Here is a 71,578-nt window from a genome sequence, read left to right on the forward strand (position 1 = left end):
GTGAAAACATCACCACCTCCATCCAAATTAGTTCAAGGCCCACAAAAACAACCCATTGCTACTGGAAACCAATCACTGCCATCGAAGCATGCACGTTCTAGCTCGCCGCCAACACTAGCCAACCGGAAGAGCATCAGGACAGAGCTCAGCTCGGCGGTCCCTCCCCCGAGCAGCAAACTGAGCCCTCCATCCGCTCATTGGAGATCGACAAATGCGACAATTATAAGGCAGAGGCATGAGGTTGGAGTGTCGGGTAATGCTGTCCCACTGCAGCTTGCTGCGAGGAAGGAGAAGACGAGGAGGGCTTGTGTGCACCAGATCCACCACACCCGCTGTCAGGTGGGTGAGAATGGAAGCAGGGCAGTGTTTTCTGAACACAGCTCCAGGATTCCTCTCATGGAGGACCTGAACAATCCTCTCATATCTATGGATTGCTTCGTTTTTCTTTGATAGCAAGTGTTTGGACTGTTTGTGACTACTGGTTTGCTTCTTAAAGTTCATATAAATCACTGCCAAGCAAAATATTTGCGTATAGAACTTGTCATGCTGTTGAGAAGAAGAAATCTGTCATGTTCTGCACTTTATCTTGCACACACCCTGAGTGATTTCTGTGTGAAGCACTAGAGGAAGGGAAAGGTATGCGAAATATGACCCCTGAGAACCATATTTAGTTTATTTCCTCACATTTGTGCTCGAATTACTGATGAAGCTATGAAGCAAAGTATCACAAACAAAGCTTGCTAAGATGGAACTTGGACTTCGAACATTCTTGTGCTGAAGAAAGACATGAGAAACACTTGTAATAGACCTGTCTATGTCACGCCCCGAACCCAGCACCCGGGTCCGGCACGCGACCGGCCGCATGAGCCCTAGAGCAGTGCCCTAAAGATCATGCAAGGCCTATGTTTAACAAAATTCCAATAAATCCACGATTAATTTAATAATTCAAATAGACAAGTCCGACATATCCAAATAAACAAATTAGTTCAATTACAAGATCTTCAAATGTTCATCGACATCAAAGAAGGACAAATAAACTGACTAACTAATGACTCTGATGTTCGCACTCTGCGCCCATCCCATCCAAAACTATGCATCCTGCAACTCTGATAAAGAAAAAGAAGAAAAAGGGGGTGAGCTTTACAGCCCAGTAAGAATCCCTACACATCCATACCAACACAATAATAATATGAATTCGAAAACCACGACAAATCGATGTACATTTCATGAAATCATAAACCGGCTATCAAAAGGCTCAAATAATCAATATAAGTATGTACGTCAAATATCAATGAAAATCCAACCACGCAAGAATGATATAGCATACGATAGCTCATAAATCTTCATTAATGTTTTCAATGCTTTTTCTTTTCATTCTATATTAACTTGATCCGGATTAATTATCTTTCCGACTTTGGGTCAAATCTCAGTCACATTTCTCAGCCTGTGGTGGGGCAACCAAATTATCACATTTTCAGCCTGTGGCAGGGCCTGCACATTATAGTTCCACATTTCTAGCCTGTGATGGGGCCTACCAAAGTATCACATTTTCAGCCTGTGGCGGGGCCTGCACATTATAGTTCCACATTTCTAGCCTGTGAGGGGGCCTACCAAAGTATCACATTTTCAGCCTGTGGCGGGGCCTGCACATTATAGTTCCACATTTCTAGCCTGTGAGGGGGGCTACCAAAGTTCCACATTTTTCAGCCTGTGACGGGGCCTGCCATAATAACAAGATAAACCCAAAGTCCATTTTCATACAATCCAGTTTACATCCACACATCAATTCCTTTATATTTATTTCCGGCTTTAAACTAACCACGGTCACGTTTCCAGCCCGTGACGGGGCAACCAATATCACATAGTTAGTTTAGTGCACCACATCCATCAGTCCAATTATGTAGGTGTAAGTTATGCGCATGCATGCATCCATCATAATACCAACCACAAGAGAATACGATCATAATATCAACCACAAGCCAACACGATCAAAATATAATTTAATATAAAACTATTTTTGATTTATCTGGATTATAGCATATCATACATATCTAAGTATAAAAATATTATATCATGCAGGATTGGCGTACAAGGATCCTTACCGAAATTGTAGACTGACTCAAATACGGTCCGAATCACAACCTACGCGCTGGGGTGCTGAGTCCCCTGATCAAACCTCCTGGCTCCGCCGACTCTTCCTCTACAACATCAATTATAAATCACAACTAAATTATTTAATATTTAAATATTCTAAACCATAATTCATATCTACTATGGGGTCCATCACCAGGTCCCCAAACATCTCAATCCCTCAAATCTAGGGCAGTCGGGGTGGCCCGACTCCCACCCTGTACCACCGGTCTATGTCGTCGCCAGCCATGGCCGCTGCCACGCCAGCGATGATGGCCGGTCCCGGTGAAGAGACCAAAAGAAAGGGATGATCCCTCTCTCTTCATGGTTGGGAATACATCTCCCTCCCTCAAATCCTTTTTGATCCAAGGGCAACAACCATGGTGGCTGTGCCCTCTCCTTCCCCAACCCGACATCACCACTGGCCGAACCATCGCCGGCCGCCACTGTTGCAGTCGCCGGCGATGGTGGCCGACCAAGAGAGGGAGAGAAGAAGAAGTTTCTTCTCCTTCTTCTTCTTCTTCCCCCAAAACCGACACAGGGTCCCCTCCCCCTTCCTCCATTCATCCACGGAAAAACCACCGTGATGGTGGCTTGGCTTCCCCCACCCGATGGCAGCCACAGTGTCCAGGTCCCACCGTCGTCGCCGGCCGGCAGCGAACCGACAAGAGGGAGAGAAGAAGAGGGTGAAACCACGAGAGGAAGCCCTCGGTCCACCATCCCCATCTTCAAATAAATCATAGAAAACCCTCTCCGACCCTCACACAGACCCGACCGACCCCCAATGCCATGGATCCCGGCCTATCCCGGCGGCCGGCGGCGGCCAAAAACCGGAAAGAAGAGGCCGAAACAGGGGTACCCTGTTTCGGGCTCTTCTCCGACGATTCACCGAGCAAATCCCTAACCAAAGCAGCCCTAAATCTAGCAAATGACATGCAAGGAGAGGAGCCACACTTACCTCGGTCCGACGGGGTGTTCCGGCGACTTTTCCGGCGAGGACTCGGTGGAGAAAGTCCGCGAGCAGCTCGGATTAATGCGCACGGCTCCAAGGTCTCTTCACCCGTGGGGATCTTCACCGAAGGAAAGTGGTCTTCCTCCGCGGCCGGCCGGACCTCGGCGCCCATCTCCTCTCCGACGATCCCCTCCAACGCCGCCGCCCCCCTCTCCCATTCTCCTCTCTTCATCCACGATCGTGCCTAGGGCACGATCGTAAAAAGAGGGATGGGCCCGGTCTTTTCGGGCCGGCCCATCTCTCTTTCCTTTTTTTTCTCTTTTTTTTTTGTTTTTTTTTTTTAGGGGTATTACATACTCTCCCTCTTAAAAAAATTTCGTCCTCGAAATTAACTTACTTAAAGCCTCAAACTTTAAAAATATGCATCCGTTATATCATCCCTGAGATCTCAAATAGTCTCCCTCTCGGAGTACTTACTCACAAGATTTTGACATACAAAAATCACAGCATCTCAAAACTTGATCCTTTCTATTTATCACATGTAGTAAGTTCTTTTGATCTCCTTCAGAAGAATTCCAAACTCCCAACCTTGGATTAAAATGCCATAATTATATCCCAAAGAAATTAATTTCTCTTGATTCTACATAGAGATCATAATCGGCTAAACATAAATAAGAGAAGGCTTTAGCATCAAATGCTCTTCATAATCTATAATCCTCCTTCTTCTCTTAACTTCGCTCATGATTTAATGATCAACCTTTGTTTTAGGAAAACCTCAAACCTTTTCAAATTGGTAGATTAACAATGTCGGAGCTAGGAGTAGGAGATTCATGTTAAAACATTACAAGTCTAAAACCAACCAAGGAATCATCAACCGTTAACACTAAATTTAACATGCCCAAGTTTCTTCCAAAGGTTGTCAACAAAAGAAGAACCCATTGGTGAAAGTTACATAGCTACCTCTAGATCATCCATAGAATCAACACCATTCTCCTCTACTAGAAACTAACTCAAGTATTCCATCATAATACCTTTTACATCAAATATTAATGTCCTTAACCAATTTCAAAATAACTCAAACCACCACACTTCCGCTGTGCACTCTGATTTAATCCATTAAATACTCTAAGGTCTCTAAATGATTTATGACCAAAATATCACTTTGCACTAGGAATAAGAAAATCCAGATTTCAAAACTTTAATTGAAATTTATGTAGAAGATACTAACCATAACTAACCCTCAAGCCATTAATCAAGTTTAAGGTCACAATCTCCACAACCTTTTTAGAATCCAAAATATCTAGATTTAATTTAAAGGGGGTAATTCTTGTATTCTCTTTGCAATTTAATTAGAAAATCTACATTGATTTTCCTTCCAACAGAATTTACCTCAAACTCAATGGGTTAGAACTGTTGAGCCAATATTACTATGAATAGAATTAACTCCATTATCCTCCAAATCTTTCTTCACTAAGATTCTTAATGTTTAACATCAATGCTACATGTGATAACTCATATAAGCATCTCAAAATCGAAATCTCTACTCAATATTGTATTTTACAATGACAAAAATTTCTGGTTAGATCAGAAACCTAGACTTGAGTTCAAGTTAACACATCCAATCATCTCCAACAATTATAAGAAAAATTCAGAAGCCCAATCCAAATATACAAATTCAAATAATTAGAATACTCCACCAATTTGCATACTATATGGCCTTAAGAATTTAATCCACTAATAGAAATATGCCGATTTACAATATTCAAACATGTCAATTCCAAATATAATCCCCATACAGATTTAACCCCGAAAACATTCTGCACTAATACTACGAAAAATCTTTCTTAGCCCACTCCAATGATACGGAAGATGCATGTATAAATCACACTCTAATAATTAGTAGCAACACCAAAAGTACGATCATATCACAACCCATATCAAGTTTGAACTTCCAAGTCGTTTAAATAATATCTGAACATGGTATAACCGGTATGCCATTGTTAATCTTCCTACACTTATCTTAGGTCAAACCTCTCTTATCATGATCAAAGATAATTTATACTTTTTTTTTTCCGTATGCATTGAAAACCAAACCGATGCATACATTTTATCACAATGCCAAGTGATCTTACAGCTTAAGCATTGAATTTAATTGTCATGTCCAAAGTGATCATAACCTTAAGCTATGATATATTTCTGTCATGATCCCTAGTGATCTTAAACATATGCTTAGATTCCAACTGGTCACATTTTCCAATAATCTTAAACCTCAAACTTTAATGGCACTAAGGCCACGGTCCCTAGTGGTCTTAAACCTTAGATTATAATATCATTCTTGTTACAATCTCAAGTGATTATAAACCAAATCTCTGATAGTTTTTCTATCATAATTCTCCACTGATACCCACCTGAACATAAACCCTAGGATACCTTAACCTTAAGCTCTGATACCACTCTGTCACGCCCCGAACCCAGCACCCGGGTCCGGCACGCGACCGGCCGCATGAGCCCTAGAGCAGTGCCCTAAAGATCATGCAAGGCCTATGTTTAACAAAATTCCAATAAATCCACGATTAATTTAATAATTCAAATAGACAAGTCCGACATATCCAAATAAACAAATTAGTTCAATTACAAGATCTTCAAATGTTCATCGACATCAAAGAAGGACAAATAAACTGACTAACTAATGACTCTGATGTTCGCACTCTGCGCCCATCCCATCCAAAACTATGCATCCTGCAACTCTGATAAAGAAAAAGAAGAAAAAGGGGATGAGCTTTACAGCCCAGTAAGAATCCCTACACATCCATACCAACACAATAATAATATGAATTCGAAAACCACGACAAATCGATGTACATTTCATGAAATCATAAACCGGCTATCAAAAGGCTCAAATAATCAATATAAGTATGTACGTCAAATATCAATGAAAATCCAACCACGCAAGAATGATATAGCATACGATAGCTCATAAATCTTCATTAATGTTTTCAATGCTTTTCTTTTCATTCTATATTAACTTGATCCGGATTAATTATCTTTCCGACTTTGGGTCAAATCTCAGTCACATTTCTCAGCCTGTGGTGGGGCAACCAAATTATCACATTTTCAGCCTGTGGCAGGGCCTGCACATTATAGTTCCACATTTCTAGCCTGTGATGGGGCCTACCAAAGTATCACATTTTCAGCCTGTGGCGGGGCCTGCACATTATAGTTCCACATTTCTAGCCTGTGAGGGGGCCTACCAAAGTATCACATTTTCAGCCTGTGGCGGGGCCTGCACATTATAGTTCCACATTTCTAGCCTGTGAGGGGGCCTACCAAAGTTCCACATTTTTCAGCCTGTGACGGGGCCTGCCATAATAACAAGATAAACCCAAAGTCCCTTTTCATACAATCCAGTTTACATCCACACATCAATTCCTTTATATTTATTTCCGGCTTTAAACTAACCACGGTCACGTTTCCAGCCCGTGACGGGGCAACCAATATCACATAGTTAGTTTAGTGCACCACATCCATCAGTCCAATTATGTAGGTGTAAGTTATGCGCATGCATGCATCCATCATAATACCAACCACAAGAGAATACGATCATAATATCAACCACAAGCCAACACGATCAAAATATAATTTAATATAAAACTATTTTTGATTTATCTGGATTATAGCATATCATACATATCTAAGTATAAAAATATTATATCATGCAGGATTGGCGTACAAGGATCCTTACCGAAATTGTAGACTGACTCAAATACGGTCCGAATCACAACCTACGCGCTGGGGTGCTGAGTCCCCTGATCAAACCTCCTGGCTCCGCCGACTCTTCCTCTACAACATCAATTATAAATCACAACTAAATTATTTAATATTTAAATATTCTAAATCATAATTCATATCTACTATGGGGTCCATCACCAGGTCCCCAAACATCTCAATCCCTCAAATCTAGGGCAGTCGGGGTGGCCCGACTCCCACCCTGTACCACCGGTCTATGTCGTCGCCAGCCATGGCCGCTGCCACGCCAGCGATGATGGCCGGTCCCGGTGAAGAGACCAAAAGAAAGGGATGATCCCTCTCTCTTCATGGTTGGGAATACATCTCCCTCCCTCAAATCCTTTTTGATCCAAGGGCAACAACCATGGTGGCTGTGCCCTCTCCTTCCCCAACCCGACATCACCACTGGCCGAACCATCGCCGGCCGCCACTGTTGCAGTCGCCGGCGATGGTGGCCGACCAAGAGAGGGAGAGAAGAAGAAGTTTCTTCTCCTTCTTCTTCTTCTTCCCCCAAAACCGACACAGGGTCCCCTCCCCCTTCCTCCATTCATCCACGGAAAAACCACCGTGATGGTGGCTTGGCTTCCCCCACCCGATGGCAGCCACAGTGTCCAGGTCCCACCGTCGTCGCCGGCCGGCAGCGAACCGACAAGAGGGAGAGAAGAAGAGGGTGAAACCACGAGAGGAAGCCCTCGGTCCACCATCCCCATCTTCAAATAAATCATAGAAAACCCTCTCCGACCCTCACACAGACCCGACCGACCCCCAATGCCATGGATCCCGGCCCATCCCGGCGGCCGGCGGCGGCCAAAAACCAGAAAGAAGAGGCCGAAACAGGGGTACCCTGTTTCGGGCTCTTCTCCGACGATTCACCGAGCAAATCCCTAACCAAAGCAGCCCTAAATCTAGCAAATGACATGCAAGGAGAGGAGCCACACTTACCTCGGTCCGACGGGGTGTTCCGGCGACTTTTCCGGCGAGGACTCGATGGAGAAAGTCCGCGAGCAGCTCGGATTAATGCGCACGGCTCCAAGGTCTCTTCACCCGTGGGGATCTTCACCGAAGGAAAGTGGTCTTCCTCCGCGGCCGGCCGGACCTCGGCGCCCATCTCCTCTCCGACGATCCCCTCCAACGCCGCCGCCCCCCTCTCCCATTCTCCTCTCTTCATCCACGATCGTGCCTAGGGCACGATCGTAAAAAGAGGGATGGGCCCGGTCTTTTCGGGCCGGCCCATCTCTCTTTCCTTTTTTTTTCTCTTTTTTTTTTGTTTTTTTTAGGGGTATTACAGTCTAGTCATACATATTTCACTCAATTTATGTCAATTTCTAAAATTGAAACTGAGCTTGAACAATGGAAATGGTTATGCCTATCCGTTCACAAAATTTCCTGGGGTCGGTCTACAGAGTCCATATGCAATTTAACCATACATCTGGTGGTATGTGAAAGAAATGGAAGCAAGTATATTTAGATTACTTGCAGAATATAGCTTGGTGATCAATGTGTCAGAGAAGAAGACTCAACCACAAAAGTAGTATCCATTTGAGGTTTTTATGCATTTAGGCTTAGTCTAAAGAAAATGTGTCATCATCGAACAGGAAAAATGAAAAGATTAAAGGGTAATTTATATACATCTCCAATAGGTGAGACAATACAAAAGATGCTACTCAGAGAGGGGCGAAAGTGGATTGGATAATATCTGTCCGGATTCGTTCTCGTATCTGAATCTATCAGGATATGAATAGAAATTTGAGCATCTGACTAATATCTGTATCTATATCTATAACTGTCAAAAAAAATCAATATGGATATAGATAGACAACTATTCGATTCCGAATATCCGATTTCATTTATAACCCTATTTAATCTTATACGGCACTAATGAACTTTTAAGAAAAATAAATGGTCATATTAATATGCTATTAACTTGATTGTTCGTCCACTTAGTCATATTTTTGATTCTTTGGTCATAAAGTTTAATAATTCGATTTATATCCATATTTCTATCCATACTTTCAGTATCCAATTTGTATTTGTATTCATTTAAAACAAATATGAATATAAATTTTTGCATCTCACTAACATCTGTATCCGTATTTGTATTCATCAAATAAAACAAATATGGATATGAATATGCTAGTATCTGATCCATATCTAATCTGATTTAAGCCCTATACCTAAGGTAAACATCCAAATGTTGGCAACATTAATGCACAACCCAATCTTAATTGACTAGAGAACTTTGAAGATTTCACGGGCCAATTGCAAAATAATAAATTTATTACACAATAAGACATTAGAAAATCGGAGACTTTCAGTTCTCCTTCTCCCTTTCGAATAAACCATCTACAAATAGTTTACATATTTATAGACATATAAAGCCTTTATTGTATCCCTGCAACATAAGTTTAGCCCAAAAGACATTACGTATTCCTTCACCATAGAATCTTTTTTCAACATAAATTAGTTAAATAAAAAAATACATCATTTCACTTCATATACACATCACAACAGCCTCGCGAATTAACCTCCAGATACAACTCCATGACATTGTGAAAATTCAAGATATTTTCATGCATCCCTTTACCATACAATCAATTTTTCTAAACCCATCAAGAAGACGGCTGTTATTAAAGAGCAACCTAAGTGATCTACAGCTTATCGGCTAACTACTTGGGCGCAAAAGTGTCCTGGCAAAATCTCATCCAAAAAGACTAGTTAGAATGTATCCAAAATCTACTCAGTGCATAGCTGATATAAGATTAAACTCGTGCCTACAGGGATCCTCGTCCAAGAGTATCCCTAAAACATCCCATCTTGTCACCACCCTTGGGTAGTAGAGGAAAATCTAGTAAGCCATCCATCAAGGAGACTAGGAACCATTTCTATTTGAACTGGCACAACTTCGCTGGTCTTTTTGCCACTCCAGGTTCCCTAAAACCTGCAGCCATGCCCATGGTAAACCCTCACCTCTTGTCTCCGTCTTCTTTAACTCTGATACTGGATGGCACTGTGGAATAAGTCCTGACGAGAAGTTGTAAGTCCTCAATGATCCCATTCTCATCGAGCGCACGGTATTTCTCGTCAGCGCTTCTTCTACGGCGTCCTTCCAGTATCTCGTCACATTGAGAGGGTGGAGATGAGAGACGATGGTAATTTAGGGGCCTGGTCGCAATCGTCGGGAGCTTAAGATGGCAAAAACAACTGGGAGATATTCCAGTGATGTTGTTAAGAAGATGAGAGGGTAGCATGGAATAAATAGTAATTCCATGGTGCAGAATTAATAGGATGAAGGAGGCAAAATAAGAGGAAAAAGCTCTTTGGCCGTTACCATATTTGAGCACAAGTAATATCAACCCTTCCAAAATTCAACATTTTGTGGCACCTGGAAATTTGTCGGACCCACAGTTGCTAAGTTGCTGCTCGAGATCCCTTTTATCTTTTTTTTTTAATTTTTCTGAATAGAATAATAAAGATTATATTTTTATTTTAATTTATTTATAAATTTTAAAATATAAATATATATGGTGTGGCCGATTGTTTAAAAAAATATAAATATGATGATGGAAACAATGGGGACTATAGTTATGGTGGTAATAAAGGTCGAGATGTTAGTGACATAGCAGCACAAGGGTGGTGGCAATGACGACAGTGGCAATAAAGGCATCAATAACATGGTAGTTCTGATAATGATAGAGGTGGTCATATGAGAGAGGTGATGGCAAATGTCATGATGCTAAAGATAGTCTGGCTTGGAAGTAATGGGATAGCGATGATAGTAATTGTAGCGGTGGTGGTTAGCGATGTAAATAATAGTAGTGGTGTTGCTGGTGATGGCAATGACAGTGGTGGTTGTAGCGACGATAGTAAAAATGACAGTGGTGATAATAGTGGTGATGGAGACGATGATGATGTTGGTAGCGGTGGTAGTGTTGGAGACGATGATAGTGGCAATGACAATAATAGTGGTGGTAGTGGGCTCGTGGTATTCATGGTACGGTGCTGGTAAAAGACAAGAGTTTCTTATTTTTTGAAAAGCAAAAAAAAAAAAAGAGCACCAAACATATTTTTTTCTCTATTCCATGATTTTATTTTTTAAAATAAAAATACAAAAAAAATTGATGCCAACTAAATAACCTGGCAACTCCTAACGATAAAATTGATCCGTTATTAAATATATTTAATGTAACAATCCCGAAAGTTGCACCAATCTCCCCGAGAATCCCCCAGCGTTACTCAAATAATTGCATGCCTATCTTGCCAAGATAAGATGAAAGGAAAGAGCATTATGTATTACCATATTTGTGCACAAGTAACATTAATTTTACCAAATTGTAATATTTTGTGGCACATGAAAACAGAAAGAAACAAATGCATGCCTTCATAAGACCTAGGAAGCAAGAACAAAAGGAAAGAGCTTTGATGCCCATCACTAAATTTGAGTATTGGTGATATTAATTCTTACAAGTTTTCCTCAAAGAAAAAAGACATTAGTTTTTATAAGTTGCAATATTTCATGGTACAAGAAAAAAGAAACAAATTAAATCTTCAGGTGGCAGTTTTTCCTCCTTTCCACCCCCAGCCCCCGCCCAAAAAAACAAAAAATAGCATGTCTATCTTTCCAGAGAATAAGCTTAACATTGGGGAATACAAGAATAAAAGGAAAGAGCTTTAATGGCATTTACCATATTTGAGCTGAGTCCTGTTAATTCTTCTTCCAAATTGTAATATTTTATGACACAGGAAAAATGGGAATGAAGAAATAATGCATCTCTATCCTGCTAGGGAGTACCTAGCTCTTAGATCGGTCTAATAACTATAAAATTAGGAAACTTCATCAAAAAAATTATAAAATTAGGAAACTAAAACAAGAGGAAAGAGATTTGATGGCCATTATCATATTTGAGTATAGGTGACTTCAATTCTTCCAATGGGAAATTTTTCTTGAGCACTGGAATTGAGTCTGGAAACAGGAACAAATAGATGCATGCTCAGCTTCCAAGAGGCCACCAGCTTGCAATACATAGAAGACTTTGAGGTTCATTTTGGCACTACATGATAACTTTTTAGCGTCCTATTGAGCATATGATGGTGCATGCAAATCTCAGGCTCCATCAAGCATTGTAGGCATGCCCATAAAATTATCTACAAGTAGAACTTGATTGGCCACTAAAAGTGCAATCATATTAAAAGTTCCAAATAGCACAGTTTTTGACATCATGTGTTGTTGATACCAGTGATCTGGATTCGAACATCACTCTCACCCAATCTAGCTCCTAGCTTTCTTCCCTCACTAATTTTTAAGAAATATCCAGTTACATACTCTTGAAAACATGATTTAGAATATGTTAATGTGCTATTCAACTTAGGAACTTGATTCTACAAGAAAAATGTGGCTAGAGGATAAGAAGTGTCATAATTTATAGATGGATGCACCTAATTAATTTCATGTTTTTTGATAAAAGTTTAGGGCAAAAAAATGACCCAGTTATATGCATTTATACATAAACATTAATAGATATGTTGCACACACACCCCAACTCTTATATGTGTGTGTGTTGTGTTTAGATTTTTATATATGTGTAACATATATAAATAATAGCATAGATAGTTAAAGAAGTGATGGACTTTCTTGGGTTTATTTTAATAATTCTAACTAGTAAGTAAATATTACTTTAATGTATTGGAAGGATTTAACTCGATGCTCTGATCTTTTTTTAGTTCCAAAAGAAATAGAAAAAATCACTCTAGCCTTTAGCCACATTAATATTCTAAAAGTATAGCAAAGAAATTCAATGTTAAGTTTGCTTTATTTAGACAACACACTTTCAATTGTCACTAAATGGACAAGTCATGAAGATTCATCAATCATATTTGTCCCTTCTTCATTTTTTTCCGCTTTTATTTGGCTTAGATACTTTATTTCCAATGGAAGCATAGAGGTTAAGATAGTTTATGCTTCAGTGTAGATCAACACAATAGGCTAAATCGTGAGGGAAGCTTAAATCAACTCATGAAAAAGCATGAAAATTAATTTGTATAACTACATCATTGTTGATTTAATATGGAAACTACGGTTATTAGTTTTGTTGCTTGAACTACAGTTAATTATGCTTATAAATTAGTGATAAACCTCCAAATAAGCTAGCTAAAATCTGATAACAATTCTAGAAGAAATACAACAAATATTCAAGTAAATGAAACAAATATAACTTTGGGAATAATAATCTAAATGACCAAGATGATCTTAATCATGATGCATGCTTTTGCATAATATAAGGATGGGCTGAAAACAAATCTGATGGTGGATCAAATATTAGTATACCCATATCATATTCATTTTCATGAGCCAATTGTGTATATGGATATAGATGCTCATTTGATGCTAAATTCAGATATTGCTAGATTGACTGAACTTGATGGAAGCCAGATCTTTATGGATCATGACCTCTGTACTCAAAGTTTCTTTTGTAGTTCAAATATAGAGGTTTTAGATGAAACCTCGATCCCATTTTGAGATCGTCGTTGAAAAGCAAAGACTTATTTCAATTTTTTTATCGAGCACGAGGATATAGAGAGAAGATGCAAGATAGTCAGGTCACAAACTATACTAATAATAGCAACCATCGTATATTAGAGATATGGGTAACAAGATAACCCAAGGAGAAACAAGACACAAGGTGACCCTAAAGCATTCATGACAGAGCCATGAGACAACAAGATTATCCTCAACATCAAGGCAAGGGAAGAAGACAAGGTGGCAGCCCAGTTACTCAAGAAAATTGTTTTAGGGAGTTTTAGAGGATTGTTTTGTTAGGGTTTGCTTAACTGTTTAATTTTAAGTTTACCATGGGATTTATTTTTTGAATACCAGGAAAAGATTTGGGGCTTTCCTTACTGTCTCTAATGCTTCATCTCTCTCCATCCCAATCCCTTTTTCTCCCTCTAGACTACCCCATTTTTTCTATCTGATGTCTCTTATTACCTTCTTTAACTGTTGTTATTGCTGTTTGTAAATGAAAACTTAACTAACCAATTGACCTAAAACTTAGTAAATATATCGACTTGCTTGGTGAATTAGCTTAACTAACCGATTGACCTAAAAACTTGAGCTACAGTAAAAAGGCCAATAATGCTTAGCAGCTTTTGTTTGATAGCCGTCCATCTTCTGATGGTGGCCATTGAATGCTGCACAACACTCTGCGGTACAAAATATTCACCGCAAAGGATCCATACTTTTTTTTCATCAATACCAATTCGAGCACAGAAATAGAAATTTTGAAAGTTCTGCTACCTCTTCAATATAATTAAACACCAAGAATCATTATAGATGTCCCTTGGAAAGGGCTATTAGCTCATGCATGCATGACAGTGATAACCTTAAAACAACAGAAGAGTTGCGTTGAACAATTGAATCCACAAGCGCTAACCATAATCATTTGGTGATTCTGCACAAGAAGAGACCATCTCTCCATAGCTTGACACCAAAAAAAGCTAAACCTAATATCAGTTCCTTTAACAAAGATGTACAATGGGAAACGCAAAGACAGACCATGTCTATAAATTTTTTTTGCGGAAAGTATTCTATGACACCACTGACATTGCATCACTTTCAGCAAAGGACATCTTCATCATCCCCTCTTGATTTCTTGGTCTCCCTTATCTTGAGAACCTTCTTGTGATTGTTTGCATATCCAGAACTACCAAACGCCGGGCTCGACGCCGGGCGGTACTCCGGCAGGAGCCGCCCGGACTTGTAGCGGATTCCGCAAGCATTGCAGAGGGTCCCGGGCCCGGCGGGCCCGTTCCTCCACTGCGGAGTGTCCATTGTGATGCAGTGCGTGCACTTCTTCAGCATGCTGAAATCATCACCATCCCTCGAGAGGTGGTCATGATACAGAAGGCGTGCCGGTGGGTCGAGGGACCATGCTCGACGGCGAACCAGCTGCCCGGTTCTCCGCTTCTTGGGCACACGCCAATCAGCAAAAGCAGCGACTTTGGTCGATTCTTCCACGTCGCCGGCATCCGATAGCGGGAGGAAGTCCAGTAGGCTATCCAGGAGGTCTTGGAACCACTCTTGCTTCTCGGGATCATTGGGCTTGCACAGCTCGCTGTCGCCGACGACTTCTTCTACGCCATCTTCCAGTATCTCTTCGTGTTCGAAGGCTGGAGAGGACAGATAGGGGTGAACGATGGGCATGGTCAAAAATATTCGGGGCCGCCGCACCAAGGGCGAGAGTTTTAAGTTGGCAAGATGGGCCAAGGGAATAAATGGTAGCTATAAATGACGGCAAATCGGGGCCTAGGATACCCTTGAGATGCTGAGAGTCGGCAAAATCGGCTTTGTTGCCGTTACCATATATATTATTTTGTGTTGCCTTAATTATTTTAAATGGGAGCATTCGGGAGGGACAAGCCGTAAAAAAAGAAGCAAATGAATGCAAGGTTATCTTTGCCAGCAGAGCTGTCCATGGAGCTCACTAGATGCAGTTAAGGGCTGCAAGCGGATTAAGTCCCCCAAATATCTAACCCAGACCCCAACCCAATCAGTATGAGTGAGGTCTGTATCTTCCGTGTGAATGATTGATTTACCTTCTTTTGCGACATCAACCATTTATGCACGGCGGCTTTGCACATAAATGGAAGAAAAAGGCTGGAGTGTCGATCTGACGGTTGATGTTGCGAAGAAAGATCAATTATTCTGTGATGTGAAAGATACAACCTGCAACACATAAGGGTGCGGTTGGACTTAGGATGTATTTTATTGCTCAGAAATCGCTTCCCCGAAAGCAGAAGGATTGTTTGGTTGCAAGAAGTGAACCCCAAAGTAAAGTTTGGACGGTTTGGAACATCCTTCTAGTTCAACGGCTTCGAAAAGATAGGGTCTGAAGTTACCAAAGTAAGTGGCGTCGGCTTTACCATGTTCGATTAATTGAACACACCCTAAATATGGAGTCTACTTTTTTTTAAGGAAATAAGTTTATATCACTGAATCAAGGCTAAAATATATATATCTCCTATATTTTGTATAGAATTGTATATAAATATTTATATATCTAATTGCTGCAATGTCGATCTTGTTTGTTTTATATTACCGCAATATAGCCCACCCTCAGGGCTCACCGGAGGTGCCTATATGGTAGGTGACGTGGAGGTAGTCATGTGATATGGATTTTTTTTAAAGAAAGATGGAATTGGACATCGATAAATGTGATGGGGATTTTTTTAAAGGAAGATGGAATAAGGCTCTCTTCCCTTCTTCAAAACCTAGGATTTTAAAAATTCTAACTCTTTGCAAAAGAGAAAGAGATCCAAAGGGAGGGATGTGATCTACCTTCCTTGTAGAAGCCTTTTATAATTCGATGGTAAAAGAGGAAGGCTTCTCCAATTTCATGGTGAGGTGGTAGATCACATTCCATGGTGAGGTAATAGATCATGGACCAAGCTTTCCATTTCTCCCCCTTCTTGCCTTTGTTAGAAATAGAGCTGTTTGACACAGTGAGGGGCATCAAACTCCCTTCTCTTGAATCTCTCTCTCTTCTACGAAAATTAGGTTTTTGAAACTCTAGGTTTTAGGGGAAAAAGGAAAAGAGGTTTATCCATGTCAAATTTAATCTTTCATGTTGAAAAAAAATCTACATCACATAATTGCCTCCATGTTATCTGCCGTATAGGCACCTCTGGCGACCCTTAATCCTAATTAGGATGAGAATAGATCACATTGCAACAATGTCAAAATACAGAATTGATAATGCAGCAATTAAACATGCAGGAGATATTTACAATTCCATACAAAATATAGAAGAATTTTTTAGCTTTGAATTAGTAATAAAAGTAACAAAGAAGACAAATGCTTTATAACCATCGTGTCAGCCTAATCAAGTATAAAGAGAAAGAGGAGAAAAAAAATCTAGACAAAAAAATAGGTCCAAACAGCAACTCAACTAAATTTAAAATTCAAGTTAGATGTGATTTACTAACTCTAAGTTGCTTACACACAAAAAAACATGAAATTTGGATGCCCAAGCTTTTTGAATCAAGTGGTCAAGAAATAAACTAATTTAAATAATACCAAACGTCACTTGATGTGTAGGCTAATAACCTTCAAATTATATAATTTTTAATATGTAACTAGTTTAGAAGTAATAGATCACATCTAATAGCTCGGATGTAAGATTTCATCGTTCGATCTAAATCTGACCAAATATGAATGGAGATCCAGTTGAATATAGCTAAGTCTATATATAGATATATAGAGAGAGAGAGCCGGACATGGTTATATTTGAGTGGATTTCTGCTGAAATTCGATAAGATTTTAGACAATGGAGGTCCCATATTGATGATCTAAAATGTTGGATTTGATCTACTACGTCTAACTGCTTACACGTGAAAAATTATATAATATAAATTTTTTAAAATATGCATCAAGTGATCCAAAAAATACATATAATTTAATTCTGTTTAGCCTTTTTTTTTTTTTTTTGGCCGCATAATATATAGGCTAAAGTTTTCAAATCTTATGAGTTTTTGTGTATAATCAGTTTAGAAATAATAAATCATAAATCCAATAATTCTGATCATTGATGTGGGACTTTGTGTGTGTGTGTGTGTGTGTGTGTGTCCCCGATATAAACCTAACCGAAGTTTAATGAAAATCCCCTCATTCCTTGCATAACTCTCATTATGCAAAATACTCTATTATTATAGCATAATTTGGTATAAGCATATACGATATTATTGGTGCTCATCCACCGATTCGCCGTTGATAAGGACGGGAGGAGGAGGGCACGGTTTGTCGGAGAAGAAACGAGAGAGAGAAAGAAAGAAGCATCCATCTCCCGATCCCCGATGGAGGAGACCGGGAGAAAGGTCGACAAAAAGCGAGTATCGATATCAATGGCGAAATCAGGAGGAGAAGTGTAGGCGTCGTACACGCGGTTCCTCTCCCACGCCGGCGACGAGCTCAAGAGCTTCCGGTCGTGCCTCCAGTGGCTCTGCGTCGACCATTCCGATCCCCCCCGCGCCGTCGTCTCCTGGTCCCTCTTCCTCCTCCTCAGCCTCTCCGTCCCTGCTGCCTCCCACTTCTTCTTGATCTACTCCCCTGCCCGCCGCCCCTACGACCTCGCCGTCCAGCTATCTTTAACGGCGATCTCCGCCCTCTCCTACCTCTGTCTCTTCTCCTTCCACCGCCGCTTCCTCTTCCTCGACAAGCTCGTAGGCGAGAGCTAGCGCGTCCGCCTCGGCTCCACCATCCAGCTCACAGCTCCTTCCGCCTCCTCGCCTTCTTCGTTACGACTCAGACCTCCCTTGGCAATGGAAGTTCGCAATCTCCTTTTGGTATGTTGCTGATTTGTAGAGAAACAGAAACACAGACCCTTATTTTTCTTTGGCTCCAAAGTGAGCATCCGAGAGTTGAACAAAGCCTCATCTGTCTTCAAGTCAGAGTCTTCCTATCCATACGGTACGCTCAGCTCTTCCACATATTAAAAGATCTTTTTTATTGTTTACTTTCTATACAATAGTAGCAATTCTTCAATAAAAAGCAATTTTTCTCCAGCATTATTATCCTCGTGCGATTTAGTTATCAACTTTCATGTTAGATGAATCACCATGGTTAATTTTAAAATTTTAGCTGTTCTCGATTCTAGATACAATTAATGATTGGGTTGTCGTAAAGGGTTTTTAAGATGCCAACTTCTATTAGTTCTTGTTTCTAAACATTCATATATCTAACGTTGCACTACTTGCAACTTATTTTTTTTTTCCTTTTTTCTATTGTAGTTTAGTTTGAGATTATTTTCATTATCAAATATTGTTGGATAAAAAATTCTGGATTGGTGCCAAAAGCAAGCTTTTAATCATAATTAACTTAATGCAACAATTGGGTTCTCAAACATTAATTTTAAAACTTGAGATCAATTACAAAAGATTAAAATTTTGCCAAGGTACTCGACACCATCTTATATCGTGGAGACAAGAGCACATGTTAAAATGATTAAGCTGCTTCTAGTGAATTCTTCAGAAGCAGCATTACCTAAAACTTCTGTTTCGCATAGTGATTTTCCTTATCCATTCAGAGAAGATATCCGAAAGGATAGAAAGAATCCACATTAATCCCACTAAAGTGATTAAAGTATTAATCCATACAAGATTTTTTTTCCTCGAGGGAAAGGTTAGGCAGCCACCAAATGGCTTTTGTAAGCAAATGAAAGTAAAAGGAAGGGTTATTATTCTGGAGTAAAGATAAGAGTGATCAAGACCATAAAAAGGAAAACCCAGATACGAGACCTCTCCACCAACAAAAGTTTCAGAAGTTGCAACAAAGAATTCAGCTTCCTTTTTATTTCTTCAGAAGATAATCTAATCCATTTTCTGACTAAGAAGTAGATGCTATCAAGAAGTTCCGGTACCATACTCTTCCATATAACAGTAAAGAAATTGTTCTTGACTTCTTTCTTTATGCAAATTGGATATCCTATTCTCCTTTCTCAAGAAAAAGGATAAACTGTTCTTCATTTTAAGTCATATAGAAAGGATGGATCACCTTTTCACTTGGATTAGTAAATCATTAAGCAATGAAAGACTTGTTTATTTCATGAGTCAATTACATTCATCACTCAACAATTACTTCTCTCTAATTTTGCTCAAAAAAAAATCTCTGATTTCTAATGAGGGCTGATATGATTTTGCTGTCATGTTGGTTTCCAAGAATTTGTGTTGATAAATTATTGAATATCAAAATGAATAATCATTGGTTCAAGTGGCATGTATGTGAATTGCTAGAGATCAAACACAATCAGCCACAACTAATAGAGATTTTGCAATGCCTGGGCATGGGTCTCCTCCAAATTTTGTGGCTGATATTGGGATTGAGCATCTCCTTTTACCCACACAGGCCTGCTTAAACATGCAAAAGCACAAATTAAATTATTGTGAGAATCTGATGAAAAAATATTGTCAATTTTCTTAGAAACTTTATTTTTATTGATCCTGATAATATAATGTATCTTGCTTAAAAGTTGAGAAATCTCAAGAGCTCTTCTTTTTTGAGCGAAATAAAAGAACTTAAGTCTCAGCAGCTCTTTGTACTCTAAGAGAAAAGAACTTTGAAGAAGTGCTTCATGTATAACAAAGTCTATATTTCATGGTGGTGGACATGCATATAGATTGAGAACGTTGAAAGTATTACCTTCTCCATAACAGCTTTGGATAAGACTGAATGACAGGTTCCTAAAGCATAGTTTTCACAATCTCCAATAGGGTTTCCATAGCTTGCAAACTTTATGGAGTATATGGCTTGACCTTCATGACACTGGAGCTGAACACTTGGTTGTTTTCTTTTTGAAAATAGGGATGGGGAAAAGGACTCAGCCACATTACTGCAAATATGAGTAACTGAGATGGTGTTCACTGTGATACCAAGAGGGTCCCCACCCAATTCTTCAAAAAGAACCAGGAGGTTCCCAAAAGGTTTCAGAAAGGACCGAGGAACATGATACCTAGTAGTTGGCCATCAGCCAAGGGATAGATACAATAAATTTGTCAGATGAAAGAAGACATGTAAACAAGTATTTAGCATCATTGTAACTATTCCATTTTGAGACACTGTAGTTAGAGACTGAAAGGGAAATAAACATGCTCATTAATTGAAAAACTCTTCTTACAGAGTTTGAGATGGCTGTCCATTGGGACTAGTGAATGAGACCCAATAACGGCCAATGCTTTCTCCATTGATCCACACCTCGCCTTTACCCATACTCGAAAGGTCTAGTGCCACCGGGTTGGTACCCAATGGAACATGGAAAGTTGTCTGTACAATAAAAGGATTTACAAATATTAGTTGCTTGAGCAATGGTTCTCTGGCAGTGGAGGTGTCTCTATGGCATGGAGATTGACATTCTACCTTGTACCACGTGAGAGGTTTACATATAGAGCTCCCAACTGTTTTCCAATCCACCTTTGGTAATCCTTTTTGGGTGTATATCTCTAGCTTTTCCCCTAATAAACCAATCTGCATTTTGTCTTTGTTAATCTAATGCATGTATTTGTGGTCATACTATATTGCTTCCCATGTGAACAGAGACCTTTTAATAGCTAATACTTCTTTAAATAGTGAAAACCAATGTGATGTTTTCACCAAACATAGTTAATAAGAACTTATAGAAGAGCATGCCTACAATGTTTTTATAGAGAAAGAGCACATTTAACATTTATGCTGAATAAGCATGTAGCTATAAATTCCTCAGAAACAAAGTATACCTATGAATTTTAGGGTAACTACCATCTATTTTATAGTTTTACAATCATTACTTTCGGAGCATGTCTTATCAAAGAAGACTTTTATGTCTAGAGTATACCTGGTATCCCCACAGCCAATTAGTGAGATTTTGAGGTCTGCTTCCATTGCAGTGGATGCTCACTCTACGAAGCCCAGCAAACCTTTTCTCAAGATATGCCCCAGAATCCTTCAAATCCATAAGGTAAAAATGAAGCCAACTTGCATAGTATGCACCACTAAATAAACAAATGTTACAAGGAATGCATATGAAATTTTCTATAGAGCTGTTTTTGTGGCCCTTGTTCTGACTGAAATCTTGACTGATGTTGCAATATTTTGTCTTTGTTTTACCATTGGAAAGTTAAAGGGTGATTTCCTTTAAAAAAGGAAAAAAAGAAGTCAAGGAACCGGATTGAATATCTTCAATATTGGTGAGATGGCTTAAAATTTCTCATATGGATGTAAGAATTTGATTCTAAACATGGGGCAGGAGTATGGAGGACTATATCAGAAACATGAACATAAGAAAAGTCTCTGAGAGAAGTGCTAAAGGATGTTCAGATGAAAATAGAGCATAAAATCTAATGTATTCTCGTGAGAAATAGAGCCAGTGTTGCAAGCACTTAAGAATGTAGGAGGGGCAAGTACTTCTTCATGCTTCTTTCCAAATTGTCATTCTCTTCTCTCCCTTTCTCTCCTAGGAGGGAAAAAAGAGAGAATCTGTGTTCCCCTCTTTCAAAGCAGCCGTACCAATAGCATAATAGTTCATTTGTGCTAAGTTGGTTTTATAATGTGTTTTGGTGTAGCAGAGGTCATATACAACCAGAGTTAACGCTGCACTAGTTAGAATAAACAGACAAGAGAGGTAGATCCTTGATCAAAATTTAGGCTATAAATTTAAAAACAAATTCCACAAGTACAACCAAAAAGAAATATTTCTTTATGAGCAATAATACTGTACTCTAAACTTTGTGACGCAACAAATTCTTGAAAAATGAATTGCGGCTCAAAAAATGTCTCCAAAATAAATTTGTGACTCAAAATTCTAGTTCAATATTTTCTTTAAAAAAAATTCTTTAAAAAAAAAAAATCATGTCTCAAAAGTCCCCTGCTTTCTAGATTTTTATTCTCTCTTTTTTTCTAATAGTTCATTCAGTACTTTGTTATGTATTTTTGTTCATAGTTTCTTTTTTCTTTCAATTGTCAAATGTAAATAACAAGTCACATGAAACAACTGTAAATAACAAGAACTGGAAGTAAGATTCTTACTGGTAATCCAACCATGACGCTCAACAATGAGAGGTTGTTCTGACCTTCCCTTAATGAAATGTCTTTCTCAAAAGTCATAATTCGAGGTCCATCAGAACTCCCATGCACACTTCCTAATTACATTTTGAAGCAAAGATATTCAGCTTTATCAATGCTAGGAGAGAGAAATTCAGTAACAATAACGAGTCACTCTAATACTAGCAAAATGAGAAGTACTTTTTTCCTGATTTTACTAATTTTCCGTTTCATTTGTTTTGGTTGGTAACATTCATGGAAAATGTACATATTTATTTAGTTTGTGAAGTACATTTGTTTTATCAGGGAAGAAACCTGTTTTCTTAAATTCATAAGTTACTTACCCACAAACTCATCATTTACAAAAGCATGTAAAACATGAGCTCGTGAATCAACATGGAGTGCTTGCTGACCATCACTGGATTTGTAGTTGTAGCTGCATTTCAGAATAAAGGGTGTAAATGCAGTTGACTACTTGGGCAATTAATGATACTACAAGTTAAGGATTTATCAAGATTTCAAAAAAAAAAAAAAAAAAAACTTTTAAACAAGTAGTGTATTGCTTACAAATACCTCTTAAGATTCATTAAACAAGAACAGTAGTTCTCATACTACCTGAAAGTATACCAAAGATAATCCGTCACATCTTTTGTTGTGGACATTTGTTCCAACAGTTCTTTTGTAATGAATGAAGCATCGTGAACGTTAGGTACTCCATCTAGGAATGCCATCCATTTCTTAGCATTGTCGAAACTCTGAACTGCTCTTGCTGATCTATTTCCATATTGAGCACTAACCTGTGAAAGACAATGAAGAACCATAGTGTTATTACATTATTTAAGTGGTTTAATTGTGTACACTGATGAAAGATGAGTTTGAAACTGAAGTTGATATAATATGGCAACCATCTCTAATAGGATAAATCAGTTGATGATTAGAAACAAGGCTCCAAATTATAGCTCATGTAGAATTTCAGAAATATTTGTGTACATGTCAAAGAAGGGAAGAAAAGAGGATAAAATGCTTGAATGAAGTAAAGAAAGGAGTAACACAAAATCAGTCTCAGTGAATTTGATCTTTAAGATGCAGTGAGATCACCTTTGCAGTATTGAAGGCTACGCTTTTGCAGTCTGGCAGAATACTTATGGACTTGGAAGGCAATTCATATGTTGCATTATGAAAGCACACAGTTGCATTAAGATGCTCGTCAAAGTTTACAAGAAATGCTGCGCACTTTCCTGAATTTGTTTGAAAAACATGTGCCTGTATTGCAAACATCCATTAAGTATACCAGTGGTTTCAAATATACAAAAGATATCATCAAACAAAGTGAAAAAGAAGAAAAAAAGAGAGGTTTAATGTCAATGTTCTAAGCCTTATGCCATCTTACCTCCTGTAGTTGACCCAATGAAACATTAGTATAGGTTCCCCAAAGTAGTGGCTCTGAGGATAGCTTAATTACAGCATGCAGTTCTCTAAGATGACCCCATGTAGGTAGCCAGATCAAGCCTGGATGAAGTCACAGAGATGTATGATCAGAACCTGAAAAATATATATTTTCTTCTATCAAAGACTCTCCCCCTTCTCAAGTCAATCATTGAAGAAATACAAGACTTACAACTAATAACACTAACCATATTCATCCAGAGGAGCTCGATCGTAATAGCTTGTTGTTACATATGAGGAGGGGGACTTCCCAAAGTTCGTTCCTCCATGGTACTGCATTAGGATCAGTTGTCAGATGATAATATTTTAAAAGAAGTTTATCTGCACCACACATTGGCACATGCATATTATATTTCTGGAAAAAAGGAACACCATTCTAGTGGATTCATGGAAAGAAGCAGCATTCTTTTATGTTGAAGGTTCTATTTTACCACATCTGGATATCCTGTTTGGCACTCTGATTTCTTGTTTACAAGCTGTTCATCCATGATTTTCTTATAATTGTAAAAATTAGCTTGTTTTAGCTGTAACTTCTGGACTGTCATCTCTTCTACCTGATATTCAGATTATCCATCCAGAGTGACTCATTTCATCATGTAATTGTATCAAAATGAGGTTATTGGACAACAGAGCTATTCAAATAGAAGAATAAGCTACTGAAATGAAAGAATATATTTCCCCTCTTGATAAAATATGGCTTATTGAATATCTATCCTCCGGAAATCACTATTTACATATATGCCCCTTAAGTCATACTATTTTTGCATTGATACCCCTTCCATTGAATATTTGGCTGATAATATTAATAAATAACAGCTTTAAGCATGAAATGGCTTCACTATTATTTTGCATTAACACCCTTGATGCATGCATATACAAATATAGCTCTTTTCAGTACAAACTGAATAGTATTTTTTCAGGGTACTAATGAAAAAGGGTAATAGCGGCAAATAGTAGTCAAAATGGTTATTTATTAATGCCATCTATCAAAAATCTAATGAGAGGGTTATCCATGCACCAACAAGATGATTAGAGAGATATATATGCAAATAGTGATTTTCAGAGGTTAAATATACAGTAAGCATATTTGCAAGTGTATATATGCCAAAAAAAAAAAAGAAGCCCCAAAAGGAAATGTACTTGAAATAAGGTTATTACTTAAATATAATTATTATCCTTCAAAGGCTTCAAGTGAGGATCGTTAAGGCATGATAGCAAATCTGTTTGTGGCATAACTTCTTTCAAGCCATTCCATTATTCAATGTTCGAACCAACCCTATTTCGAGGGCTCAAATTACAAAGGGGATCTAAGATATATCTTAGTATTTGATAGATTTAAATTCTTTATGCAAAGTGTACTAGTCTACTAGAAGTTATATAATGAAACAAGTGGAAGAAAAACACATACCATGTAGTAGTTCACAAAGCTTCCGTTCTTTCTTGCAATGAACAGTGCGACGGAAAATGCAAGATCTTCAACACGCCTCATCGATGGTTCCTTCCCATATACTGGGTATCTACATGGCAAGAGTCATCCATTAGTCTTCTTGGAGGACAGAGAATCAACAAAACATTGTAGGCATGGGATGAGTTCACATATGCTGCCATTATGTCTTCCAATATAACTAGGGCTGAAATCGTATAGGATATGGAACAAATACTAGCATATTCATATCCATATTTGTTTTACTTAACGAATCTACGGATACGGATGTTAGTTGGATGCAAAAAAAATCATATCCATATTTGTTTGAAATGGATGCGGATACAAATCGGATACCAAAAATACGGATATAAATTGGATAATTAAACTTTATGACTATAGAATCAAAGATTTACTAAGTGGATGATAAATCAAGTTAATAGCATTTTAATATGATCATCTATTTTTCTTAAAAGTTCATAAGTGCTATATAAAATTAAATAGGGTTACAAATGAAATCAGATATTCGGAGACGGATCAAATGGTTGTCTATCCATATTTATTTTTCTTTAACGGATATAGACACGGATACGAATATCAGTCAGATGCTCAAATTTTTATCCATATCCGGATAGATTCAGATATGAAAACGAATCCGGACGGATTTTATCCGATCTACTTTCACCTCTAAATATAACATTACTAGAATGCTAACCACTAGCCTAGCTGGAAAAAATTAACACTAATCTTAGGTCAACAACTAGTCATGGCTTTCAAAAGAAGGAAAACTGTGAGATGGATCTTTACTATTTTTTATGATAAAACAAGAGAATGAGACATCTTGATAAGCACCAAAATGTGGGGATTGTATTACCTGTATTCTTCTAATATTGAGTGTTTGTGAGACAGAGAGGAAGAGACAAGAAAGACTGCGCAAGGGCCTTCCCCCCTTGCGATCAAGGTTATTTTGGGAAGAGAGTGATAAATGGAATCTTGGTGGAATAGTGATTTTTTTTAAAAAAAATCTCACTTTTCAATACAGTATGGAATATGGATATACTAGCATTATGTTCGGTTTATATGAACACGGATTGCAGATTTAGAAACCAGATACAATGTTTGGTGCTTTTTTTCCTAATTAATTCAGTTGCATAGCTCTAGCATAAGGCATTACCTTATAATCAAATTGAATATTTAAGATGAGAAGTGTACCAGAAAGTGATCATCTGAATTTTGATAGTATTAAGAATACAAAATTATGAGAAAAATGATAGGTGTGCTTTGTCGAAAGCATACCTAGCGGTCCAATTTTCTGTCCAAAGTGATGGCTTTGTAGGTGAATTTGGCCCTGCAAATGTCTCTCCACATTTCAATCCATTGCAGGTATTTATCTGCACATGAAGTTTCAACGGTTTGATTGTGACAGACTATTAACTTGCATTTTTTCACAGGAGTCATGAATATAGATATGAAGTAAGAAGGCTGACCACTGGATCAGGAGCATCATCTTGCTTGCACATCATCCATGGGACCCCAGTTTGTAAACTCACAGCCATAGCCGCTGCCCAACGAACATAAGGAGGTCCTGCCTCATGAAATGCAGGCTCCACCATTTGGTACTCATTCTCAATCTGCATGTTATATTGCTCATATCATTTTCTTTAAGTGAGTCTCACATGACATTACATAGCCATAATGAAAAAATAGTTTTAGTTAACATGTGTCACCTGAGAAATTATGATCGGACCTCCTTGAGGGTAATACAATTTCTCCAACTTCATCATATTCACTATCTTTTCCACAAAACTTTTCATGTAGAACTGCATGTGAACTAGCCAACTTAAGCAGAAGTAGCCAACACAACCAAAGTGCTCTGAAGACATTATACATGATTATTTTTTATGATTAATTACATTGATACTAATCATCAATATATAGCCTCGATTTACTATAATAAGAACAGAGTTTCTTAATAGAGTGTTATTCAAAGTCACAACAGGTTGTCTTTTTTTTTTTTGAAAAAAAAAACAGAAAGGATTATTTTTATGTATTATTTTTATGCGCATTTCTATTTCCAAGTCTTCTGAGGAAAGGTTCACTCTGTTTGGTATCTGAATATCCTCTGATATTTAAATGAAATTCAGTTAAAGTAAAACTAAACATGTACTCATCTACTTCAACTTAAAGATACTTAAATATTTATCCATGTGATCAATTGCATTATGAATCTGGTTTTGCATTACAGATAGTGATTTTACTTTTATAGGTGTTTTAAGTCAATGATTGCAAAGTTGAGACACATTTTCTGAGGAATGTAATTGAGAGATATTTGCCATGAGCCTTATTTGCAAATGGTATGAGCCATGGCCGGAGGGGGGGGGGGGGGGGGGGGGGGGGGGGGAGGGGGAGGGGGATTCAATAGATTTGGTATGAGCCACGGCCGGAGGGGCCGGAATCATGTTATTGAATAGACTTGGTATGAGCAATGGCCGGAGGGGGGGAGGGGGGTGCAGGGTGTGTGTGTGTGTGAGAGAGAGAGAGTAGGTAAAGCAGCAAATTTTAAACTCCAAGCAGTTGCCTATGGTGTGAAGGGGACTGGTAGTATTCATGGATTTCATGCAGTCATATACCTTGAATGGTTCATTGTCAGACCGAAAAACAATTCCTGGAACATCATGCAACCAAAATGGGAAGCCTCTGCAAAACACAAGTCCACATAGTGTCAAGGAAATATCAGCAGTGCAGAAAAATATGTAGAAGTTATCCAAAAGACTAGAAAGTACAAATATAGTGAAACTTAATCTTTTTTTCTTTTCATTGGTCATCAAAATCTAGGATTACAGTTTGAGGATTTCAATACTACAGTACATAAATGCCTTGAGAAATTGTGAAACATTGATTTTTTTTTTTGTGTGTGGAGAAAAACAGTAGCAAGCCACCTAACATTTCATTGATAAACATGGAAGTTAATTCCCTCAACTGTGTGATTCCACAGATGTGTTTCTTAAGCTCTCTCGGAGAAGATTTAGGAGTTGTAACATTGTGCATATAGTGCAAGGTGGGAATCAGAATGCGCATCTCTTGGCCAAAATTGCTTATTTACTGGGTTGTGAAATAGTTTGGCTGGATGATGCCCCCTCTTTTATTTGAATTAGTTATTGGAAGATGTCATGGGCTTCATGACTTAATTAAGTCATTATCTTCGGAAAATAAAATGCATGTATGAGTTCATTTAGATTAGAAAGCATCAAAGTATTTTATTCTTCTTTTTTTATCTTGTTTACATACACACTACTTAAGCACAGCCAATTAAATACAATATATAGAAAATTATGGCTTTATTTGTCTTGTTTAGGACTACATTCAATCTCTTAATGTTGGCTTAAAAAAGATGCAAAAACAATCATGTAGATCCTACTTCACTATCCATTCTTATTGGATACCAAATCCTCTAGAATGTAAACTATTATAAAATATCTTTTCTAAGCTTGCATTCAACTCTTTATAATTTCTCCATTTTCTTTTGCGGTCTTTAACTTTGACATGAGCCCTTTGTTAGATCAACAGAGGCATGGACTGCATAAAGGCCTTTTTCCAATGTAAGAATAGAGGCGTGCATTGAGAATTCAACAGGCAATGTCACAAACTTCACTTTGTTCATGTCATGCAAAGCGTTTGCAGTGTGGAAGGCATTCAGTGGTTGGATTTGGATTGCTGATGCATTAGATGGTATGACAAATGAACTATCTGCTATTGCTTTTGATTCATAAAACATGAGTTCCCCAAAATACAAACTAGTCTTGGTCTACCATAAGCATCAGTCTGTAAAGGGCTAAACATTTGGCTTGCAGCAAATCATGAGACATTCTAAAGTCTTGAAATGTATCCCATAGTATGTTTGTAGAAAATGGTATGGAAATTCTCGCTTTAAAGGGTTGTTGTGTGATGTGGTTTGAGCCATCTCTCTCTCTCTCTCGCTCGCTCTCTCTCTCTGCTGGAATCTCTCCCCAGTGCAAGCGCTGAGGAAGGTCCCAACTGATGGTTTGCACCAATTCTATTAGTCATCACAATTCAATTGAATTTTAGGGTACTTCTATTAAATGATCAAGGTTTTATGTCCTTTTAAAGGACCGATCAATCTAATAACTTCTCCCTTTGCTGTATTCAAAAAAAAAAAAAAATTCTCCCTTTTATTATTGGATTTCAGCCAGATTTCTTCAAAAAAATAATATTTTCTAAAATAAGTTTTTTAAAAAAGGATATGTTATTAAGTTACAGTTTTACAAGTACTGAAAAAATAGCATTCCATACCCATATTTCCATTCGGACTCAATGAAGGGACCCATCCTAAGGCTCACATAGAGGCCTTGAGCTTGAATTTCTTTAATGAATCTCACAAGGTTGTACCTCCCTTCAAAATTAAACTGAAGCAAAACATAGATCATATATACTGTCTCAGAGATAATGCCATAGCATTTAGTGAATGCTTGATATTAGTATAGAAAAATACGAGAGTAGATGTGATAGATCGCTTGCCTGTCCTCTGATTGGCTCGTGAGCGTTCCAAAACACATAGGTCTGTATGACATCAAGTCCACCTTTCTTGGCTTTAGCTATGAGGGATGGCCACATCTGCCAATTTATCACATTGTTTATTTATGTAGAAATCCTTCAAATGAACATTTCTGTTTAACTACTGCTGATATCAACTGAAAAAAATTTACATACTTAGACATAGACTTTACATGCAAAGCGTCATGGCCTTAACTCCACAAGAAGTATACTGAATTGGTAGTCCAGAACCATAAACTACAAACTGTTACTCCTAGGATGAAATATTGAAAAAAGAAAATGTAATACAAAGAAACTAATGCTGCAAATAATCGGTCCGTTTGCTTTATTGTTTACATATCGTCATTTATTTTACGCCTTGCATGATGGTTTAGCTTGAAAAATGACCACATCATTGCAGCTAACTTTGAGCTGACTAGGTAGGATGTAGAATCTGCTGACTTATATCCCTGTTCAACCACTAAGAATTAGCATGGTTTTATTTAATCATCGACTTGAGTCTGTTACATAGATTAGATCTCCAAAGCCAAGCAATTTAAATTTTTTCCTCATTTTAACTCTATTGGAATGCTTTCTTTCTTTAATTCCATTTCAGAATTTGGAACTGTGAAATGCTATCGTTACATTGATTCTGTTGTCTGTACTGATATTTTAAGAGTCAATTAGATGTGGAAAAGAAGAAAACGTAGTGTAGAATCTTCATACTTAAAAAATGCCAATCCACAAATAGATCAGCTGAAGTATATATAAAAGAAAACTAAGTTGCTAGTTTATTCCTTAGCGCAGTATTTTATGACAACTTGTGAACTTGTAAACCTGTTTGCGTACCATATCACCAGAATATATAGAATATTTTTTCTATAGTTACTGGCTTACTGCTCTTCATTTTAAATAGCAAGTTCCTCCTATGCTCTATCTAAAGAAGCATTCTTGAGAGAGAGAGAGAGAGAGAGAGAGAGAGAGAGAGAGAGAGAGAGAGAGAGAGAGAGATCGAAGATTTAATTAATCTATAACTCCACTTCGGAAGAATCATAATTCTCTTATGATATCCAATTTGGCAAACCATTATCTTGAATAAAAGGATGATATGTAAGTACTGATTGTTTGCTATTGTTATTGGATCGATCAACAGGCCGGTTGTTATTTTATTATTGTCAACTCTAAGCATTTCTCATTGTTACAAGCTTGGCTTGGTAAGTCAATATCATCAACAGGTCATGATTATTTTACTAATATAAATAGAGTGAAATCATGTCCCGTGACCCTGTTGATAGGAGAACTGCTAAAATACTTCATTTAGATCTCTGGATCAAAGATTAGTGGATGGAGGCAACAAGGATATCTTCATTTACTTCACGGGAAGGTAATAACAGCAATCTTTAGGAGATTTCAGCTAATTTCCATACGCACTCCAAAGCTTGACACAACCCATTCCAGTATAACTCTAACTCATTAAAGGGTTGGGTCCAGACCAACTCACTTCTAGCTCGCAATATTGACAGACCTAATCAGCTTGGTTCCCAACACTAGGTTCCTGCTGAGACCAACCAGGTTTGCTTGGGAAAATGACAACCCAGTCCCAATTGATGCAACAACCTCAAAACAAGCCAAGAAGGTCTGTTAAGTTAAAGACAAAAAGAAACAAGAGAGGAGATAAAGTCAAGTCCATCTGGCGACCAATTCCTGAAACTCTAATCCGTGTCTTTGAAAGGATCAAGATTTCAATACCAAGCATAGAAGCAGCCAAAGAAATCAATAGCAAATGATACATCGAAGTCTAGAGAGACTCAGAGAGAGAGAGAGAGAGAGAGAGTACCTCAGGAGTGCTGCGAGGGTAATGAATGGAACCAGAGAAGAGCATCCGTCTAGTTCCATTTATGATCAAAGCTCTTCCATCATATGTTACGTCTCCTCTTACACTTGTTGCTTCCCCGCTGGAAACCAAAATAATGACGAACATGGATAACACCACCACCACCTTCTTGAGAGCCATCTCAGCTTGCAAGAATCCGCAACACCTCCAAAACCTCCTTTCCTGTCTCTTATGCACTAATCCACTGCCTGAACATTAATTACGACCCCGATATTCTCATTGAGATAGAGAGAGAGAGTTGATGTGCTGGCCGGAAGGAGAGAATTCTTCCTTGAATGAAGAAAGGAGAGGAACCTTGCTTTCTAGATTTGGACCCCCGAGATATCCGGTTTCCTTTTTCTGGTTCTTGCTTCATGGAATTTTATGGAAGACTTTAAACAGGGGAGGGTGCCAAAATACGCTTGCATCAGGCCATTTAATGTACCACTAGGATCATTTGGGTCAGTTCAAATTAGAAGTGTAGAAGAAAAGGATACCAGAGAGAGGTGAGTTGGCGTTGGAGTGCACGTCAGGGGAGTGGGGAGAGGCGAATTGGCGATGGAACCAATTGCCACCTTGCGTTTTATAGACGTAGCGACGCAAACGAGGAGCCGGGGAGGAGGGGGATAAAAGACGAGATAATAAGGAAGAAAATCTCATGTTTTCAGCCGCAGGAAAAATGGAAACGAGTGAAAAGTAGATCAAAAAGATCTTTGGTTTCATGTTTTTATTCAGACAAAAGACAAAACTAGAGGGGAAAAAACTAAAAAAAGGTTCGAGCCATCATTTTCTCTTTTGAGATGCTATTAATAATATCCTACACGGTTAGATATTTATATTGAGATAAACAATTAAATTGCACTACATGCATATAAATAATAGTTATAGATTTAAATTTATATATCTAAATTATATTAGTAATATCTAATAATATCATATTATGAATATACTATTCCATATAATATACTTTACAGTTAAAGACTGTTAGCTTCGTTAGGTGGAACCTCTCGTACGTCAAAAGATTTGTTCTTCAAGAAGATCCAAGATTCGAATCCTGGATATTGTTCGTATTATAGTTCATATAATTATGTTTTAACTGCAGTTAAAAGATACCTGTAGTTTAAATACAGTAACTGAAATACATTATTCTCAATGATTCTTAGAATTGTATATCATGAAATGGGAAAAAAAATTTACTTCCATTCTGATATCATGAAATGATTCTGATACCTGTAGCCAAAAGATCATTCCTTTTCCCTTCTCTTTTTTTTTCACTGAACCCATGCCCATGGGCACATCTAATGCATGAATACATCACCAAACGCATGCAGCGCACCTTTTCTAATCTCCCCAATCCCTCAAAGAAGATAAAATTATCACCTCAGTATTGACCTTCTAGCTGCAACTAAAGAAAAGAGATAAAACTCTTGGATGGTTATCAAAAAGAAATGCCACCATAACATAAGGGGTCTTTAAAGCTATATTTGGTTGGGAGAAGTTGAACTTTAGAATGAAAATAGAAATAAGCAACTTCCATTTTTATTTTGATTCTAAAGGAGAATGAAAATACCCTAATCCTCCAAAACTTAATTCCCATCATGAACCAAATACGTTGAAGAATTAATATAACTATTCTGATGCAGAGTGCAGGTTGAAATTTTTATATGGCAAGAAAAGGCATTTAATTTGCACATCAATAAAACTTAAATAAAGGGAGAAGAAGGGTCGCGCAGGTGAAGAGCGGTTTCTTTTGTTTTCCAGTTTTAGATCATTTATTGCTTCTTAATTTGTTTTAGTAACATCACTTGAGAGCCGTTGCTAAATTGATGGGGAAAAAATGTAATGGAAAGATTTTAGTTACGAATGGAATAAACGGATGGGTACGATAAGATTTGAAAAGATCCACATTCTCCTTATTTGCTACAAGTATTTTGGTTATGAATAAATGGATGAGTATGATAAGGGCACTTCCTTTGATTATTTAAACAATTTCATATATGTTATGAAACGGGAATGTTGCTCAATTTGTACATTAAATATTTGATATAACACTTACCATATATTTTATTAGTTTTTAAGATCCTTTATTTGAATAAATTGAAAATGGTTTTGTTATTTATATGAGGAAGATCAAAAACTCCTACTATTTGTTTTTAGGATGACCGGTCAAAAATTTCTACTATTTGGTTTTAAAAGTGCCCTAGATGGTATTCAGAAACTATTGCCTTTCTTCACCATGCTTATATATATATATATATATATATATGACAATCAAATCATTTCTTTCTCTTTTTTAGTTATAGAAAGAGACAATATGACGGAGGTATCTGAATTTTTTTACGCAATAAGATGCCTTGCCTGTTCTGTTCTATCCCAGCCCAATCATTCATCTTGATAGATTTCCTCCATCTTTCTCTCTTTATTTTCTTTTTTTATTGTTTGCTTTTTCTTCTACTCTTCTTCATTCCTTTCTCTCTTTTTTATACCTTCTTTCTTTCTTTTTCTTTTATTTTATTTTATTTTTTCTTCTTCTTCTTTCTTTCCTTCCCTTCTTTTTCTTCTCCATTCCTTTTTTTTCTTTCCTTTTTTTTTCTTTTTTTTTCTTTTCTTCATCTTTCCTTGCTTTTTTTTCTTTCTTCTTTCTTTTTCTCTCCCACATGGATGATTTCGGAGTTCCAACCTCTTTCCAATCTCATTTTCTTGCCGGAATGGAATGTGATAGCTAGAATGGCTCCCGTCCTGCCGAGATTAAAACCCTAATGCATGCGAGGCATGTTAAAGTAGATTAGAGATTCTATTATCTTGATTTATTCTAGTTCTGATCTGATGGTAAAAATCATACTACATCATGTACAATATCAAATAAGATGCATAGGGAGCCTCACTATAAAATTTTACCCATAACAAGACCCAAAACTATAGCTATTCTTGGAAATAGAAATCTCGTAAGAGCAAAAGCCTTATCAATATTATTTAACTTGATATACATTGTTGACCCTTTCTCTATCAACTTAAGATTTTATGATCAATTAGTTACACAATATTGTATCAAAATTCAAGTTTAATGGAGGTCAAGAGTGCAAATCCTCTCCATACTAATTATTATTTGATTATTTCAGTTATAATCTTGACTCAAATTATTATTGTCTCTCCTCTCCATACTAATTATTTATTTAATTATCATGGTTATAGTCTTGACTCTTTTAAATTATTGTTATCTCTCGACATGCAAGGTTCGAGCTGCATATGAGAGGAGCGTTAAGTCTCCTGCTTATAGTCTCGACTCATTTAAACTTTCATGTATCATCAAGCCATCACCACTAATGAAATGCCCATATTATTTGCTCCAAATTCAAAGCAACTCCTATTGTACCCTCTTAAACTCTACTAATTCATCGAGCAATACTTCATCAAGACCATGAATATAAGCAATGCCATCGCTCACTTGAAGTATAGTTCTTTACATTCTTTTTTAGAAGTAAAGGGAATGGACGGGTGTTTAGACTCTAGGTTATAGTCTTAACTCATTCAAATTGTTGCTGTTACTCCACGTACATGATTCGAGCTACACATGAAGGAAGAGTTAAGCCTGATGCACATTGTTAGCTATTTTTTCTTTCTATAACGGTTTAAACATTTTGGAGCAAATGATTACTCAACAATTGTAACCTTACTTTTAATTATTTTTGCATCCCGATATTTGGAGGCATTTGGCTACTCAACAATTGTAACCTTACATCAATGGTTTTTGTCCAACACTGCATAAATTATATGTTAATGAGCTCGCGTCCAATCCATGGGTAAGAGGTGAGCTCATGTGTGGAGGCCCTTACTAATGGAATAGGTTTAGGTTAGTTTTCCTGCTGCATGAATCTGCCTTGAGCCTAATGACCCCAAGTACAAAGACTGTTCGAGTCTATATGGGCCTTTTCTATATGGGCTTGATGGGATCTTAATTGACTAGGCCTGAATTGCACATTAGGCCCATTTCATAGATGGGCTGGGTAAATTCGCATTAGCCCAACTTGATCCATTTAGTTTCGATCTGATTGGCGAATATAAAGAGCTTGATTTCAACCTGCTCATTGCCTCGTTTTCTTTCTTTCATAGGTATTGTGGCATGGATGCCGGCGCAAAGGTTAGCTTTTTTGTAGTGTGGACTGGACTTCATCTTTTGGATAGGAAAGAGGCCTTCTAATGTTGTTAGTAGTGATAACTTAAGTAGTAATGGATACTTTCATTTAAAACTTGGGATAGTTATAACTCAAATGTTATTTTGAATACGTAGAAATCTGGACCCTTGTATGATGAAAAGTTTGGTGCTCTGATTCCTAATTAAGTATCTAGTTTTGAGTTAATAGTTGCACTAATATAAGCCACAATCTGTTAATTGTAAGATGAATATTCTTTTACACGGCCTTCACTATCAATGTGACTAGAGTATAGGATTTCTTTCAAAACCTTGCATATTTTAAGGCATGTTTGGATATTTCTACAATATTCGTTTGAAAATTCTATAGGATTCATAGATTGAACCGTCCATTTAAGCTTGGGCTTTTTGTTTCTTTCTGCAGACCAAGGCTAGAATTTGGGCTGAATTTGAACGAGTTCTTATAAAAATGCAAGATAGAAAGGCCAACAGATCCAATTCCTACAGAATTTTCATTCCGATCATGTAGAAATATCCAAACAGGACATTTATAGATTAAATCTTATGAAATGTATGGCCATATCCAAATTCAATCACCGTGCTTTCTTTTCATAGCCGCTTACGACTTAAACCCTGCTTCATACACGATTAAGCATAGGCTAGAGACTCGCAAATGAAGCGGCCATCAAAAACAAAGGCAAGAAATTAAAAAAAGAAACTTGCTTCAAAATATGTCCTAAATGTAACATGACAATAAAACCAACGGGTAAACGTCTCTTTCTCCTCCTACTTTTCACCAACTTCAATCCTATGTATGTTGATGTTTGGCAAGCCACAGGCCACAAAGATTTGGACAGACAACTACAAAATCCATTTCGGTTATTACGTAACGTCCGCATGGAGGCAAATGAATAAATTGCCCTTGAACTGTTCTAGACCATGACAAACTGCACCCAGCCATGCGTGAACTGCACTAAACAATGCCTTACTTTGTCCAGAAACTGCACTAATTGACACTCTACGTTACCCTGCTAAAAACGCATGCTACTCTTTAATTGTTCTTGAATAATTTTGTTTACTAATTGTATTTATACATAAAAAACCATTTGTTAGCTGCAGACCAGATGGCGACATATGTAGCTAATCACATAAGATCTATAACTGTGATCGTTATATATTTTGCCCATGCATGTATTTATTCTAGATTAGCTTAACAAATCCAGTTTACTGAAAAAACAAAAGAACCACTTGTTTTTCCAGTAAACTCAAGAACGGGCTTGGAAAAGGTTATCCGCTTTTTCTTCGAACCCATCCTATATACACCACACTGTTGGCTTTTATCCAATGCAAAGCCAAGAGTGATATTAGAACTTTTGAGCCACCCACCCACCCACCCAGTCTTCTGTTCAAAGATAGCACATATCAGCTGCTACCTTGTAAAGGAGGAGGTTGAGAGGGAGAGAGAGGAGAGCACATAATCAGATAGTATGGAGGTTGGGAGGGAGATGAACATAGATGAGTCCTTCAAGAAGCCAGGATCCATTCCATTCAAGTGGGAGATCCAGCCAGGCATTCCTAAGCCTCAACCTTCCCCCACCACCACCCCCTTACCGCTGCCACCGAAGCTCAGGTCATGTCCTTCCATGCTCCAATCTCAATCCTCCAACCTTCTCTCCCCCTCTGCCTTCACTCCTCAGGCATTCCCCTCTCAAGGTTGCTTCGCCATCCCATTAGTCAAGCGCAGAGATGACAAGAAGGGTGTCGAACCAATCGCATGGTTGCAGCGTCGCTCCATGTCTCCTCGCTTTACTCCTCTCTTCTCGTCCCCCTCCGGCAAGTCCATGCAGGGGAATCGCTCCATGTCTGCTCGCTTTACGCCTCTCTTCTCTTCTCCCTTCGGCAAGTCCATGCAAGCGAATCACTCCATGTCTGCTCGCTTTGCTCCTCTCTTCTCGTCTCCCTTCGGCAAGTCCATGCAGGCAAAGGATGACATCAAGTTGGACACCTACACTGGCTCTTCTGGAGTAGCTTGCAACAATGGCAGTATATAGATGTATGTAAGAATTAACATCGATGAAATCGATGCCTCGTAGCAGGACTGAATAATCTGAAAAGAAGACATCATCAAGATCTTCACAGGAAGATGGAGTTGGATTGGTAGCTCTACCAATTAGCTGATCACGTAGTAGCAATTCAAGAAATGAGTGCTTGAAACAAAGGTAACGTGTAAGAAGTTATGAATATAAGCATGAAGGTTGCTGTATGATTGAACTTAAAGTCTCTCTCTCTCTATGTACCAAAGTTCATTCCGATTTATTTTCTTATCTGAGTGTCATTCTCTCTGCTTGAGCTCCTGGTTCATGCAAAGCAGTACAAGGCATAGATTTCGGAATATGACTTCTTGATCCTTCGTGCTTCCTGCATCGGACATCAGGTCCGATTTAACCCTGTTTTATGATCATTCAACAAGAAAAACTAGGATCGTTGATGCCTTCATATCCTCCAGTAAAAGTCTCAATGTTGCTCTTTCCTGGTGCTGCAGCCGGGAGGGCGTTAATAAAAACAACAGGTGACAACGTTACCTGAGTTTGGCATGAAGAGAAAGCAGGCCTACCAGACATGATTTTAATTGACATAAAGGTCTACCCTACTTGATAACGTTACCATAAACGTCATCTCTCTGAGCAGTACATAGACTTAGTCTTCTCCAGAGATAAATAGAGCTGATCCATGAACCAACATCATGACTCACGACAATTAAATTAGATATCAATAGCACATACCAACACAGATTAGACTCATGTCGTTTGGTTACCAGAAGCCAACCATTTGGATTGGCTAAAACTTGTAGCAGAGAGCTCCAGAAGCCATTAATCCATTGAGTTTGTTGCTGACCAACAAACTGCTGAATTTTCATCGCTACTGATTGAAGGGACCAGGCAGAAATCAGAGCCTAACATCAGTATATCATCCCAGCTACTGCTCATAAACTATACATATTGATGACATAAAGGTCTACCCAACATGATAACGCTACTATAAACGTCATCTCTCTGAGCAATCCATAGACTTGTCTTCTCCAGAGATAAATAGAGCTGATCCATGAACCAACATCATGACTCACAACGATTAAATTAGATATCAACAGCACATACCAACACAGATTAGATTCATGTCGTTTGGTTACCAGAAGCCAACCATTTGGATTCGCTAAAAATTGTAACAGAGAGCTCCAGAAGCCATTAATCCATTAAGTTTGTTGCTGACCAACAAACTGCTGAATTTTCATCGCTACTGGTTGAAGGGACCAGGCAGAAATCAGAGCCTAACATCAGTATATCATCCCAGCTACTGCTCATAAACTATACATATTGATGACTTGTTCATCATCCCATTTAATAATTGAGATGATGGTAGCAAACTGTGCAAGCACCGGCATCAAATTCAGCACTCCCCATGGAGGTGCCCATATGAGTGACCAAGCCATGCATGTGTAAGCAGAATATGTCAAGTTCAAACAAAATGTATAAATATAATAAATCAAGTACACAAATGAATTGTAAGGTAGACTCTTAAGAATATACAACCATCAGTGAAATGCCCTTTCTTGCTCTCTCCAGTCATGATGGAATAGAACATCAAAAAAGTCAGGGCAGAAACAAATAGGGTTAATATTGACAGTGAAACAAGGTGCTTCATAAGACATCATGCTGTGATTATTGCTGCAATGATGTTAATTCAGCAGCAGTGTGCTAGCAACCGTTCATTCCAACCTCTCTCTCTCTTCGCAGATAATTGACCTGCGATATTTCAAAATAAATGAACGTAATTTTTGGGTGTACAGTATCTAGCCCATCCATCTTTCTTCCGCAACTTGCTCTCCTGCACAAAAGATATTACTATAATTAATCCACTCATCTATAAATGCACACCTTGTCCACAATAAAGAATCAAACGGCTTATTTAATTTGAAGCCATAAACAACATAGGCAATAGAGAAATTAAAAATCCAAAGATATGTCTCTAGAAAATTTAGCAGGGTTGCACAGTACAAGAGGATGACAGTGGTTACTGGATCACAATTAGACCTTTGAATCTGATTAAGTCTCAATATATAATCCACAATAACCATAAAAGTGTGCCTTGTCCACAGCAAAAGGATTCTAATGACCATCCAATTTAAAGCTATAAACTATATATAGATAATGAATAAATCCAGAGAAACTTACTTGGAGCTCTACACTATCAGAGGAGGACAATGCTTCTTCAATCACTTTTAAATCCGTTGTTTTTGTGGCAACCTGCAATTCAAAGAATAACAAAATCATAGATTCTATTGCCCATGCGCATGTGGGTTTACTCGTGCATGTTCAACAATGGCAGTGCTCACTAGATGAATGTGGACTGCCAAATGCAATAATTACTGAAAGACCTGACTGCCAAAAACATTATCAAGCTTTGTCCCAACAACTTATGAAACAGCATGTATCATATCTGACAATAAAAAATTTGCTTTAGAAGAAAATTCTAGACACATATAGTCATCAAAAAGTTTGCGAGATATTTACTATATGATAGAATCACCTTCTCCAATCTTCAAAAAATCAATTAACATTTTTTTATGGATATTGAAAATGAAGTCAGAAGCCAGCAATGAATTGTTAGCAGGATAAACAAGAGAGATTTTAGGATGGCCAATTTGTTAATTCATGCATAAAATCTGCTTAGAATTAAAGCCTGAAAATTGAGCTTTGAAGGATCAAAGGTGCTCCAGATTCTATTATCTTGATTTATTAGGGATATAGAAAATCAGATTTATTGGATTTAGTAATCCTAACTGTCAGGGATTTGGATGTATTAGCGGCCTTCCTTGATCTCTCTCATCACCCCCTCACATTATTCCTCTCCACAACAACTCCCATTCTCAAAGGCATTGCACAAATATATCATCATGCTGCAAACAAGCCCTAGGTCTAAGCAGCAGACTCATGCATGACCAGTGAAACCAGACATTTTAGTTAGCGCATTAAGACAAATGATTAATTGATTTCCAGTGAAATAAAGGAATAAACAATTTCAAGTCCATATCGACCATGAGAAGAGTAAGCTTCAAAGTTGCCAAAGAAAATAAAATACATTAGGTAACTCATATTCATGTTAACATCTTCAATTAAAAAAGAGCAAATTTAAAAAGTTCCTAGCTCAGGTCATGCTCCAAGAAAATTGTAGCAAAAATCTTAATTTAGGACAATGGACAAAGGAACAACATAGCTTCAACGTCAAGGTAGAAAACAATAGCCAAAGCAACAAAATATCACATAAATGCCAGAATTACACCAACTAAATCAGTAAACAACATTACAACATCTACATGAATACATACATAGATACATCCATTGCAACCAAAGCTATGGAACATTTTTACTGGCCCAGCTAGCTATCAATCAGTCAAAATCAGTTGACAAAAAGATTCTATAACATAAAAGAGGAAATTATGCAAGCACCCTCAAAAAGTAATCAGCATAATTTAAAATGCTCTCTCTGCAGCTTTTGCCTTTCATTTCTTATCAACTTCGACGTTAATTTAGAAATTAACTTTTCAACTTCTCACATAACAAATGAAGCTATCAAGCTCAACGTTGTCCCCCCCCCCCCCCACAATAACATATGTTTGCAGCATTCTGCAATAAATACTGCACTAACAAATTTGCTATAAAATGACAAACAATTCTTGCTTTAACAACATTGTCCGTCTTTACCATTCCTCTTTTATGACCTAACCATGGTCATACTGTCCATCAGACTATATCCACCATGTCAACTTCCCTTTATTTTTCCTCTTCAATTTTTCATCTGACTGCAATCTAACCTACATTCAGACTTTCAAATACAAACAGTAAGCATCTTTAACTCTATCTGGAGATTAATAATGCAAGCCAGCTATTACAACAAGAAGCTTGCCACGAAACTGCCCATGAAGGCTGACGAGCACTTCAAATTTAACTGGTCTGACAATAAGGGTGTGATAATAAGAGTGCCCTAAAACCTATCCATTGTTGATATATCGTTAGTAAGTCCAACAACGTATGTTCATAAGCAGTTAAAATTTGTTTCCACAAAGAGTAATCACCACTAACCATTTAAATTTAAAATAAGGTACACTATGGCAAACCGCCGAGCATTTGCTCGGATGACTATATGTAGAAGGTGGGATTAGTCCCTCCTAATCTCCCAGAAAAAAGGAAAAAAAGAAAGAAGTATCCTCTGACAAAAATGTGGAGTTCTCAAAGCAAAAGGAAAAACTTAATTGGCAAGGTCTAGTGCCATGCCAAAAATAGTGATTTCATGGCATTCATTCTTTTGAATAATCATTTTATCAAACCTAATTTTGGCATAACAATTATCTGCTGTTAGGTATGAAATTGAGCTTCTGAAGACCTCATAAGTTTTAACTATTTTATCTTATTCTCCTCATGAACATGCACATAGTTGAGGGTGGCAATGAGGGCCATAGCTTGCGAGCGACCTGAACCCAAATCAAGATTTTGGATATGGATTCAGAAAATGAGCCGAGTAGCCTATATAGTTGGGTTCAAGTCCCAAAGTTAAGATTACTGGGTTGTGTTTGGACATAGGCCAATCCATACTTGAATTCAACCAGATCATGCACACATGCATGCATGCACAAATAAGATGTATATGTGTGTATCCATGCATTTAAATACATACATTTATCCACACATATGCATCTATACTATATTTAAAAGAGAGAGAGAAAGAGAGAGAATGAGTTGGAGTCTTTAGGCCTATCAACATGCCACTAGGTGGAAAACTGATTAGTTCTCAGCAAAATCTTTATTGTATGATAACCACGAGTACGTGTGATCTTGACAAGAAGACATTGTTGAAAAGATAATATCCAATTGCCTGACTACAACTCTTATGTCTTTCTCTAACAGATATTATGTCTTCCCAAAATCTCTCTCCAAATTGGAAATGTTGGGATGACAAATCTCATTTTTATTTAACATGCACTTGTAGATGGCGTGCCTTGGCGCAACAGTAAGGTTACTCCATTGTGACCTGAGCATCACAAGTTCGAAACCCAACTTTGAAACTAACACAAAATTTAGGGTTTAGGTCCAAAAAACAGACTAAGCAAGCTACCTGGTTGGATTTGGTTCCTAAATCAGACCCATCTCCTTATCGATTGGGTTGATGTATAGGTTCAACCACAGCCAATACCTGAAACGCAACCAAAGCCATGTGTGTGCAAATATGAATGCATCTATATACTCAATACATTTAATATTTCTCTTCTCATTTACTCATTACAATCAAGAAACTGTCTGTATTTCTCTATTTCTCTATATCCTAATATCTGTTTTGCTTCCTTTACAATGAATACAACAATGGTTGTATGGGTGAGTATTGGTGCAACCCAATGATTCTAATCTTGTCTCACCTTGGAATGGGATGCATCACTTCCCAACACTCAAGATAGTAGATGTCTCACCTTGTCTCATCCTGTCCCAACACTTGAGATGGAGGGACATCCTGCAGTTGGGACATGAATCCTCGGCGCAACCAACAAAAGAACAAGATACCTTCTTCCTCTGTTTCCTCACATCCATCTCTCAGTTCATCCTCAGCCTTGCCCTAGCTCCCCATCTCATGGCCAAGATTAGACACAAAAGAGTCCCACAAACATGTGATAGCAACCTGAAACTCAAGCAATGCCTGATTATTTTTAGGTCTCCTATAGGGTATGGATGTAGGGTTGTAAATTGGGTTAGGATATGGGCTTGTATTTGGCACATAAACTTGATTTGTGTATTGATATAACCAAGCCCAGGCCAATCTCAACCTGTTTCCAACCCTACTGCATGCACATATGTGCATGCACACATATTTGAATACAAAAAAATATTTTACATACATCTAGAGTGCATATTAATGAAAAAGTACACCATCCACTATTCCAAGAAAAAAGTTTTTTAGTTTCAAATTTTTCTTGTGCCTATTCATGTATCCAAGGTTAGAAATCCTCTGTCAACCTACCAATGTGACACAGACAATGTTAGCAGGTTTGGGTTGGGCATGACTAGGTTAGGGTCATAAATGGGTTAAAACAACTAACCATTCATTAAATTAGTTCGATTTATATTCAACTGCTTGACTCAGATTGACTCATTTAGTAATCAGATTGCATCAAAAATTGCAAACTAAACCTAAATTACGGAGCATCAATAAATGTAACTAAGTGTAAATATAATACCACAATAAAGTTATATAACAAATATAATATAGAACAACAGGTTAAATAGATATGAAACCAATGGAATAACATCGTTCGTTAGATTAACCAACTTAGTATCAAAGTTAATCGGGTCAGTTAGGGTTTAAGAGGGTTAAGTCTGTTGAGTCAAGTTAACAGGTTAGACGTGTTCCCAAAGCCAGGCAAACTTAACCTGATTAGCAAATTGGTTCATGAGTCACATTGTGTTACCAATACTATAAAAAAAAGTTATGCTCAAGAGTTCAAGTCAAGATCGGCGGAACAGTCTCGAACCGGACGGTTCCGGTCGTTCCGAGCCGTCCCGGTAGCGGACCGAGATGGTTCCAGCAACAGAAACGAAACCCGTTGCTGCAGGAGGAGAAGAAGGAAAGAGAGGAAAAGAGAGTGAGCAGGGAAGGGATGGAGAGGGAGAGGAAGGAAAAGAGAGGGAGGTCGAGGCCGGCCGACAGACGCCGACGAGCCGCACAGAGGACGCTCCTCCGGGCTTTACGGCCGGATCCTCTGTTTCATTCGACACACGAGTCCGGCCACATTTTTAATTTTACGATTTTTATGTAAAGTCGGCAAATCACAAAATTAAAAAAGCAGTCGGACCCCTATTTCGTTTACCCTGCCGCAGAGCCTTCCTCCGCCTCCTGCCCGGGTCACCGGCCTCCGCCGTGCTCCTACTCTCTCCCTCCCTCTCTCCCACTTCTCTCTCTCTTTTTCTCTCTCGTTCGCCCTCTCCCCCACCTCCTATACTGTGTCGATACAAGCCCGGCACAGCGCAGGCCCGTATTAACCCGTGCCGTTGGGCAACTGGTCGGGGGGCCGGTACCAGCACAACAGACCATGGTTCAAGTAATTGACCAATTCATAAATGGTTCAGGTCAAGGTTAACAATTTTCTCAAAATATCTTTGTCCTAGAGTTGTTGCATGATGCAAAAAGATCACAGGAAGACCTAAGGTAACACAAGTGAAGGTTGTAAAAAAGGAAAAACTTGAAAGAACATCAAAGATGACTCTAAATAGGAATGCTTGAAAAATGAGGATGCATAAAGCTGACCATAAATAGTTGGGACAAGACTGGATGCGTATGGTTATGGTTTACCAATGCAACCCTACTTGACTCACTGCCACCTCTCTACAATGCCTATGTAACAATGCTAGCTTCATTACAACTACACAGAACCACTATCCCATTTATAGAGGTCCAAATACCACATACTGGTTACCTACAAGCATTTTTGATTTTTGCTATGTCGTAGTTTGCATCACACCAACAACATACAGTTCGCTAGTATTTTATCTATACATTTCTATAATCTCAACAAGAAAGCCTTTTCCCAACTAAACATACTTACACAGTGCATCTAAAAATACTAAGTGTGAATATCAAATTTTGAGGAAGTTTGCCAACTAGGCCTTTACCTTAACATTCATCATATCTAAATTGATGTGACATTCCAAGCCAAGTCATCATTGGAAAAGACAAGGCCTGCAATGAAATCTAGAAAAATGATATAAATGACAAACATCAGACAGAAGTTCTAACTAGTAGATAATTCTGATTTGATATTTATACTAAAGCAACTGATATTAGTACAAAATATATATTTCTAGATTCTTAAAATAGTTGTAGAATATAAGGCCTATGTTTCAAATACATGCCCTTATATTTTATATCTTTGGATTTATAAACCAGACAGAGAGCAAAGAAGCCTGCAGATTTTTAAATGTACCTACTATTTATGGAAGACTCTAAAACAACTTAAGAGTTGGCAAATCATCAAACATAATGAGTAAGCTTACAGAGTTGTTGCATGAATAGGATCAAAAAAGTTCCTTAATAAAACATGACAACTAGATGAATATTTTAGAACTCTCAGCACCATCAAACTATCAATTGTTTTCTTAGTACAATGCATAAAATTACCTCCTTATACAAAGAAAAGATAAAAAAACTAAAAGGGTACTTCCCAGAAAAAGGAAATCTAAGACAACAGCACAAAATTAATGGAAAAGCAATGTAAGAATATAAAAGTCTCTATTCTCAAATCCATTTCACATGTAAAAGGCCAGGAAATCGCCAGCTTATGTGATGCAAATTTGAAAAATTGCAGATCCCCGTCTCATTTGCAGGTGCAGAAACACACCGATCAGTTAAAGAACTTCTCAAGGGAGTAAGAGACCTTTGTAGGACGCATAGATTTCTTTAGATGAGACAACAAGGGAAAAAATTGAGCTATAACCAAAGCCCAAAGGGCAGGCTACTTTGAGACCTCAAACTCATCTCAACAAATTCTATCCTTCGGCTGAACCTAGTCAGGCACCGTTCTTAACTCCTATCCACAGAACTCCACTAATCAGATCTAGTCAATTAGGCCCTCAACAAAACCATACGCCTATACATCTAACATATTCAACTTGACTCATGACGTCAATGCAACCCAACATATGCTGACATTTCCCAAGAAGGTTATGACTTATGACATCATTAAAAACCATCAGAGGGGACCACGGGCCTCTCAAGGCAAAATATGTTTGACAACCACTGCAAGTCCTCTAGTGATCTGCAATCATACCATGTCAGATAGCACATATCACTTTGAGACCTCAGTAGCACAAAGACAAACCATCATCACAGAGGGTCAATTCCAGTCAAATTTACCACCAAAATACTGCCAAATATCTTTTTTTCAACAACCACTCATAAAAGCCCTAAAACCTACTCAGCTCAAGTATATGAACCTTTCTTCTATCCCATCACAAAAACCTAAGTGAAAGGATACTCCTAATCACCAACTTCGAGACAAGATGAAATCATTTTTAGGTGAAATATGAGGCATAGAGTATGAATTAGTTTACCTCCAACCAGAAGGAGGAGGGAATTGGGTGACTTGATACAGCACCAGTCAAGGATAGATCAAAATGGTGGATTGAACTCTGAGTTAAAGGATAAATAACTGAAACTAAAACATTCTACAGACATCTATGGTGAAATAAAACTATATTGATTAATTAATCATAGTATTCGCAACTTGGAGATGACAGTCATGAGTTTATGGTTGTTGGAGAGTAAAGTTTTTATTTCTTTATATGATGGTTTCTTGCTCATCATTTGTTCAAATCATAATTCAGTTATGCTTGTTAAATTCATGTTCTTTCAACCTTATCTTTGTGTTTCAATAAAATCAGAAAGGATCTCCTAATATGTGACTCAATGAACAACCCATCCAAGTTGAACCCCTCTGTGATTTACCAGACAATCCTGATCTTAACAATGTTACACCTTGATTATTCAATTTCCTAAAAGTGTGTATTACAATCCTCCAGCTTAACTAGAACATATAGAAAAAGAAAACATGTCAACAAGTCATTCTCTCAAAATCAAAATTACTAAATTTTGACCTACTACCGCTAAAAATTTAGAACCATGGTCCGCCGAACCAGTACTGGTAGGCATACTGATGGCCGTACCGTGCCGGTTCGGGCCGTACCATGCCGGTTCGGGCCGTACTGGACCGGACCGGTTCGGTACCGGTTCGGGCCATACCAAACCGGTAGCATTGGTTAGTGCGGGTTTCGGCCACTTTGGGCCACAGTGCCGCGCACTGTGGTCAAAAAGGCCACAATGCACACGTGTTGTGGTCACTGAAGCCGTACCTGTGTGAACCGGTGTGAACTAATCCGGTTCGCACTGGTATGCCTCCATACAGCTCGGTTCCGCCCCAAAGGGGCCGAAACCGTTTTCCACTGTCGTACCGAACCGGTCCAGTCCTTAACTGGTTCGCACTAATAGCCGTCCGGTCTGGTACGGACTGAACCGGCATACCACATTTAGAACCTCATAACACCTCTGCACTAGTAGAGGCAGTAATAGCAGCTCCAACAACTTATAAATCTCGTCCCATTTAATAAAAAGTAGGTTTTCAGAATTCAAAATAAAGTGCAATGCAAGCATCCAAACTTCGAAATGAAATATTTGTATTTTTGATGGTTATGGAATCTCTTTCGTTTGGTTGAGAAAAAAAATTAGTCATTATATAATTATCGCCATTTAGTTGAGTCTTGCTCCCTTCTTTTTTTACCTCTTCACCTTGAAATAAATCACTTTTAAGTGCACAGATCTATTCATGTTTTGATAACAGTATCTTTAAAAATAGTGAGGCTTTCTAATACCTCAAGTTGTTGATTCTAAATTTGTAAGCTTTAAAAAAATAGGGAGTTTGCAACTTTCCATGTTAAAAGTTGGACCTGATTGTTATAAAGAACTCATGGTGCCCTAAATAATTTAAAAAGATGTAATAACTACAATATTACTGCATTTCATTCTCTTGATATGGTAATAAAATTCAGGTTGCTGCCACAATAGAGCACTTAGTCCTGTCTTGCTTCATCTAGTACAAAAAAAAAGAAAGATCAACCTGGTTGCTTACCTTAGGAAACTTTGCAACCGTCAGGATATCAACCCAGCCTTCATCATCCATTTGCTTCTTCAAGTACACATCTCGAACCAAATTTTGATCACTGCATGGCATGCACACAAGCATCCAAAACCAAATAAAAAAGTTAAAGTACATAACTACAATCAACCTAGGAAGAACTAGCAAAATCCTGATAGTTATAACCTGAAGTAATATTCTATCTGCTTGCGCAGCGCCGCCAGTAGAGCCGCTTTTTGGTCCTCATTCATAGATGGTGGTGGTGGTGTCGGTGGAAGAGCCACCTTTGGGTCCTCATACATAGGTGGTAGTGGTGGTGGTGTCGGTGGAAGAGCCACCTTTGGGTCCTCATACATAGGTGGTAGTGGTGGTGGTACACCAAGAGGCAGAGCACCGGGCGGCAGAAGAGGGAAGTGATAAAAAGGCCCGTTCAGTTCTGCAAAGCAATCACAACCGCAAAAGCAAGTCTTTATCATCAATGTTCCCAGAAAACTGTGAAAAGAAATCTCCCACAAAGTTCTCACCTGGATAGAAGGAACCCCCATAGTGAGTAAGAGGTACAGGAATTGGAGGCAAATTGGCATCATAATAATTTAGAGGGGGGCCACCTGGGAGGGGAACACCAACGGGAACTCCCATGAACTGGTGCGGCGGCCACATTGAGCCGAAGCCAAAACCCGGGTTCCAACTGGCGGCCGGGGGGGCATTAAAATTCCTGCCATTGGCGCCGGGGAAGAAGGGGCCGCGGCTTCCTCCGCCGTGCTGGGGCCTGTGGTTCCTGCCACGCTGGTGGTTCGAGGCGGCGTGGTTGGGCCCCCGCCGCCGCGGAGCAAAGGGTCTCGGAGCGGCGTCGATTTCTGCTGACAGTGCAGTCGGTTCCTGCACGGGTAGTGGGTCAGGCTCAGGAGCAGAGGCAGGCGAAGGATCGGAGCTGGGCTCGGGGGCTGATGTTGATGGGGGATCGATCGCCTCCGGTGAGGCGGTTTCGTCGGGGTTTTTCTCCACGGTGGCCATGGATGTGGCGTTGACGGCGGCGTGGATCTGATTGAGCAAAATAAACGACGAGAATATAATAACAAAAAACTATTTAAAAGGAGGAAAAACCCTAGCGATACGGTTGGTACCTGAGACGAGGAGGAGGAGGAGGAGGAGGAGGAGGGGAGAGGGGGCCAGGAGGAGGGACCGCCCAAAAGAGGGGCGGGGAGAGTGCCGGCGGGGTTGCGGTTCCACGGGTTGGAGGACGAGGGGGAAGAGGTTTGGAGAGACGAAGGAAAGGAAGGAGAGGGGGGCGGGTTTGAAGTCACGGTCATCGCTCTTCTGTTTTTATCGTCCCCACACCGAGCTTATAAGGACGGATAAAGAGGAGAGAGCAGAGAGGAAGGGAAGAGTACATACGCCAGCAGGAGAGGAGCACTCCGATTTCTGATAGGAAAATAAAATTCCTTTTTGGTGATAGAGTCCCATTATACTATAAACTCTTAAAATTAATATTTTAATTATATACGTCTCTTTGTTTTAGAATTTTTTATAAATATTTTTTAAAATTTTAAATTTACCTAAATATTCTTTTAGAATATATATCTTTATTTTTGTACTTTTATAAAATACTTTTTTATAATATTTCTAATATTTATATTATTGTTAATAAAAATTATATTTACGTAAAAAAAATTGAAATTACTATTTTGTATCTTTTTGCACATATGTCCATTAAAAATATTTTAATCATTTTAATTTGAAACTATTAATTTTTTAACAATGTTGATGGATGGTTACATATGCAAAAATAAAAAAAAAAGCAGAATGGCAAAACAAATATTTTACGAGAATATATATATATTAATTTTGAAAAAACATCATGCAAAATTTGATATTTAAAAAAATATTTTTTTAATTAATATTTTTTTATTGCCTTCAATGCATTTATAGCATATATTATGTTTGTGTCACTCAATTTAGATTGAATGAAGGTAAGAATTGTATTCAGGCAATAAAAAAAAAATCAATGTATATATTGGTGTCCCTGTTATCTTTTTTTTATTGTCTGATGCACCTAAATTGAGTGACACGAACACAATATATGCTGCTTTTTTTGAGGAAAAAAAAAGAGGACGATGGATGCAGCTACAATTGGAAAACAATAAATTCATACAAAGTACTTCCACACTCTGTACTTCCATATAAAAATAAGCTCACATCTATCTCGTATTAGCATGATAAAAATTACTCAGCTAACTTGTTTTATTTTTACTTAACCAACAAAAACTGAACAAGTGGAATGCAGTAGACATTCTAGAAATTGATGCATGCGATGCCTTATTTGGAAAGATACACGTGTCTAAGTCTTCGATACATGCGTCACCAAGAGAGATCTTTGGTTTTATCAGTGTACTTAACAACCCTAAATAGTTCATGAACAACTTTTTTAGAAAAGAAAAAGCTCAATGTCATCTAATCCAGTTTGTTACCAAACTAAATTGGATCAATCTAGTTTGTCTACATTTCAATTCACAATCAAAATCTCAAGTTTGTACTCTAGATCGGGTTGGAGATAGCAAATTCCTTTTTTGGGAGGTAAGAATCTCGCCAAGTGGTAAAATAAAGTTCTAGATCAGGCCAGATTGGTTCATGACTTGAAGCAGCCCAATTTTAGTATTGGATTGATATGCCGAATTTTAAATCTAAAAAATTTGTAGTATGACATAACTACAAAGAAATTCTATTTTTGATTAGGAATCGAAGAGATCCCCTGCCATTTTCTCTCCCTCTCTCTCTCTCTCCTCTTTTTTATGTTATTCTGTGTTAGTCTCCTGTCCTCTTTTATAACAGAAAAAATAACGTTCTTCAAATCCACTCCAAAATCGGTCTTCCTCTTTCTTCTACTTCTTTCGTAATTCCGTCTTCTCTGCTACCATAAACTCTCGTGCCATGGTAAAATAACTTAGAAAGGCAAAAAAAAAAAATAATAGAAGAGTGTTGTTGTCGCTCTTCTAATTATTTTTTTTTTATTTTTTCCTCCCTTAGTTTTTGTACCAGAACGCTAGAGCTTATGAGAGCAAAGACGGGATGAAGGGGAATGAGAAAAAGGTCAAAAAAATTGGAGGGGATTTGAAGAACGTTTTTTTTTTTTTTCTCTTATAAAAGAGGACAGAAGAGAGAAGAGCCTACAAGAGAGAAGAAAACGAGGTGATCGGATGGATACAGGATCTGGGTCGTGTAGCCGGTAGGATGCGAGTGCTTCACAACATCCAACATTTTTAGGTGAGTGCACTTCTCATTGAGCCACTCATGCCTACAGAGAGACAAATAGGGCGGCTAACTTGATACCATCCTTTGCGGCTCAGCATTCCGAGGTTTTATTTGAGACAACCACACTCGTCCTTGTATGCTCTTGTCTTTTTGAATCTTATAGGCTGCACCCACACCCGTGGTGTGTGAGTCATTGTTGTATCTTATAAAAAAGAAAAAAAAAAGAAAAAAAAGGAAAGAGTGAGGGAAAAAAAAAAAAAAGGAGGAGGAGAGAGAATGCACTGCAGTGGAGGATCTCTCGGCCGAAAATAGAATTTGTTACAGATGGCAAGTAAAGTTATGTCATACTACAAATTCCTAAGATTTAAAATTCAATCATATCCACCCAATACTGAAATTGGAATGCTTGAAGTCATGAACCAATCTGGCCCGGTCCAGAACTTATTCTACTACTGAAATAGAAACTATATGACTTGGCTGCTAGATTCTTACCCAGAAAAAAAGGGACTTGGCTAGCTCCAACCCCACCCAGGGTACAAACTCGTGATTTTGATTGTAAATTGAAATGTAGACTCACTGGAATCCTATTGGTTGCCATTGAGCTTTTTCTTTTCTAAAAAAAGTTGTTCATGAACTATTTAAGGTTGTTAAGTATACCCAAAAAATCAAAGATCCCTCTTGGTGATGTATGTATCAAGGACTTAGAGACATGCATCTCTCAAAATAAGACATTGCATGTGTTAGAATTATTATAGAACCATTAATTATGCCGAACATAGTCGGCCTCCATAAAAGCTGATTGTGCCAAACTTCGTCGATCTTACCAAACTTCATCTTTATTGATTTGTGATTGATTATGCCAAACTTAGTCGAACTTACCAAAAATATAATTCTCTTTTTTTATCTTTTTTTTCAATAGTATGTATCAATTTCTAGAACGTCTACTGCGTTTCACTTGCACCCTTTTCTCTCATGTTTGCATTCCAGACTAACTCTTATTTTTATTAGGCAGCACTTAGACGTTAGACATATAAGAACTACATTTTGCTTCATTATTTACATTCCTGAGGGTATCTTCGAAGCTAGTACGTTGAGCAGTTTCTTCTAGCGTAAGCAGAATGTGGTCATCTTTCTCGCAGCAAAGATTCAAGAAGGCAGCCTCCTCCTCCTACAAAAGTTAAAGAGGGCATATTATGACAAAGTAGCTAGATTATAAGCAAGTTTTCTAGTTGTATAATCATGGAAAGAGTGTATCTTAGGGCTCAAACGTCCAAGAGAAGTTCAAAGAGCTCCAAAAGGAAGCATGACTATGATATTTTTTCTCCAAATAGATTTAAACAAATAGAACATTAATTGGATGTTTTTGATCCATACAAGTAATTTAACATTTTAAAAGTGCCTCCTGACAGACAAAGGTTACATACAAAGTGTTGAATTTTGTCTCCCATCTATGGCACCAATGATGGCAAGGTCATCCAAGAGACCCTGTTTATAACTTTAGATGTAAGAAACTTTTGCTTAGTACGGGACCATTAATTAAAAAAATAAAAAAAAAATGTGATAAGTGCTAAATAATGAATAAATTTATCTAATTTACATAGCACTTATCATTATTTTAATTCGCATATTTCGTAAATTTAACCATAAAATATGTGTTACCATCATCATTGCATTTTAATAATTATCAGAGATAATTCGAGTTGATTTAATTATTTAATGGTTGAGTCTAATGGATGCAGGTCAAGTCGAATTGATTTAGGATGATCTCTGAACCCAAATCACATGCACCCCGCAAATCAGGACCCTCTGATTCAGTCACCTAATTTTCTTTCCACTCGTTCCAACTCTTTCTCCACATGATCCAATTTTAATCTCAAAAACAATAAAATCCCTTCAATTATTTATCTCCCAGATCTCAAAGTATACCATCTTAATTGCACGGATCCCAAAGCCTCATCCCATCTCAGCCATTCATCTTGCATCCAAGTTACCACGGGTCATTTCCTCCCAACAGCTTATCTCTCCTTCAACTTCTTCCACGTACACCCAAGCCAGTCTTCCCGAGCATCACGGGAGAGCTCTTTCTCCTTATTTCCTGCTCCCAGCGAATCTATCATCCTCATCCCGTAGCATCCCAAATCTCCCAACCAACTCCTCCCAGCTTCCGATCTCTTCTTCCTTGGGACAGAGCATCAGCCGTTCACAACAACCACGGTTTTCCCCTCTGTTGAAACAGATCCCATCTCTTCCCATATCCCATGAACAAAAACCAAGCCTTGCATCCTTATCCAGCCAACGGCAGCACTTCCAAACTCCCCAGCTCCCCTGTTCCAGCTTGCAGCCTTATCCCACGAACATGAATTCATCCCACAACCGCATCAAATCCCCTGCATCTCGGATTACAAGCTTATCCCCTGTTCTCAGTTCATTCCCAGCCGGATCCAAGCTCTTCTACCGTAATCCCTCTGTGATTCAAACTTCTCCGCGTTCTTCCCAGCGGAACCGATTCTAGAACTCATCCTTATCCCGGATCTTCCAAACTTCCTCGTCCACGGATCTCTCCCACGTCCACGAGCCAAGCCAACTTCTTCAAACGCCTTTCTAGATAATTTCCCAGCATCCCACGGTCAGCCGCGAGCCTCATCCACATCATCCCCTGTTTCTCCGTGTTCATTCCGAACCAACCCATCCTCTTCCATCAGATTGACCCCAGCAAACTTCTTGACCAACGATTCCTTCATCCACGGATAAGTCTTCAACACCGAACTGATTGCAAAGATTATCTCTCAGATTATCTTTCTGAAATGGAGCCAAATCCTCTGCATAATTCACGGGATCCCATCCTCTTCCAGCGTAATTTCATGTAATCTCCCAACATCCCATCTCGCCCACGCTTGTTCCAGCCGTCCAAGATCCTCTCAACATTCATGGTCCCAGTTCATTCCCAGCTATCTGCATTCCCTTCGGCGTTAACGAAGTGATCAACTCTCATCCGAGATTTCAGCATCCCATGTTCTCGCCAGCAGGAAGATAAGCTTCAGCAGACACGGATAGAATGAAATCATCCACCGCGTCCAAGGATCAAGGAGTAGAAGTTTATCTTGCACTCGAAACAGAGAGGAGAGGGGGCTGGTGAAAGCTATAAAAGGAGGAGAGCTTTCTTCCTTGGAGCATCATCTCTTCTCGGGTGACTTCCCACAAAAATAAGAGGGAGAGATACTAGTTTGGATATTTTGGGAATGATTTCCCAAAGAAATAAAATAATAGAGTTCAAGAGGGAGAGGAAGCCGACGGACGAAAAGAGGGAGAACCCAGTCATGATGAAGACCTTCTATATTGCTGCTGCTGCCATCTACCACTCCATGAAAGGCTGATCTTCTCTCTAGGGCTGGATGCAGCCCTAACAAAGGGCCAAGGGTTTTATATTTTTGATTTCTATTCTGGGAGTTGTATAAACCTTATTTTGCTTCTAATGAATATTTTATTTCATCTCATATTTAATTTCTGTGATTTTAAATGTGAAGTTCATACAACTGTTCTTCATGATCACTAGGTAAATATAAGATAGTCCATGCTTAAGGAAGATGTGGTGTGCTACCGCATTAGATTAGGGTGGACATTTCATGCCAACTGAAGATGGATTATGCCTAAATTACTTTTGTGAGATTTTTATTTGGATGCTTATTGGGCTTGTAGTCAATTTGCATGTTAATCCAAGAATAAATTAAAATATAATTAACCCTTGTTCCAATGTTAGTGGTGAATTCAATGCCCTAAGTTCTCCCAAACTGATATTATTTTAATTACATTTTTTTTATTAAATTGCTTAGTTTAATAGACTTCACAAATTCATCCTTTCAAAATTTTTTATTTTTAAGAAAACAACTATACCCCAATCCCTGTGGATCGATACCCGTAATCACTATCCTACTAGATACGTGCTATTGCGTGGTCTTTAAAATTGACTATCAATTTTTGGCGTCGTTGCCCTTAGTTTAATAGTCTTTAAAATTGACAGATTTATTGGTATCAGAGCATAGGTTAAAGATCACTAGGGACATTAAAACAGAATCATAATAAATATAATAATAAATAATAATAATTAAAAAAAAACTTAGGAATATAGGGACACATGTGAAGAAATGAGAGTGGGGTAGAAAATCTTATGGGTGGGTGGATCTAACACTAATGATGTGTTATTCGAGAAAAAAAAGACATAGGAATATAGGGACACATGTGAAGAAATGAGAGTGGGGTAGAAAATCTTATGGGTGGGTGGATCCAACACTAATGATGTGTTATTCGGAAAAAAAAAAAAGAATATAGGGACACATGTGAAGAAATGATAGTGGGGTAGAAAATTTTACAATGGATGGATCTAACCCTGATGTTGTGTTGTTTGTGTATGTATCAGCATATGCCGCCCCGCCGTGCACATGTGGCACCTCGCCGCCTGATCGAGACTATCGGGAGTGATCCAGCCACTTCTCATCCGACTGAGAGAGTCCAGGAGGACGAGACTGATCAGACAGTACTGGATGGACCAGATCATGGCCAGGAGAGCAGGATGGGAGGATCGACCCAGGTGATGGAGCTGATCAGAGAGGTGGTTGGGTTAGTTCGACAGCAGAGGGGACCACAGCAGCTATTTCCCTCTGCTAGTTCTTCAAATCAGGGGAGGAGTATAGCAGAGTTCAGGAAGTTGGCTCCTCCGGCCTTCAAGGGAACTACCGATCCCCAAGAGGCCGAATGTTGGATAGATGAGATGGAGAAGGCCTTCAGGGGCATGGGTTGTACTGAGGAGGAGAAGATCAGATTTGCCACCTATATGCTTCAGGACCGGGCTCATCATTGGTGGAAAATTACGTAAAAAAAAAATTGAAATTACTATTTTGTATCTTTTTGCACATATGTCCATTAAAAATATTTTAATCATTTTAATTTGAAACTATTAATTTTTTAACAATGTTGATGGCATGGTAACATATGCAAAAATATAAAAAAAAGCAGAATGGCAAAACAAATATTTTACGAGAATATATATATATATATATATTAATTTTGAAAAAACATCATGCAAAATTTGATATTTAAAAAAATATTTTTTTAATTAATATTTTTTATTGCCTCCAATGCATTTATAGCATATATTATGTTTGTGTCACTCAATTTAGATTGAATGAAGGTAAGAATTGTATTCAGGCAATAAAAAAAAATCAATGTATATATTGGTGTCTCTGTTATCTTTTTTTTATTGTCTCATGCACCTAAATTGAGTGACACGAACACAATATATGCAGCTTTTTTTGAGGAAAAAAAAAGAGAACGATGGATGCAGCTACAATTGGAAAACAATAAATTCATACAAAGTACTTCCACACTCTGTACTTCCATATAAAAATAAGCTCACATCTATCTCGTATTAGCATGATAAATATTACTCAGCTAACTTGTTTTATTTTTACTTAACCAACAAAAACTGAACAAGTGGAATGCAGTAGACATTCTAGAAATTGATGCATGCGATGCCTTATTTGGAAAGATACACGTGTCTAAGTCTTCGATGCATGCGTCACCAAGAGAGATCTTTGGTTTTATCAGTGTACTTAACAACCCTAAATAGTTCATGAACAACTTTTTTAGAAAAGAAAAAGCTCAATGTCATCTAATCCAGTTTGTTACAAACTAAATTGGATCAATCTAGTTTGTCTACATTTCAATTCACAATCAAAATCCCAAGTTTGTACTCTAGATCGGGTTGGAGATAGCAAATTCCTTTTTTGGGGGGTAAGAATCTCGCCAAGTGGTAAAATAAAGTTCTAGACCAGGCTAGATTGGTTCATGACTTGAAGCAGCCCAATTTTAGTATTGGATTGATATGTCGAATTTTAAATCTAAAAAATTTGTAGTATGACATAACTACAAAGAAATTCTATTTTTGATTAGGAATCGAAGAGATCCCCTACCATGCATTTTCTCTCCCCCTCTCTCTCTCTCTCCTCTTTTTTATGTTATTCTGTGTTAATCTCCTGTCCTCTTTTATAACAGAAAAAAGAACGTTCTTCAAATCCACTCCAAAATCGGTCTTCCTCTTTCTTCTACTTCTTTCCTAATTCCGTCTTCTTTGCTCTCATAAGCTCTAGTGTTCTGGTACAATAACTAAGAAAGGCAAAAAAAAAAAAAAAAAATAGAAGAGTGTTGTTGTCGCTCTTCTAATTATTTTTTTTTTAATTTTTTCCTCTCTTAGTTTTTGTACCAGAACACTAGAGCTTATGAGAGCAAAGACGAGATGAAGGGGAATGAGAAAAAGGACAAAAAATTTGGAGGGGATTTGAAGAACGTTTTTTTTTTTTCCTCTTATAAAAGAGGACAGAAGAGAGAGGAGCCTACAAGAGGGAAGAAAAAGAGGTGATCGGGTGGATACAGGATTCGGGCCGTGCAGCCGGTAGGATACGAGTGATTCACGACATCCGACATTTTTGGGTGAGTGCACTTCTCATTGAGCCACTCATGCCTACAGAGAGACAAATAGGGCGGCTGACTTGATGCCATCTTTTGCGTCTCAGCATTCCGAAGTTTTATTTGAGACAACCACACTTTGGTTCCGTCGTCTTTGTGTTCTCTTATCTTTTTAAATCTTATAGGCTGCACCCACACCCGTGATTGGAGAGAAAATGCACTGCAGTGGAGGATCTCTCGGCCGAAAATAGAATTTGTTACAGATGGCAAGTAAAGTTTTGTCATACTACAAATTCCTAAGATTTAAAATTCAATCATATCCACCCAATACTGAAATTGGAATGCTTCAAGTCATGAACCAAGCTGGCCCGGTCCAGAACTTATTCTACTACTGAAATAGAAACTATATAACTTGGCTGCTAAATTCTTACCCAGAAAAAAAGGGACTTGGCTAGCTCCAACCCCACCCAGGGTACAAACTCATGATTTTGATTGTAAATTGAAATGTAGACTCACTGGATTGATCCGATTGGTTGCCATTGAGCTTTTTCTTTTCTAAAAAAGGTTGTTCATGAACTATTTAAGGTTGTTAAGTATACCCAGAGAATCAAAGATCCCTCTTGGTGATGTATGTATCAAAGACCTAGAGACATGCATCTCTCAAAATAAGACATTGCATGTATTAGAATTATTGTAGAACCATTAATTATGCCGAACATAGTCGGCCTCCATAAAAGCTGATTGTGCCAAACTTCGTCAATCTTACCAAACTTCATCTTTATTGATTTGTGGTTGGTTATGCCAAACTTAGTCGAACTTACCAAAAATATAATTCTCTTTTTTTATCTTCTTTTTCAATAGTATGTATCAATTTCTAGAACGTCTACTGCGTTTCACTTGCACCCTTTTCTCTCATGTTTGCATTCCAGACTAACTCTTATTTTTATTAGGCAGCACTTAGACGTTAGACATATAAGAACTACATTTTGCTTCATTATTTACATTCCTGAGGGTATCTTCGAAGCTAGTACGTTGAGCAGTTTCTTCTAGCGTAAGCAGAATGTGGTCATCTTTCTCGCAGCAAAGATTCAAGAAGGCAGCCTCCTCCTCCTACAAAAGTTAAAGAGGGCATATTATGACAAAGTAGCTAGATTATAAGCAAGTTTTCTACTTGTATAATCATGGAAAGAGTGTATCTTAGGGTTCAAACGTCCAAGAGAAGTTCAAAGAGCTCCAAAAGGAAGCATGACTATGATATTTTTTTCTCCAAATAGATTTAAACAAATAGAACATTAATTGGATGTTTTTGATTCATACAAGTAATTTAACATTTTAAAAGTGCCTCCTGACAGACAAAGGTTACATACAACCAAAGTGTTGAATTTTGTCTCCCATCTATGGCACCAATGATGGCAAGGTCATCCAAGAGACCCTGTTTATAACTTTAGATGTAAGAAACTTTTGCTTAGTAACAAAACTTCGTTCTCTTCTGCCTGTTGCATCAAAACTAGTTCATTTTGTTGAGAAAAATCTTCCAAATGTTCGGACTAATGCAGACTAACTTAAATTTTATTCTCGATAATTAATTTTTGCTAAATAACATATGCAAGAAATCAAAATGTAGCACCTTGATCCCCTTGTCTATGAAAAATTAATTGCTTGGGATACATGAGTTAGATGCACAGTAAATTGGGTTTCCAGCAAGAAATCCAACTTGCACCGAAACCAGAGTCTAGATTGAAAGCAGGTGTATGCAGAAACAAAGTTGCTGACCATGCAACCAAACAAAGAAACCAATGTTCTGAACAAATCTATGCAATGTAATAGACATTTGAGGGATGCACATGAGTGAATCATTAGAGGGCGAAAATGCAAGACACAAAATCTCTTAGTGTAATAACCCAGAAATTTTCTGAGGCTCGTGGGCCGGCCTGGAGCCAGCCCCAGCCCAATCCCGCGTAGCCCAACTTGTGGGCCTATGGGCCACCCCAAAAAGGCCAGGTTTGATTAGCCCAAAGGCATGCTTGTTGCACGAGATGGGGAGCCTTCTTCCTCCCACGACTCCGACGGGCTCCGAGAGTCCTAGAACAGCCTAAAGACTGACCAAAAACCCCAAAAACTTTCTCTATTTAAGGCTCCTTCCTCCTCTTTGCTCCATCGATGAAGACCCAAGAATGGCCGCCAATTCCAAGTCTCCTTCTTGATTCCTCGCTGGAAACCTCGCCGGACTAAGGTAAGACCCAAGCCACTCCTCTCTTCTTTTTCCGGTCTTCTAGCGATGTTTTCCTTTGAATTAATTTGATAAGACACCGGCATTCATTCGAAATAAGGGTACTCTATTTTAGCAACTCTTCCTCCGGTGTTCGCTGCTGGCGACCACCGAAATAGGCTGGGTTTCTTGCCAAAGCTTCGATCCAGCTCTATTACCACAGTCAAGCCTTGATTGCCGGCCGATGAGCCGCAATACCCAATTCTTCTTATTTTGGGCCAATCTAGCAACTGCTTTCTCTTCTTTTTCCCCATCATCGACTGATGTGGGTTTTGATGCCACCATGGTTATCGCTGGAGGCCAGACATCAGGCCGCCGCAGTTGCCACTGCTGCCAACCACCAGGGGCTGCATCCATTCTGATTAAACCTCCCCTATTTTGAGAAAGTAGCTAGTTTCCCTCTCTTCTTCTCTCTTCTCTCTAATTTTGTTATCTCAACAGCAACAAAAGAAGAGGATCATATAGTGTATAGAGCATATAATGCGTCCTATCCTGCAAATAAAATCTCAACAATTCAGGATTATATATTATTTTGATTGTAAATTGAAATGTAGACTAATTGATTGATCTAATGTAGTTTGGTAAAAAACTGAATTGGATGCCATTGAGGTTTTGCTTTTCTGAAAATGCTGTTCATGAATTATTTAGGGTTGTTAAGCATACTGAAAAAACCAAAGATCCCTCTTGGTGACGTATGTTTCAAGGACTTAGAGACATTTATCTCTCAAAATAAGGCATCGCATGCACCAATTTCTAGAATATCTACTGCATTTCACTTGAACTCTTCTCTCATGCTTGCTTTCCAGACCCACTCTTGTTCTTTATTTTTTTAGTACGCTGACCACAAGCTATTTCGTTGGATTCGACCTTGAACTGCCCTGCCAGGCCTGAATGCATTTTTTGCCTTCATCTGATACACCCAAATTAAGCGACATGAACAAAATATATGCAGCCTGTCTTGAAAAAGAAAAGGAAAATGATTGATGCATCTGCAACTGGAAAAAGATAAATCTATAGAAAGTGCTTCCACACTGTGTACCTCCATAGAAAAACAAACTTGCATCTATCTCACATTAGCATGATACCATGATTCAGCTATCATGGTAATGGAACATGATAAAAATTACTCAGCTAATCTTGTTTTATTGCTACTTAACCAACAAAAACTGAACCAGCTTAATTAATTGCATGTATGTCGGCCAATTCATTCTAAGAATCCGCTCATTTTGCCAATTCAGTTCTACTGAGAGTGATACCATTTGTCCAAGAATTTGTTGGATAGTATTGTTGCCTTCCCAGTCATCCATTAGAGAAAAGAGCACTTGCAAGGGCCAAGGATTTGAGATATCAGCTTTCATGTAGTTGCTCCAAGAAATGAGACTGTGCATAGGATTTGCCAGTTTTATATGATAATTGGCCATAAGCCAGTAAATTGCACCAACAGATGATGTAGATAGAGAGAGAATAAATGAAAATGCCCCATGACATGTACTTAGATTCATGGAAGTATATAATTAGGCAACACTTAAACATCAGGCATACTTGAACTACACTTTATTCATTATTTACTGAGGGTATCTTCGAAGCAAGTACGTTAAGCAGTTTCTTCTAGCGTAAGCAGAATGTGGTCATCTTTCTCGCAGCAAAGATTCAAGAAGAGCAGCCTCCTCCTCCTACAAAAGTTAAAAGAGGGCATATTATGACAAAGTAGCTAGATTACAAGCAAGTTTTCTAGTTGTATAAACATGGAAAGAATATATCTTAGGGTTCAATCGTCCAAGTTCAAAGAGCACCAAAAAGAAGCATGGCTACGATATTTTTCTCCAAATAGATTTAAACAAGTAAAACATTAATTGGATGTTTTTGACTCATACACGTTATAAACATTTTAAAAGTGCCTTCCGAATTAGCAGACAAAGGTTACATACCACCAACGCATTGAATTCTGTCTCCTCGTCTATGGCACCAATGATGGCAGGGTCATCCAAGAGATCCTGTTTACAACTTTAGATGTAAGAAACTTAAGCTTAAATAACAAAACTTCATTCTCTCCTACCTGTTGCATCAATACTAGTTCATTTTGTTGAGAAAAAACTTCCAAATGTTCAGACTTTAGCTTTCCTAATGCGGACTAACTTAAATTTATTCTCGATAAATAATTTTTGCTAAATAACATATGCAAGAAATCAAAATGTAGCACCTTGATGCACTTGTCTATGAAAAATTAATAGCTTGGGATAGTAAAATGGTTTTCCTGCAACAAACCCAAATTGCACTGAAAGCAGAATCTAGACTGAAGCAGGTGTGTGAAGAAACAAAGCCGCTGGCCATACAACCAAACAAAGAAACCCATGTTCTGAACAAATCTATGCAATGTAATGGACATTTGAGGCATGCAAATGAGTGAATCATTAGAGGGTAAAAATGCCAGACGCAAAATCTCTTAGCAAATATTATAATCACAACCATTCAGCCTTGTCCCAACTATATGGTGTCCACATTATGAATCTGAATTTGCCCATCAATGTCTTAGCAAATAATGACAGCACAAAAAGACATTCATTACATGGGAGAGAATTTTTTTATGGAAAAGAAGTATCAATAACTAGTTAATAGTAATCAAGAACACACGACATTCAAAAATGGATGGGACTGCTTACATCATCAGCAATTTGCAATAAACCATTTTTGTCCTGCACAGGTAAAATAATGGTCACTTTTCTGCATCTGATTTAACAATCAGAATTCTAAACCGCTTATGGAAAGGAGATTTTTTTTTAAATGCACTTTAAAAGAGCTTCAGGATATCTTATGAAAAAGACTAGCAAGATAAGTTTTATCTACATGAATGATCTCTGATATAAGAAAAAATGACAATCTACCTTAACGGCAACGAAAAGAAGAGGATCAGATGGTGTATAGATCATATATTGTGTCCCATCCTGCAAATAAAATCTCAACAATTCAGGATTAGAATGGAAGACTTGCCATGCAGTCTTATGGACATTTTGTGATAATATCAACTTCATAGTTCATTATGAACTTGATTATGGTATCCACTGAAATGCCTAATCTAGAAATAATATGTTTCAGTATTTACAGACAATGATAAGGGAAAAAGGCAACCAAAAAATGTCTTACCAGTCTTGATAAACAAGATTCGAAGGATTAAATGTCCTTTAGGAATTTTTCTTGGAAAAAAGAAACTGATCGGTTTATTTAAGTAGAAAATGATCAATTGTTCAATCCTTACAGTGGAACCAGGGAGCTCTGTTGCGTGCAAACAGCTTGAGTTGTCATTTCCTTTTTAAACCTCATTACTGGAAGTTAGAGTCAAACCACAAATCTCCCTAGCAGATGGTGCACCATCTCAAACCCAATAAAATTCTGCCTGCACTTCCTGCTTGATTCAGTTCTCGCAAATCCAAACCTCAAAAATGGGATATGGCTTTGCCCAACAAGTTTGAGGGGTGTTATAAATGCATATTAGTGCTCTGTTGTCCGATACAGCAGTAATATATATTATAGTCTATTCTTTATTAATTTATAGCACATTGTGCCCATAAGCATCCATGTTGACCAGTTGGCCCTCCAATGAGACAACTAGAATGTTCATAAACTCCCTCATAATCTGGTCTAAAGGTAATATTTCCTTATCCTACTTCAACACATCAAACTGAAATGGATACCCATTTACTGGACCAATTAGGGCAACTTTTACAAAAGTTCCTTAAGCAATCTAAGAATTCCCTGGCTTGTCACAGTATCAAAAGGTTTCATTTTCTATAAAGTGTGCTGATTTCTTAATTTTAGATGACCAAAAGAAAGTTTGGTAGTTTGTGCCTTACATAAAAGCCCTTACAGAATATGAAAAATATGCATGCTTACTAATGCTTTAGAGAAGGGCTTAAGAAGAGCCTCTCATAAATGTAGATGAAACTGATAAAGAAAAAGAAAAATGCATTTTAACATAGTAAAACACAGCATAAACACAGAGAACTATGGACACCTAAGCAGAGGAACTACAAAATTGCTGATGGAAAGTTGACCCCAGAATGTAACATAGAGCAACAAAAGGATTATCCCAGACAGTATTGGCTATCTCACCAAATGGAAGCAAGTAATCTCTGCACCTTCAGAAGGTAACCCATCAATATCTTCACCATCATCTGCATGATTCAACAAATTTTACAGTTTATGGAACTATAAATTCAAATATCTGCTCTGTTTTTGTATTCCAGAAACCATTGAACTTCAAGTAGATCTAAGTCATGTTAAATTTACCTCACATAGTGAAACATTTAGCTGTACCATTTAAACAAGAAGCAAATTCATGCACAAACAATTGCTACTTTCCCCTTTGTAAGATACATAACTCTAATACAGCGAAACTAACATCTAAAAACAGTTTTTTCTACTTATAATGCATATAATCCTGTTGTATAACATTACAATTGAATAGCAAATGACCGGTCTCCAAGAACTATGGTTGCAGAAAAGATGATAAATCCTCATTTGTGTATATGCATATTCTTATACAAAGACTTTAACATGTGAAAGCCTTGTTAAGACTTCAGTAGCCTATACCAGGAGGAAATACTGAGCAGAGTTGGGTCTCGATGAAGGGAAACAAGTCTACCAAAAAGTTGGGAAGCAGAATCACCTAAAAAGAATCTTTAAAAACTTTTCCTTTAACAATGAAGATTCACTAAGTTGATCATTGACACACAAAGATTTGACTATAGACATGAGAAAACAATAAATATTACAATTTGACGTTGGTTTCATCATATATGAAAGAAAAGTTCGATTGGAAGTTGGTTGGAAACCCTAGATAGCGGGATTCGATGCACCAACAAGATTCCAGAGCAGGTCGGGCACAAGAAATGGAGGCTAATGATCCATGCTAGGCCAAAGTAAGAAACCCATTTCATTAAAGGATGGACAATAGATTTCTATATTTTCACCCGAAACGACTTATAGTGAAACTAGCAATTTCAATAAAAGAAGAATTTAATGTCCTTCCCGGATTTACAATCTGAAATGTAGAATTCAGGCATGCAATTACCCAACAGCCTTACATGGGAACAACTAGATCTCAATTTTGACCAAGTCCCGCATGTTTGATCCAAATCAGCAGACAGTACATGGTAACTAACAGTTTGTCAGCCAATACTATCAAAATTGTGACATTTTTAGTTCAATATAGTAATTGAACTAAATATTCTCCATGTGCCACATATTCCTCCGAGTTTAGGTAGTCAGGTTAAGGAACAGGCAGTATATGCAGTCAATTGATTGATCATTATAACATAACCATAACCAACCAAACCAGCCTTATCCAACTAATGCAGTCAGTCAATTCTCATTCTCCAAAAATTTCCACGTAGGGCCTTCAACATTCAAGGGTAACACTATTGCCAAAGCAATTTAACTGCTTCAAGATCACTCAATTTAGAATTTTAGATCACTTGATTGTTATACCCTTTGGAATGAAAGTGTACCGAATATTCTTTTCTTCATCCCCTAAATTACCCCTTCTCCATCCCATCCACCATTACCCTTTTTCTTTTCTCTTTTTCTCAACTCCCATGCTGAGCTCTCCAACCCCCTCTACCTCCTCCTCCATTGCACTGCAACAACCAGCCATCACCTCCTCTGAGCACTTGTACACTAATCCAAAGCATGCATTGACAAAGATCAACAAAAACATGAAAAGCATTAAATGATCTAGATAATCTTATTCTAAACAATGGCATTAAGCTCCAGACAAGCCTTAGCCACCAAGCTCTACACTCACTACACCAAATCCTCCTCCTCTCATTGATGTTGGTAGCTCCTCCCCTATCCGTCGTTACTTTCCCTGTGTACCCCCTCCCCATTGATCTGTACACCCCCTCGCAGAGGTCAGCAACCTCCCTCAATGTTGCCAAGTTCTTCCCAGAGTATTATGCATTCACCAACAGGTTTATTGCCACCTCTGCCAAATCATGTACCAACACGCTCACCATCCCATCCATTCCGCATCCCCATTCAGTAACCACATGGGCCCCACTCTGGCCACACCCTCCACATAGCTCGGCCTAGAGAACAAGTACATGGACACCACCAATCACTAGGCCCCATTCTGGCCCACCCATACATAAGGCAACATGTGGCCCACCAGTGAAGAGAATGTAAAAGTAACATTTGCTCAACATAGGGCCTACACTACCACCTTGAGGGTTATAAGGATAAGGTAAGCACCATAGTGGTGGTCAATAGGGAGGGGGGCAACAATAAGGGCATCAACAATAACATGCTAGGGAGAGGCGGGAAAAGGAAGCAATCATAGGAGGCAATAGCGTTGGTGGCAACAAAGAGGGAGTGGTGGACATTGGCGCTAGTCTAATTATCAAATAATTAGATTATTTAGATCTATATTTGTACCCTTGAATGCTCAGTGGGAGGGGTGAAAGGCAGAGCTAAGGACGGTGAAGGGGTTTGGAAAACTTGCTAGATAGATGGGGAAAAGGAAGATAAAAAGATAAGTGGTGGATGGGGAAGGAGAGGTGGTAATTTAGTTTTAAAAAAAAACACTAATAGATGGACCTTTGTTCTAAACAGCATGATGGCAAATTCTATAAAATGCTAATTGAGTGCTTTGGAAGCAACTAAAACTGCTCTAGCAATAGCATTACCCTATTTCAAGCTTTTCAATTTTCTGTTTTCACACCCTCCATCCTTGTTACCCTAGGTCTTTCCCTCATTTTTGAGCATTCTTCAATACAAATAAAAGTACCTCTCCATATTAGAGCCCCGTCAAATTTTGTTGTACATACATGCACTATCTAAAATGATTATCCATCATTTTGTCCATTATGCAACTCCTGCAGCTCATCTAATATACTCACTACTCAATCTATTCTTTCTAATTTGACCACAACTCCATTTTAACATTGTAATTTTGGTGATACTCCACTTGTTATGTAAGCCCTCTTTATTGTGCAACATTCTCCACAAGCTCCCTTTTTTCTTTACTAACCCCTGTTTCTCATACCAGCATAATATAGACATAAACATTTGCCTCACTATGCACAGAAAAAAGGCTCATTTATCAAAAAAACATGGAGTTTCACGTAGAAAGGAGTGCAAGGAACCAGGTAAGTAAAAGGTTTCAGTCTAATGTTCAACTACTAATGACTCGACATGGTTTAATTTTAAAAATAATGTTAAGCCAAATCTTCCATGTCTTAGTTTGTTCCTGTAGCTACGTTGTATTGTTGGTCTTTTAAGAGGAGACTGCTGGAACCATCCTGGCTTGCTGCAAATTTTAGATTAGAACAATGATGTAGAGCCATAGATTGCAGACTCCATTCCTATCTATTTAAGGTCAGCCTTATCAGCCTACTTCATCACTTATTTAATTAACAATCAGAAAAAAAAAGCCTTCAATTTAAACTTACAGAGCAAGAAAACATAAATCATTTCTATATCTCCTTTGACAGTAATATCTAAAGAAACATTGCCTGTGCGGAATTCAAGTATGTCGTCCTCAGAATAGCAAAAGCTACCCCTTGCTGTGTAACAGAATCTGAACAAGAAAGACAGATGGAGCAAATTAGAATGAAGACCATTATGTCAAATGATCTAAAGAAAAAAATGCAGTAATTTGTTGTAGATTATGAGAAGCAGAAAACCAGTTAGGTTGTTTACCAAAAACTTACAGAAAACCATTAAAACCCAGAAAAGAATTAAGTCTAATCAAAAGAAACACAACGGTCTTTACCCACTAAATACAAGATGCATATGGATTTTAGCAAGAGCATATGCAGCAGCAGGAATGATAGCCTCAACTTCATCATCATTGACCTGCAAAATAGATCATGGACCTAATTAGGACAAGTACAAGACAATTAAGAATTTCCCCAAGCATTTGGGATCAGCTTTATGGATCCTCTTCACCAAGTATTTTTAACCAAGGGCTACCTCTAATAGGGGCCACCTAAATTAACAAAAATAAAATTTGGATTCATTTCATAGCTTGGCATGCTTTTTAAAACTGATTCCCAACAAACGATAAACTTTACCTTTCTAATGCAAAGCTTCGGACAGGCATCAGTAGTGTTTCTATTATGATAAATAGCAAAATAAAAGATTTTTTATGAATTATCAACTAAATGAATTTAACCCACAACACAATATTAACGTATCCGCTTTAAAGTTTTTCTAATCAATAAATGAAGGTTGGACAAACGAGAAAGAAAATAGATATTGTTCAATGAATGAGAAATGAAAAGGCAAACAAGAAAACAAAGTTCTAACAAGAATGAACATTTTTTACTAGTATAAATACTAGGTAAAATAACAATTAAGGTCAAGGAATAAAATGCCACTGGATAACATTGTGCCAGCCAGTTGCCAGCATCGCAAGTGCTTTACTGTGTTTCGTCAAGCCAAAAACAAACAAATAATATTGTTCGGCTCAGTACCAATTGATACTGAGCCGTACCAACCTGCACTGAATCAGCATGTTTGCCTTGCAACACATGTGCACGTGCATGTTCCCAGTGCCAGCATTAGCCCGCGATGGTATAGCACTGTAGATGCTAGACAACGACTAACACCTAAAAGCCTTGGTTAGGATAGTCCCTCCCAGGACAAGGTGGCAGCCCTAAAGTCAGAGGAATGCATGGGTTACTTTAAGAAATATCCTGCAAGTGATGCTCTTGTACTGCTTTCTCTCAAAAAAGAAGAAAATATCCAGCCCTTTAACCCTATCCAAGCTTAGTTAACAAAGCTCATAAGATATGTTTTATGATGAGAACAACAAGGAACATATAAAAAATAAAAAGAAATCATGTGAGCTTACAAGCAAAGTAACCAAATAAGAGGATCAACTCATAAGAAAAATGGTAAAACAGAAAATTGGGAATAGCTAGCTTTCACTATTGATTAATAATTTATTGCAATCCTATTCATTCTAGTAGCAGATAAGCTTCCCACTACTAGAGAAGATAAATCAGATAAGTAGCAAATAAATCAGAAACAAAGATAAATCCATATACTATCTTGCAGTGCTGATCAACATCTAGAACTAAGACAATGTGCACATTCAGAAGCTAAGACAAATAAAACCCATAGAAATGCTCATATAGAACAATACATAAAGCATTAAAAATTGATTATCAAGATTATCACATTGATGTTAATGGAATTTTATCTGGCATTTGCAATTTAAATAAGAACAAGAGACATACAGCTGACCATCCATTGAAGTTTGTGCTCTTCAAGATCTGTACAGGCCTGAACAAAGACAATTTATTTTTCAGAGGACCACACATTCAGAAAATTTGCTTAACACCTTGAAGGCACATACTCACGTATCAACTGGACAGAGCAGCATGCACTCATCCCCTTGAGAACTTTGAAAGACTCTCCTAATTACGCATTCTAAAGGCAAATTATTTGTAGAATCAACCTGTAACATATTTCCAGTATTAGTATAAATATCAGTATAACAAGAAAATTATAAATCCAACTTAAGATGGTAGGAATTTGGAAAATAGTTCTCACTAATGACAACCAAGGTGAAGAACTGACCAACCCAGCCAGTAGAAACATTCAAAAAAGAAAGAGAAAAGAAAGAAAGAAAGAAAAGAAACAAAAGCTAAACCGCCTCAGTCCCATATCTCCCCCCAGATAATGGAAGAAAGAAATTATTTAAAAGAAGAACAGGAAGAAGTTCTCACTATGGAACAAGGAAATTATTCCAGATGGTAGGAGTTTAGAAAGTAGTTCTCACTATGACAAACAAGGTGAAGAACTGGCCAACCCGGCCAGTAGAAACATAAAAAAAAGAAAAGAAAAGAAAAGAAAAGAAAAGAAAGAAAAGCCAAACCGCCACAGTCCCACATCTCCTCTAGCTAATGGAAGAAAAAAAATATTTAGAAGAAGAAGAAAGGGGCCCTCAACCACAGGGAGGAATGTTCACCTACAACACAAAGACTAACTCCTGTGTCACCATCTCTTAGCTCTGAGAATTTCTTACTGCATCGAAGATTAGGTCTCTCTCTCCCCCTATTCTTTGTTTAATTCCCTTCTAAACCTCCCTACCTCTTTCTGTTTTATTTTGATCTCTACTGCATCCACTGGCACCATCCTCTAAAGAATACAACTATATATGATGAATATGGCCATTCTAGAGAACCATTATAGTATGATTGGTATTTTCAGAAAGATCTAAAACAGAATTTAGGATCATGATTAGCTAGTAAACTATGTTTCTGAGCAGACACAATATCTCACACAACAAAGAAAAGGGGTAAGCAACCATCTCCGTCTGTCTTTAGTCTCCAACCCACCGACACTTTATTTCATCCTCTAATTGTCATGGAACACATTTCTTTTTGCATTCTTCACATGGAACTGAGGTGCAAGAATGTGGTGGAAGTGCATTCGCTTTCCCACATTGCAATATGACATGCTGAACTTCTCATCTCTTTCTGCCCCACTTTATGCTGGTCTTGCATCTTGACGAATGTTTAAGGTTGGATTAACAACCAATGAATTCAGTGGAATCCACAATATTACATATTACAGAGTATAGTGTTCATAAATTAGAAAGGGGAAAAAAAGCAAGAGACACTTACAATGGTGGCTAACCGATTTAAAGAAGCCGTGAGGACCCTTCCATGAGGGTCCAGCACGAAGCCTGTGGGCGGCTTCGGCAATGGAGATGGCTGGCCTGGCGAGGGTACCGCCTCTACCAGGCCGTCATCATCGTCGGTTACCGGCTTCTCCGGAGCTCTCCTCTTCGTTGCTCTCTTCTTCACCGGGCCGGTCTTGGCCGCGCGGCACCAAGGGTAGCGGCGGTGGAGGCGGAGCTCGCAGCCGGACCTCTTCTTTGTAGTAGAGAGTGGTATCGACAGGGACCAAGACTTGGATAGAGAGAGACTCGTCGAAAAGGAAACGTTAAGGGGCTTTATTCCGGGAGGGCAGTAGGAACAGCGCGACGCAGTGGAGATG

The 71,578-nt window shown here is 38.1% G+C and overlaps 6 protein-coding genes and 1 long non-coding RNA gene across 10 annotated transcripts in view; 3 read left to right on the top strand and 4 right to left on the bottom strand.

The window, feature by feature from the left end:
- LOC113462442 overlaps positions 1-450 on the top strand; it is a 588-nt gene extending 138 nt beyond the window's left edge. Inside the window, exon 1 of the mRNA XM_026802822.2 lies at positions 1-450. This exon is cut by the window's left edge and continues 138 nt beyond it. Within this exon, the coding sequence (XP_026658623.2) occupies positions 1-450 (450 nt within the window).
- A 14,027-nt stretch (positions 451-14,477) lies between these two features.
- Positions 14,478-15,065, bottom strand: LOC103702733 (GATA transcription factor 2). Its single transcript, XM_008785286.1, has one exon. The coding sequence runs from the start codon at positions 15,063-15,065 to the stop codon at positions 14,478-14,480; it is 588 nt and encodes a 195-aa protein (XP_008783508.1).
- A 2,546-nt stretch (positions 15,066-17,611) lies between these two features.
- LOC103702621 lies at positions 17,612-29,228 on the top strand. The gene is made up of 3 exons (XR_603340.4): positions 17,612-18,326; positions 26,748-26,912; positions 28,856-29,228. It is a non-coding gene; the product is annotated as an uncharacterized LOC103702621 (long non-coding RNA).
- On the bottom strand, positions 19,209-32,259 carry LOC103702620 (beta-galactosidase 7-like). The gene is made up of 19 exons (XM_008785121.4): positions 31,685-32,259; positions 29,833-29,928; positions 29,608-29,720; positions 27,927-27,993; positions 27,024-27,116; positions 26,784-26,927; positions 26,593-26,687; positions 25,282-25,390; positions 24,062-24,146; positions 23,818-23,936; positions 23,526-23,690; positions 23,043-23,224; positions 22,772-22,863; positions 22,413-22,525; positions 21,223-21,330; positions 20,769-20,876; positions 20,530-20,675; positions 20,055-20,364; positions 19,209-19,762 (listed from the first exon to the last, which is right to left on the bottom strand). Exons 1-19 carry the CDS (start codon positions 31,859-31,861, stop codon positions 19,652-19,654), a joined length of 2,433 nt encoding a protein of 810 aa, XP_008783343.2. The 5' UTR covers positions 31,862-32,259; the 3' UTR covers positions 19,209-19,651.
- A 4,979-nt stretch (positions 32,260-37,238) lies between these two features.
- Positions 37,239-38,205, top strand: LOC103702734. The gene has a single exon (XM_008785287.4). It carries the CDS (start codon positions 37,358-37,360, stop codon positions 37,919-37,921), a length of 564 nt encoding a protein of 187 aa, XP_008783509.1. The 5' UTR covers positions 37,239-37,357; the 3' UTR covers positions 37,922-38,205.
- A 1,159-nt stretch (positions 38,206-39,364) lies between these two features.
- On the bottom strand, positions 39,365-50,009 carry LOC103702622 (leucine-rich repeat extensin-like protein 5). Of its 3 annotated transcripts, none has more exons than XR_005514690.1 (7): positions 49,719-50,009; positions 49,119-49,635; positions 48,781-49,030; positions 48,589-48,679; positions 45,581-45,647; positions 40,100-40,171; positions 39,715-39,752 (listed from the first exon to the last, which is right to left on the bottom strand). XR_005514690.1 is itself a non-coding variant. In XM_008785123.4 (6 exons), the coding sequence occupies exons 1-6, from the start codon at positions 49,902-49,904 to the stop codon at positions 39,681-39,683; spliced, it is 1,188 nt and encodes a 395-aa protein (XP_008783345.2). In that variant the 5' UTR covers positions 49,905-50,007; the 3' UTR covers positions 39,365-39,680. The 3 variants fall into 3 exon arrangements, 1 of the variants encoding a protein (XP_008783345.2); XR_005514689.1 differs by having other exon boundaries at positions 45,581-45,659; XM_008785123.4 differs by lacking the exon at positions 45,581-45,647 and having other exon boundaries at positions 39,365-39,752; positions 49,719-50,007.
- Positions 50,010-61,955: 11,946 nt separating this feature from the next.
- LOC103702623 overlaps positions 61,956-71,578 on the bottom strand; it is a 9,943-nt gene continuing 320 nt past the window's right edge. Inside the window, exons 1-10 of one of the 2 annotated variants that reach the window (XM_008785124.4) lie at positions 71,203-71,578; positions 69,934-70,031; positions 69,811-69,856; positions 68,340-68,422; positions 68,080-68,144; positions 64,679-64,740; positions 63,454-63,513; positions 63,232-63,264; positions 62,500-62,565; positions 61,956-62,244 (exon numbers count right to left, since the gene is read on the bottom strand). The exon at positions 71,203-71,578 is cut by the window's right edge and continues 295 nt beyond it. In XM_008785124.4, the coding sequence (XP_008783346.1) occupies positions 62,200-62,244; positions 62,500-62,565; positions 63,232-63,264; positions 63,454-63,513; positions 64,679-64,740; positions 68,080-68,144; positions 68,340-68,422; positions 69,811-69,856; positions 69,934-70,031; positions 71,203-71,578 (934 nt within the window). In that variant the 3' untranslated portion in view covers positions 61,956-62,199. The remainder of the gene's footprint in view (positions 62,245-62,499; positions 62,566-63,231; positions 63,265-63,453; positions 63,514-64,678; positions 64,741-68,079; positions 68,145-68,339; positions 68,423-69,810; positions 69,857-69,933; positions 70,032-71,202) is intronic. The other variant, XM_026802832.2, reaches the window with a different exon arrangement.

The sequence above is a fragment of the Phoenix dactylifera genome, chromosome 1 (assembly GCF_009389715.1).
Source record: "Phoenix dactylifera cultivar Barhee BC4 chromosome 1, palm_55x_up_171113_PBpolish2nd_filt_p, whole genome shotgun sequence".
NCBI classification, from domain to species: domain Eukaryota; kingdom Viridiplantae; phylum Streptophyta; class Magnoliopsida; order Arecales; family Arecaceae; genus Phoenix; species Phoenix dactylifera.

What these genes read in the sequence shown, in the direction of transcription:
- LOC103702733 (XM_008785286.1), bottom strand. Translation starts at nt 15,065, where the DNA reads ATGCCCATCGTTCACCCCTATCTGTCCTCTCCAGCCTTCGAACACGAA.
- LOC103702620 (XM_008785121.4), bottom strand. Translation starts at nt 31,861, where the DNA reads ATGGCTCTCAAGAAGGTGGTGGTGGTGTTATCCATGTTCGTCATTATT. An exon ending in ACGAGCCAATCAGAGGACAG is followed by an intron (nt 29,721 to 29,832) that starts GCAAGCGATCTA and finishes GTTTTGCTTCAG; the next exon opens with TTTAATTTTGAAGGGAGGTA. An exon ending in ACAGAAAATTGGACCGCTAG is followed by an intron (nt 25,391 to 26,592) that starts GTATGCTTTCGA and finishes CTTGCCATGTAG; the next exon opens with ATACCCAGTATATGGGAAGG.
- LOC103702622 (XM_008785123.4), bottom strand. Translation starts at nt 49,904, where the DNA reads ATGACCGTGACTTCAAACCCGCCCCCCTCTCCTTCCTTTCCTTCGTCT. An exon ending in CAGATAGAATATTACTTCAG is followed by an intron (nt 48,680 to 48,780) that starts GTTATAACTATC and finishes CATGCCATGCAG; the next exon opens with TGATCAAAATTTGGTTCGAG. An exon ending in CTGATAGTGTAGAGCTCCAA is followed by an intron (nt 39,753 to 40,099) that starts GTAAGTTTCTCT and finishes TCTTTTGTGCAG; the next exon opens with GAGAGCAAGTTGCGGAAGAA.
- LOC103702734 (XM_008785287.4), top strand. Translation starts at nt 37,358, where the DNA reads ATGGAGGTTGGGAGGGAGATGAACATAGATGAGTCCTTCAAGAAGCCA.